The 72,089-nt window shown below is 40.4% G+C and overlaps 1 long non-coding RNA gene across 1 annotated transcript; it reads right to left on the bottom strand.

The window, feature by feature from the left end:
- Positions 1-44,146: 44,146 nt before the first annotated feature.
- LOC127059616 (uncharacterized) lies at positions 44,147-68,181 on the bottom strand. The gene is made up of 3 exons (XR_007777612.1): positions 68,104-68,181; positions 59,747-59,882; positions 44,147-45,932 (listed from the first exon to the last, which is right to left on the bottom strand). It is a non-coding gene; the product is annotated as an uncharacterized LOC127059616 (long non-coding RNA).
- Positions 68,182-72,089: the final 3,908 nt, after the last annotated feature.

The raw sequence follows: 72,089 nt of genomic DNA, 5'->3' as shown, positions 1-72,089 counted from the left end.
CTTTGGTTTTTTAAGGATTCTTTGCAGATACTGTTATCCAAGCTAGACATGCACGTGTTAGAAAAATCAAACTGTCCATTATGAAGTTTTAACTTTTCAACAGTTCTTTCCTGAAATAAATGTATTCCCAAGAATTAATGGTCTTCAATTTGCAGCTTACAAAGCTAATATGATTTATTTGATATTTGATTTTTTTAAATCATCAAGTATTCTGTTTAGGACACATCTCTCTCCCAGAGAGAGAGCCTGTTGGGTATTTGAATTCTCCATTCTTTGCTAGATGAAAAATCACCTTCATCACCTACTGGTCTGGACTGAAAAAATATGCAAAGCATTTTTTAGGAACAAGTTGACCCTCATTTTAGAAGCAGTTACCACAGCAGTCTGAAGAAGTTCAGATATATTCATTTCTGCAAGACTGGAGTCATGGGCAGGGAGAGTAGATTTGTATGAAACCTTTAAGGAACCTTTCTGACTGAAGGCAGTGCATTTCTAGAATCTTTACAAAAAGGATGTGTGTGGTGGGACAGACAGTGTCTTATGTATTTCCAGTTTATTAAAGACACAAATTCACAACTCTGGTGACTCAGCTCTGAGTTCAAGTTATAGTGAGTGCCTGTGATATCCACACTCTTGGCTGTCATGCAAAGAACTGAAACATGCTGTGACTTTTTGCTGCCAAATTTTCTCCAAGTTGTCTGCTGGGCTTTCAGGAGTCGAGCAGTTGCCGACCTTAGAACTTCTCTGAGTGAATTTCTGGCTGATTTCTGCTCTGATTCACAGTGTAGCAGCTCACTCCTGTGAAGAACAGGTGATGTTTGATTTGATTTAATGCAAAGACATTTGTCTGTTTTGATTGTAATGGAGCAGCATCTTCAGTGGGCCATGGGGACAAGCCACGCTCATGAGACAAAGGTTTCTCGTGGGTGAGACTCAGTCTCAGCAGCTTGTGAGTTCTCAAGTCAAAGATCTAGAGACCCTCTAAGGAGAAGAGTGCCCAGGAAAATGAACTCCATGGGTCAGCTTGTCAGGATCTGTGTTTCTCCCTCCCTTCTGCCTGTGTGTGCACACTCACCCATCTGGAGAGAGGCTCGGGGTGGGAGCCAGGGCTGTAATTACCATTCTGTTCTGTGCTCTGCTGTCCCAGTGTGCAGCAGGGGATGTGGGCCTGGGGATGTAATAAATGGGTGCAAAAGGTTGAATCTTGTTCAGCATATGGGGGGGAATTTCAGATAAAAGGAGAGTGCAGCCCATTTGCCAAAAATCTGATTCATGCAAGAAAATCAGGGAGGAGGGATAGAGAAGAGAAAGGCTGCTGTTATTTTTTAACAAAAGACACTTGAAGCAATCAGTAGATTCTGTCTTGACTGAAATTACATCTTTTTGAGGATATAATTGTTGGGGAAAAAATTGACTGGAAGCAGCTAAAGCTTGCTTTTGCTTTCCCAGAGCATCTGTAGCTAGTTGTATTTCTTGCTAGCAATCTTAACCATTTAAAAATCAGATAAATTCTCCCTATGATTATAAAATAGAATGATTTTTAAAAGGAGTCAGAATACATGAGAATTTGCCTTTTCCAACCAATTAACTTTTGGTGTAATTTTTTTTGATCAGACTGAGGCTTTGACAGGTTTTATTATCTGGCTTCCCCTGGGGTTTTAGCAAATTCAGTGATATTTGAGTTTAGCTCATAATTAAACCCCAGAACTTTTTATAGTCTTTACTGACTGATTTAGTTCCTTCAATGCCAGGGATGGAAAGGTACCAGATCCCTGACACACATCATCTCAGACATATTCCTTAAATTGACAGCATGAAAGAGAGCAAGACAAGTTTCAGGAAAATTTCTGTTAAGGTTCTAAAATGGGTCTTTGGTTCTTTGTCTTACTGGATTCTTCTTTACACACAGAGATACACTATAGAAAACAGAAAATCAATTTATTTACCCCTGATTACATGGATTCAGATATTAAACCAGAAAGGGGAGCCAGGCTGCCCTCCCAGTAAAGAGGGAAGAGCAGAGCTGCACTGAGAGACAGAAAAGAAAGCTGCAGCTCCACAGCATTGCTCAGCAAGCACCATCTTACAATAAAATAAAGGAGTGAAATGTGACAATAAAATAATAAATCTGGCAAATAGCATGAAGGCCAGAGATAAATATAAACATGAGGGAAAGTGTGGGAGGAACAAGAGGGAGCTGCAGCAGAAGTGCAGCTGCAGGCTGAGGTGAGGAAGGGACATGGAGGAGGAGGTGGGAGGTGGGTGTCTCTCAGTGGTGGATGCCTTGGCCATTGCATGAGTGGAAACAGCTCTACAGGACACAGCATTTGGGTGTCACTCAGAGGGAACTGCTACTAAATTCAAAGGGAGAAGAACAACAAAAAGAGACAGTTCAGGAAAGTTACTCTGGGAAGACTAAAACAGGAATTTCAGTCCAAGTCACTGTGGTGCTGGCTAGGTTAGCTAATAGGGCTCTTTCCATTTTCATCTGGTTTTTAGGTTTGACAGTAGGAAAATCATTTTCACTGAAGATATAAAGGGCAGTATTTTCAAAAGTGCCCAGTGCTTTTTCAGAAATCGCTTGGACTTAATTTCACAGAATCACAGAATGGTTTCTGTTGGTAAGGATGCTAAGGGTTATTCAGATTCATTCCCCTGACATGGGCAGGGACAGCTTCTGTTAGACCAGGTTGCTCAGAGCTCCATCCAGCCTCACTCTGAACACTTCCACAGATGGGGCATCCCCAAGCTCTCTGCACAACCGTGCCAGGGCCTCACCAAGCTAATTGTAAACAATTTCTTCCATATATCTAATTTAAACCTACTTCCTTTCAGTTCAAAGCCATTTCCCTCTGTCCTGTCACCCCATGCCCCTGTAAAATGTCCCTCAACAGCTCTCCTGTCCCCTTCAGTAACTAGAAGTTGGCCCTAAGGTCTCCCCAGAGCCTTTTCTTCTCTTTCCCAGATTGAACAATCCCAAATCTCTCAGCTTCTCCTTAGAGAGGACAGACTCCAGCCCTCTGACCATCTTTGTGGTCATCCTCAGGAATCTCTTGAGGAGCTTTTTTATGACTGGGGATCCCAGAGCTGGGTACAGCACTCTGGGAGAGGTCTCTCAGTTGGAGTAAAGGGACACAATCCCCTCCCTTGACCTACTGGTCACAGTCCCACTGCTTTAGATTCAGCCCAGGATGTGCCAAGGAATATCACTCACTTTGTGGTGGTTCCAGAGATGCTCTCTTATGGTGGGAAGAGAGAGAAAAAGAAAAGGCTCATCCAGAAGGATGATACTGCCACTGCTCCTTTCATTAACCCCAGAGAGACTCTAGACAGTTCCATAGACCAGGCACTTTAGTGCTGACAACTTCAGGTAGAAAATGGTTCGTACAATTATCCTCTGAGTACTTTGACAGAGCAAAAAGGGATGTAGGATTATTCATATCAGGAGAGCTAGCACAACAAAATGAATTTGATATTGTTTGGTCTGACCCAAGTGAGGTGTTTTGAGCTTGTTAGGTATTCAAAACATCTGAGTCAAGTAGGCTCTCAGTAAAATACTACACTTTTATTAAATGCTGGCAGACACTTAGCATCTTCTCAGAGATTTATTTTTCCTTCAGAAATGAAATTTTGAGTCAGAAAATCATTCTGATTTTTCTCCCAACTCATGGTACTTAGTTGCTATGTTCTGCCAGCTGTTTCTAGAACTGCTCCATAACTCTTAAAATCTATGATCTCTGTTCTTCTTTGGGAAACAGAATATGTTGAATGCTTCTCCTATTGTGGTAAGGACAGCATGGTCAAAAGAAAAGTGCATTATCCACCCTATTACCAGCAAAAGATTTCATTAACCTCATGTTTATTTCTACCTTTTAGTCATCTGTCAGTTGCTCTGTGAAAATAATTCATTTTGGTTGGCTTAACACAGGTTTAAATTTGCACAAAGTGAATTTGGCTGCACCTCAGCTGTGTATGCCAGATGACAGGTAAATGTATTTTACTGTGGGGTGGATTCCATGGGATCTCTTGGCTGGAAATTCAGGCATTCTTAATACTGAACAAGAGGGTGCTGGCTGAAATGCTGGGCCTTAGAGAATACAGATCTTCAGAAACTGGAGGACAAACTTGCCTCAGAATAATGGTAGATAAATTGCTTCAGAAGAGGATAAAATGCTTTGGAACCCAAAAGAACATTTTAAATGAAGCTGTTATCATAATCTTTAGCACTAATTGGTATCCAAATATCTAAGTTTTATGAGTCAGTTGTCATGGAGTGTGCCTATGACATTGAGCAGACAAACCAGGGACAAGGAGGAGTTGCCTTGCAAAGCTGGGAACCCCAAAGCTCTTGCTCTTTGGACAGTGATAATTTATTTTCCCTGCCATTGCTTATTTTGATTTGCAGAGGTTGTGAGACTAGGGTAAGACAGGGGAGTGAAAAATTTCATGTTGTTTACATGTGATGTGCTAATTTGAGGGATCAGAATTTAGGATCTTAGAAAACATCTGTTATTTTCTACTGAGGTCTTTCAAACTCTGTGTTGGTGTCTTTGGGAGCAATCAGGACTGTGGTGCTTTGTGGGAGAATTGTTCTGCTGAAGTTCTTCACTCACAGAGGAGGAGAGGATGCCACAAAGAGCATACCACAGCTTCTGTGTGGACCTAGAAATCATTCCCCACTTCTGGTAAACATTCCTATTTTCAGTCCATCATTTCACCAAACCAATACATTGGGATTTATTTTTTTTCAACAACAGGCTTTATTTTCAAAGCCATTTAATTAAAAATAAACTGCCCTTTTTTTTAAACCACAATATGTGTGTTCCTCCAAGCATGCTGTGTTTCATGTATACTCTGCTTGTCACAACTGAAGATCACACGTGAAAGACCTTTTCTGTTTTTGTAGTGAAAGCAAAGAATTGCTTTAGCAGACATTAATGAGGTTATGAAGAGGCATTTAAATGTTATTTATATCTCTCATTAAATACCATAAAAATCCACTCAAAGTTGTTTTCTTAGTTCTGAGTTTATGCTGAAGAGTTTAGAAATAATTTTCAGTGGTTCTTGGTCCACTGAAGTGTCACCTGGAGTTTCAGCTATAAGGGAATAAACCTAGAAATAATCTTTTTAACAACAGACCATATTTTTGGTGTCCAGTAATTCTATCTTCCCTTCCTTTCTCCTTGCCAGCCCAGCCAATATTCACATTAGCTGAGATGTATTTGCTTTGTAATTGAATTTCAGTTTAATGTATTACTGGAAATTACTTCTGAAAAAAAACTCCAAGGGAAGAGGCCTCTGCCACTTTCCCAAAGTGGAAAATAACTTCCCCTGCATGCACACCAACCAGATTTATCAGACCTTTCTTCCTAGCACAGAGCACAGGCTGCTGGCTAAGAGAGAATAACTGATAGTTAACCTCTTGGGCTGGAGAGAAGATTCTGCTTTTACTGGCTTTTGAGTTTGTTTTCTTTTCTGCTGGTGGCAAAGCAGCTGAAAATGAGAGAATTTTCTCAATTGAGAAAGCAAGGGCTGTGCTTTCCCTGCACACAGGGGCACAGCAGCAGTGGGATGGCAGGGGTGGGCACTGATAGAAGGTGGCTGGGCCATGGCCCTGTGCAGTGCTCCCCAGTCCTGCTGTCCTGGGTGCAGAGATCTCTTGTTCCTGGGTGCTCTCACCTGGCTCTGGAATACAGTCTGAATTTCATCCTGGAGCCACTGCAGTGTCATTTGTGAGAGGAGTTTACAATCTACAGGCCCACCATTGATGGCAGTACCTGTTAAGCACTGTCCTGGATTTGCTCCTCATTCAATGGCACATCTGTGCATTTAATATTGGTGTGAAAAGCTGGTTCTATGTAGGCAAATTTGCCTTTTTTCTCTTCTTTTTAATTGAAGCAAATCATATTCCTCTGATATCTTTGTTTCCATGCCAAGTTTTCTCCAATTAAGAAAAAGAAAAAAACAAGAATCCCCAGGCAAGCCTGTTACTCTTATTCATAATTAAACCATCACACCTGAAACATCCAGCAGGCTGTTGTGAGATTTCTGAGGCACAGGGAGAAGCCACATTAATGTCTTTGGGCCTTGTGCCAGCACACAGAGATGTCTAAGCTAGGAAGTGAACCAGTACTTGATAGCAGGGAGAAAGGTATTTCCTGATTAAGCAATAATTGAATATGAAGCTTAGAAAAAGTGAATTGTAAGACAAAACGTGGCTTTTGTCCCTTTGTAAAATGGTTCTGTCATTTATGCATGAGTTCTCTTTTGCAAAAAATGTGCATTTTATTATTTTTTTTCATATGCAGCTTCTGCCTGATCCATTACTGTGCTGCATTTCAATGGGAAGGTCTGAGGGGAGCCAATGAAGGTTTCATATTCTTGTTTTTTGCACTAGGGATGGTTCCAAGGCACACCTGGTACAACTCAGAGCACAGGCCAATAAACTCCAACCTGTGGCACTCAGTAGCTTCATAAATGTATTTCTCCAAAAAGTTCCTTTTCTTTTCTAGAGCTGTAGAATCTGGAGAGTCAATCAACAGCCCTGGGGGAGCATTGAAGCTGCCTCAACAATAGTTGACAGGAAGAGAACTGACTGAAGTTGAGATTTTTTTTTTCCCCTCATAGTATTCCTTTAAATAAAAATCTATTTCCAAGTAGAATATCTCACTGGAGAAGAATATGATTTAAACTTCTTTTTCTTCTTCCGTGTGCTGCTAAGAACCCAGAGGCTTTATAATTACCTTGTAGCTGAAAAATCAATGGGTCAGTGGATGCAACTGGCCTCTCCTGGTTGGGAAATACATGTGATTTTCTCAGTACCACTGTTCTTTCAGCAAAGAAGAGAACACTTCCTTTTTTTTTTCTCTTTTTTTTTTTTGAAAATGTTCTTAGAAAAATTTTTGAGAGGGAAATAGCCAACTAATCAAAAAAAATAAAGAGGTGAGGGGGGTGGAGGGGGAACCTCAATGCTTGAAACTGGCAATAATATTTCAAAGATATTTTTAATTGTTTTTCTGAAGATATAATTTTATTTCCTCCTTTTCTGTCTTCAGAAGAGGATTTTTTAATAGTGAAGTCATCCTCCTCCTAGCAACAAATGCCTTTTAGAGGAGCTTCATCTTTGGTTTGTTTGTGGTTTTTTCCTGGTGCCCTGTATTATCAGCAACATTTTTTGTATTTCCCCTCACTTGTTTCCTAAGGATAATTGTAAAAGACAGAAATCTTTCTGTGACCCTGCTCAATTCCTATGAAATAGATGATCCTTGTGGCCTGTAGTAATTGGCTTTTGCAGGAAGCACCCCTCACTTGGCATGACAAGGTGTGTCACAGCCCATGCTCAGGGTCACTACTCTGTGTTCTTGTTAACAGTCAAAGCCTAACCTCTGCTGCACGTGTCCCAGCACAGCAGCTCCCAGTCCCCACAGGAAATTCTACCTGAAATGCAGAAATGGAGTCAAAGCAAGCTTGTTCATGAATGCATCACAGATCAGTGTGAATGTAAATCAGTGTGAGTGTCAGTGCTTTGAAAGATGCACCTGCAGCCTGGGTGAGACTGGGGTGTAAAACCACCTTTACTGGAGTTGTCATGGAGTGTTACACAGAAATCTGGGGGTGCTTGTAGGACATTGTTAGTGCAAGAGCTTGCATCTGTCCTGTTATGAATGAACCCTGAGTTTTGGAGATTGAAATTGGGATGATTTCAAATTAGATTGGGGTACCATTTTTTTTTTTTTATGGTACCATTAAGTACCATAATTTTGGGATTTTTCACCTGAATTCTTCCTTAAGAAGAATTTGTAACTGTTGTTCCCAGGGGCAGCACCTGAAGTGCTCACCTCAGGTTCTGTGTGGAGAGGAGGCTGCTGCAGAGGGTGGTTTGCACCAGGCAGGATCTGCAATTCACTCTGGAGCATCCCTCCCACCCAAAAAGCTGCAGAGGGAGCAGAGGTTGATGAGGTCTCTGGTTTAGGCAGCTCAGCCCGGAGCTGGAGGAAGTGCAAGTAGACTGAAGTTCTTTCCTGGAGTTTAACATTAATTACCTTTGTCAGAACAATTCAGAAAAATGCTTGATCTCTTTATGATGAATGTTCTTCATGATTAATGATGCCTCCCCTAGCCCAGCACTGTGCAAGGGGCTGTTACTGCCTGCAAAGCAGGGATGTGTGCAGGGTTTAAATTCCCACAACCACTGCAACTAAGCAAATGCTGCTGTCCTATTTTATATGTGGGGAAATTGCAGTGCAGAAAAAAATTAACCAGCTTGCCTACAAGGTACCCTGTGGCTCAACAGATTAAACATTAATGCAGGATTTCATTGAGTATAATTCTGCTCTGGGATTTCTGTTTGTTCATTTGCTTTGTTTGGCAGAGGTTTGAAGTTTTGATGCTCTTTTTCCTCAGTTTTGCTAAGAGCAGTTTTTATGTTACCTTTGATTCAGAATGCTTGAGGGTGGCTTTAAAATTCTGGTTGAATTGGAATAGGAAAATCTTCTGTATATTGGATCAGTTCATTTCAAAGCCAGAAAAGCTGCTTTAGTCAGTGAAGGAGGGCTTATAGCACCTCTTCATCATCCCCAGCAGCCTGTCTGATTTAACTCATGCAGGGTCCTGAGTTATTGGGAAAGCCCAGAGGAAGATGCATCTCACTTGAGGTGTCACAGCTCCACTGCCCTGGCATGCTGGCCACCAGCTTTGAACACTTCCTTCTTCTTAATCCAGTCTGTAATTTTAATGTAGCTATCAGCATTTAGTGCTGTGGTTGACACATTTTTCATTCAGTTACTTTACTGTGCCTCCATTAGGGCAATGTAATCAAGCCAAATAATGTGCTAATTTTGCCAGTTTCTGAACCTCTTATATATATTTTTTTTTTTGCAAGAAATTTGGTTGGCGTAGTAGGATTGAACCACTGAATTTCTGAGCCAAAGTCATTAATTGTTCATGATAACATGCTCCAGGTGGGTTTATAAGAAGGAATTTTTTAGCTAGAGGATTTTTTCAGTTGGATAGGCATTCATACTCTTATTTTGGGTATGCTTACTTGAGTAGTTGTATATTTTTCTCATTAAAGTAATTTTCTTCCTAATTTTTGTGGAATGAAGGTTTCCAGCCCTGAGCCTTTGTTATTTAATGGTTTTTAATTTTTTAATATTTCATAACTCTGAAAAGCTGCAATGATATTTTTTCTGGATTTCCTCTATTATTCTGCATAATTTATTCTGAATGGAAAGAGCACAACATTAAATTGTACTAGTTCTCTCCAGCAATGAATAGCTCTTGAGACAGTTTTTTTCTGAAACTCTCATTATTGACTTATGTCTGCTTCTATCAATATCAAGGAAGTTTTTACAGGTGTTTAAAACAAACAAGCCCCAGTAAAAGTTTTGCAGTACTTGAATTAACAAGGATAGGACACAAATCAATAAAAATAACCAAAATAATGAAAAATAATGAATCTGAAATGGGAAACTATAGCATTTTTGATACAAATGTAGACAGGGACCCTATTTATTCTTTCTCATTTATATTACATGCCTATATAAAGGAAAAAAAAAACCTTTTTTTTACCTGCCCTCTGGGCAAAACCAGTGAGCTCGACAAGGCATTTTCTCCTCCTATTTTCAGACTACTTTAATTGGGTAGTTTGATGAAAATCTCTATTTAGATAGAGAAATTGAAGATATAGCATCTGTGTGAGTGAATAGACACAGGGGGAAACATCCTAAGGATATTGCAGCTGTTTACAGGGATAAAGAATATATGGATTTTTCCTCCCAAAATTGTGGGTCTTTTTTCTTATCATTATCTTGTTGCCTACTGTAATTTTATTTCTTTTGTCTTTTTTCAGGGGAGTGTTGGCTGAGGTCTCCCTCTTCACCTCGAGAATAAAGAACAATGTAACAATGGATGAAATGTGCACAGAGAGGACAAATTAAATCTGGACAATTGGAGTGGAGGAGAGACTCCTGTAAAGAGAAAATGCAACAGAAATGCTCCCAGAGAACATCTTAAACTGAGGTTCTGAAATCATTTCTATGTTGATTCATCCTTGTAGGCCAAGGCACGTTCCTTTCACTGGACAGAGGATTGTGGGCAAGTGGAACTCACCTGAAGTCTGTGGTGTTTGCTTTTTATTCTAAGTTTATTTCATCTGTATTTCCATGGCCAGCAAATAATAAATCTGTCAAGGGCAACACTCTTTACTGTAGAAGGGACTTTTACAGTTCTGTAAATGGCACTAGAAAGTTTGGAGTAGGAAATTTGCTTTGTATTTTTGGGACTTTAGGAAGTTAATGTTGCTGTTAGGTACCTAATGGTTCTAAAATGCCCTTTCAGCTGTCTGCATGTCTTCCTGCTGGCTGCTGCCAAGGTGAAAATCCAGAGGAGGCCCTGTCTTATCAGAAACACCCCATCAAAGGAGAGATTTAACAAAGAAAAATTTGATTGAATGGGTAACAGAAAAGGCAGTGGTTAAAGACATGTGATTTTCCACTTCAACTTAGAATTATAGAAACAGTTGAAAATAAAATACCATTCCTCTATTTTATCCAGTGAAAAATTATGCCCTGAAGGATGCTTAAAATTAGTTTTCCCACTCAATTATAAAATGTCACCTCATAATGCTGCTTTCGTGATTGTACGTGCCTTTGTTGTTTAACAGAACAAATAATTTTTTAAAAATTCAATATTCAGAATTAATTTTCATTTTCATAGCTTTAATTCAGAACTAATGAAAACCTTTTGGTCTTACAGTGAGCCATTAAATTAATCTCCTTTGTTTTAGTCTGCATAGATCAATAAATCTTATACATAGGCACAGATTGACTTACAGAAGTTGAGAATTGTCAGCCTTTCTTCATGTGGAGGTAGAAATAAATATTGTCACTGAAATGTTCTTTTTGAATGTTATATTTATTTCACTATTATGTGAAATACAGAGAAATAGAATAAGTAGACAAAATGCCCGCTGTACTCTGGGAGCTGACTGGTCCTCCTCAGCCTGAGAATCACCTGGAGGAAGTATGGAAACTTTATTTTTGTTAAATGTAGTGATTTATTTTCTTAAAGGCTTGATAAAGCCTTCTTTGATAACTGCAGTAAAATCTGATTCCAACCCCATGTCTGATAAACATCAGAATATTTTTGTCTGGTGTTTGTATTCATCACCTGCTTCAGTAAGACAAATGGATTTCTTTTCTTCTGCCATGTAATGGTGTTTTAGATAGTTTATATGGATTCCTCTCCCCTTCATGATGCTTAGTTCATGTTCATGGGACAACTAAAATTTTGCTGAAAGATATCAATAGACTCACTAAATAGACTCACTCAATAGACAATAGTGAGTCAATAGACTCACTCATGATCTTTTTAGATTGAAAGAACAAGTGTCCAAGAAGCAGCAGCTGAAGTTTCAATTAGCTCTGAGGCATTGTCCCGTAAGTAACAAACATCTGTCTTAAAAATCTGGTTTTGTCTGTATGGGACTACTGCTCTTGAAATCCAACTTCTTTGGGGTCTGCATGGAACACTCAGGTAAGGAACTATAATGAATTATCTTTTAGTGTTCACCTGCTTCAGGAATCCTTCATGATGTACACAGCTTCAAGAAACATGGAGAAGCTTAAAAACAATCAAGGTGGGGTTTTTTACACTGTGATATTTCATATCTACCATTGCAAAAACGGCATTGTTTTATTTATTTTCCTAGAAGGAATATTTATTCATCATTAGGAGTTCTTTTCTCTGGTGGATCTGTGTCTGATTTCCAAAACAAGCTGAGTGCATTAGGGTTTTCTTGTTTGCTGGTTGTTTGTTTTTACCTGTCACTCTAAATACAGTCTGGTGTTCTCATGAATAGAAACTCTTGATCTTTTACAGCTCAGAGAGTTGTCAGAAGTTCCATATTTTCACTTTGATCCCCGTGCCCAGGGATGGAGCAGCAGCATGGGATGGATGCAGCCGAGGATGCCCTTGGGGTGTGTCAGTCAGGGACCCCGGGGACATGGGAGCTGCTCCCTGGGGAAGGGGACAAGCCCTGCTGGTGGCACTGGGACTGGGCTGGAGCCCAGGAGATGGGAGCTGCTCCCTGGGGAAGGGGACAAGCCCTGCTGGTGGCACTGGGACTGGGCTGGAGCCCAGGAGATGGGAGCTGCTCCCTGGGGAAAGGGACAAGCCCTGCTGGTGGCACTGGGACTGGGCTGGGAGCCCAGGAGATGGGAGCTGCTCCCTGGGGAAGGGGACAAGCCCTGCTGGTGGCACTGGGACTGGGCTGGAGCCCAGGAGATGGGAGCTGCTCCCTGGGGAAGGTGACAAGCCCTGCTGGTGGCACGGGGACTGGGCTGGAGCCCAGGAGATGGGAGCTGCTCCCTGGGGAAGGGGACAAGCCCTGCTGGGGTCACTGGGTCTGGGCTGGAGCCCAGGAGATGGGAGCTGCTCCCTGGGGAAGGGGACAAGCCCTGCTGGGGTCACTGGGTCTGGGCTGGAGCCCAGGAGATGGGAGCTGCTCCCTGGGGAAGGTGACAAGCCCTGCTGGTGGCACGGGACTGGGCTGGAGCCCAGGAGATGGGAGCTGCTCCCTGGGGAAGGGGACAAGCCCTGCTGGTGGCACTGGGACTGGGCTGGAGCCCAGGAGATGGGAGCTGCTCCCTGGGGAAGGGGACAAGCCCTGCTGGTGGCACTGGGACTGGGCTGGGAGCCCAGGAGATGGGAGCTGCTCCCTGGGGAAAGGGACAAGCCCTGCTGGTGGCACTGGGACTGGGCTGGAGCCCAGGAGATGGGAGCTGCTCCCTGGGGAAAGGGGACAAGCCCTGCTGGTGGCACTGGGACTGGGCTGGGAGCCCAGGAGATGGGAGCTGCTCCCTGGGGAAGGGGACAAGCCCTGCTGGTGGCACTGGGACTGGGCTGGAGCCCAGGAGATGGGAGCTGCTCCCTGGGGAAGGTGACAAGCCCTGCTGGTGGCACTGGGACTGGGCTGGAGCCCAGGAGATGGGAGCTGCTCCCTGGGGAAGGGGACAAGCCCTGCTGGTGGCACTGGGACTGGGCTGGAGCCCAGGAGATGGGAGCTGCTCCCTGGGGAAGGGGACAAGCCCTGCTGGTGGCACTGGGACTGGGCTGGGAGCCCAGGAGATGGGAGCTGCTCCCTGGGGAAGGGGACAAGCCCTGCTGGTGGCACTGGGACTGGGCTGGGAGCCCAGCAAGGAGTGGGAGGCACGTGTGAGAAGCTGAGGGAGAGCCAAAACCACTGAGAGGGAGGAGGAGGAAGGAAAGGTGAAGTGGAGGTGGGAACAAGTAGAACAGCAGGAGCTGTAAAGATGTCTGATCATGGAAACAACAGCAGGTCTGGAGTTAAGAAATGGGGCACAGAGATGTAGAAGAGAATGAGCTGGCTCAGGGGGGGAGCAGCAGCAAGTGTCCCAGGGCTGGGGAGCCCTGGGGGAAGCCCAGAGGGGCTGGAGAAGGCAGCAAGGCAAGGAGGAGGTGGGTGCCAGGAAAAGAAACCAATCATTGGAAAGTTTGGAAACCATAAACCTCAGTGACAGTATGTATGTATGTATGATATAGGGGTCCTCAAAAGGATGGATTGGCAAGGTCTATTTTTTAATCTCTGAAAACTGAAATGTGAATATAATTATTTCTATCAAATACTCTGATTTCTTTTTTTATTGCTTGAAAAACCTGGCAAAATTATTTCCTCACCTGTTCCTCTGACTTCGCCCTACGTTGAGATGAATGAGTGTTTTAATGAACTCATTTCTCTTTTAAATCATTAAATATATTCACGCTTGATAATATGCATCAGTTCTTTCTGTGGGGGAGATTATTACTAGAACTAATGTTCTGCATTAGAATTGCATTAGAATGTAGATTCAGGCCATATTTAACTCCCTCCTGAGCTCCGTGTTGTGCAAGCAGGGCACAGAACAGATGGAGTCCGAGGTGGAAGCTGACAGGAGGAGCCTGTGCCTGCAGGGGTCAGCCAAGAAGCTGCTCAGGTTCTGCCCCTCCCAATCTGCTGAGATTGCCTTGGCTCTGCAGAGCACAGGACACCCAGCACACTCACTCTGAATTCATCAGTCAGCTCAGCATTAATCACTCAGTGCAAATTACAAGGAGCTGATCTGCGAATGTTCTTCTGAAAGTCAACTTTCAAGCTGCAAGAATCAAAATCTCACAGGGAAAAGACTGGAAATGCCAGATACCTCTGGTGTGGTACTGGGAGTGCAGTCCAAGTGTCACCTTGTGTGTGTTAGTGAGTCAGCAGCTGATGGAGAAAGATCCTGTTGCACATCCTTGCTCCACAAAGGGGCATTGAGCAGTTTTGGCTTATCTGAGGTTCCTGAGGGATGCTCTGCGTGCACAAGGATTTCAAGACAGACCTCTGACTCTGGGAGATGAGGAACTTTCATCATGATGCAAGAATAATATTTCTTTTCTCAAAGGCAAAAATCTGAGGATCTTTGGTCGCGTTCTAATCCATTCTCACGACTAAATGGGTTTTCCTTTAACTCCAGCCTTTCTGCAAAGGAAAAGTCTATGTCAGTGAAACTCTGTCAGAAAACCATTTGCTTCTGACCAACCCAAGTTCTTGTGTGCTTGAGCCAACAGTAAGGAAGGGGAACTGAAACCTGGCCAAGGAGGGACATGGTTTGGCTGTTCCCACTGGGCAGCAAAGGGACTGAGATTGGCCAACTCAGATAATGGCCAGCTGAAATTAAATATTTCACTTCACATCAGAAAAAAGAAAAAAAAATCAGAATTTTGACATGCATTTTTTAGGATTTTTTTTATTCCATAGATTGGACACTGCAATACCAATTGTTTATGTGTTATTAAAAGCACAAATTTCTGGCTGATGTATGTGAAAGATTTTCTTTATCACCTCTGTATTAAAGGGGAAACAATAGCTCAGATGGTTAGTTATTTCTTATATTCTCAAATAGAGGGAGTAATGGTATTTTGTAGAAAAATGTGCACATTCTGGACTTTTTTTTAAAGACAATATCTCTGCTGAGAAATCAGAAATTCCCCTGGGGACCATATTCTCATCTTTCTTGAAGTGCAGCTCTCAGTGTGAAGCACAGCTGATGCTCTGGTGTGTGAGTGGAGAGGCCATTGTCCTGTCTCCAATAGACAATGTGCCCACTTATGAATCCTCCTTTAACCTTTCCCTTCTTTTTTTGCTGGTACCTCGAGGTTGGAGAGCTATTCCAGTTCCTAGTTTCCTTTTAACATCACTGCTGCCTAGTGAATTGTTCCCTATCCAGTATTTTTGCAATTTATTCTTCCTGCCCAAGTGTTAAACTTTACAGCTGTCCTTATTGAATGGCATCTTATTTTTTGTCAGGATTATTTTCTCAGTCTGTCAAAATCATTTTGAATTGTAGCCCTGTCCTCCAACGTTCTTGAGACCTTTCTGTGCTCAGAGTCACCTGTGGTTTTAAGAGCTGCATTTTCTATGCCACCATGCACTTTGGTAATGCTTTTTATAATTAAGGCATATGTCAAAGTAATTGATTGGAGTCATTAAAAAGAAAAAAAAATCCAAAAAGACAGGGGAAATCATTATTCTTTTAGCAATAACACATTCAGATAGTCAGCAACACCTATTCTAAACTGGGAAATATTCTTTCATTCAGGACCCTCAAATCCCCCCAGGATTTTCAGTTGCAGTGTAGCCTGGAGAGCTCCCAGGTTAATTTGCTGTGCTCTGCAGCATGTGTGCTGCATATGCAAAGGCCCAGTCTTCTTGTCCCACAGGAATATTTGATAATAGACTCAATTTGTGACACTAATAGCAAAGAAACTGTCCAAAAGAAAATGAAATTTGATTGCCCTCAATTCCAGGAATATAGAGAGGTTTGTTTACCCAAGTCACAGGATTTCTGGTCCCTAAGAATGGATGTAATCATTCAAAGCCTCTGGAGCTGGACTCTGTTGTGCTGGATTTTACCAAAGGCTCTGTGCCTGCTGTGACTTACATTCAGCACCTTGGCCAAGGGGAATGAGAGTGACTTAATCTCTCCAAACCAATCTACCATCAGTGCCAGAGGGCATTCTGTGCTCTCAGAGGAGAGACTCACTGGTTGAAGAAGGAGACAGGAGAGCTGCTAAAAGAGTGTGTTGTCACAGCAGGCTGGAGTAAACCTCACCCCACATCTCTTTGCACAGCCACCTGTCTTAATGTAATTTCATAGCCATGGACACTTAGATGATTTTAAAGCCTCAGTTCTTTTGGTAATAATGGAGAAGTAGATTGAGAGCATAGCAAATAAATTAAATTACTTATGTAGGAGGCAGTGAAATATGACTAAATGCTTTGGGATCTTGTTGTTCCTCATGATGCATCTGAATCATTCACCTCTTCTGAACCATTCAGTTTCCTGGTGGACACACTCCTAGGAGAGAGTTTTAGCTGAAAACTACCTACAAGCCTGAGAAAATCTAATTTAGAAAACATTAGCAATCATTATGGTAGCCTTGTTTATATTTAGGTTGCTATCATTCACTGAACTTATAAAGTCTCTGGACAGGGACTGGATTTGTTTTCTGGGGATTCTGGTACTGTAAATAATGTAATCAGAGTTTATTACCTCTGGTTTTGTACCACGTGTATGCAGCAGCAATGAAAGGAAAATCTTTAGTGGGAAAACAGTAAAAGAAAGTTTCCCATCCTCAAAGTAGGTCTTTAAAAATAAAAAAAAATAAACCAAATCCAAACAAACAAAAATAAAGCTACCCAGAAAACAAACAAACAAAAAAAAAAGCAGGGGAAAAGGATGTATGAATTTTAAGACCTGATCACTAAATACCACCCATTAGAATTTAAATGTCTCACAAAGTTTAATAAAAAGGCCTGTTCAGTAGTTGTCCCTAATTTCATCACTTTCTGTGGTACCTGAAGGGTTTGCCACGCTGGGTTTGGTTTGCAGTAAAATCTCAGAGCTCAGGAGGAGCTCTTCTCCTTCCTGCTGAGAGCCCTGAGGAGGACACAAACACCTGCCCCCAGGTTTCCCTGGGAGCAGTGAGCTTCCCCTGCAGGGACACCTGATGTCACCAAGGCCACCCTGCTCACTTCCCCCAGAAACTCCTGGGTTTGGTGCTGGCATGCTCAGACTGTGCCCTCATCTCTGATATTGCAATAAAATGTAGAGTGGAATCTGCACACTTGGAATGTGCAGGGTTTAGGGCCCAGACTACTCAACTTCCTTAATGCCAGGTTTTTTCCTGTGTGAGACTATTCCATTTCTCTTGGCTCCTCCTTCTCACCTTTGGCACAGAGTTCTGACCTGGTACAGGTTCCCTGGGGGACTTTCAGTCCCACAGACCCCATACTTCCATGGCTGCTAACAATTTTTCTGTTACCATCTAGAAAATGCAATAACACAGGTGTCAGGGTAAAATGAAACAACAACAAAAAAAAGAAAATAGCTAGAAAATGGACTGTTCTTTGTATTAATTAACTAAAGAGAAATAGGTAGATGGATCAAGCACTTGAAACAGACTTGCATACAATTTTCAGAATGAGTATTCTCATCACTAAAATGTACTTTGGACAGAATATTCCTGTCCTGGGTGTGACTGTTCTGGATTAGGGACACCCACCCACGTCTGTTGCCACTTCTGCTCTTTTCTGAAACCATTTTCATTTTCTGCTATCATTCTCTGAGATCATATCAATCTTTCACCCCAGTTCTGCTTTAAAAAACAAGGTTCTACAGATTTTTTTATTATACTTCACCCCAAGAACCCCCCCCCGCTTATTTTTTTTTTTTTTTTTTTTTTTTTTTTTTTTTTTTTTTTTTTTTTTGGTGGTTTCAGAGTTTCAGACAATCTGACATCTTCACATTCCATCCATCTTGTCATAATAATGTGTTTTCAGTCAGATGGCACTTAAGGGTTTTTTCCCTCCTCTACTGCTCCTACTCTGGTAAATAACCAACTTGACCCTGCTGACAGAGCTTTTACATGTCCACGTTTATGTATTCAAAACACAGCCAGTAATTCTTGAATTTTGCATAGATATTTTCTGCAGTCCCTCACTGCAAATGCCCAGGAAGCAGATGAAGGAACTGTGAACCTATGACAGACTGGCAAAAAATAATTTAGTAATCTGCTTCTGCAGAACTGCTTTCAGGTTGGTTTTTCCAGAAAGAATTTTCTCAGCTGATAAGGTTACTTTTTGGTTGTCAAAGCATTGTTGGAAGGTTCAGGTACCATAAAGCTTCTAAACATTTCTCTGGTTTCCAAAAGCCATCTTAATTACTTATAACGTGACAAATTATTACTTTCTTTAACATTTAAATGGATGCTATTTTGAGCAGTATCTGAACAACAAAGCAATTTCAGTTCTCTGTTGTTATTTCTCACCCATTGCTGTACTTACTCTAAATCCAAAGCAATTTATGGATCTCAGATCATTTTTCTGTAATGCTTTCAGTTCATTGTTCAATGTTTGAAGCTGTAGTATTTTCTGCTAGCCATGCACATTCATAGTCCTTCCTTTGCTGGTATCTATCTGACTCTGAAGTGCAATTCTATTGTATTTCCTGTTTGCAAGTATTAAAAGTCTGTATTGACCCTGGTGGGATAGAAACCTATAGCTGGTACAGTAGCCAATAAATCTTGGAGTTGGAATATGTCTGCTTTAATCTTCCCTGTAATCAATTAAGTTTTGAGGGTTGGGCTTCTAAGGTTTAATTCAGCTGGCTATTAGCAGGAGTCTATGAGCTGTCTTTTCTGAGGGATTTGTTGGGATATTAGGATGCAGTAGCAGAAGCATAAATCTATACCAAGATCTAAATTTGGGTGCAAGCTATAAAATGATGGTTGAATTACCTAGATGGGTAATTTATTTTCTGCTCTTTGCTCAAAAGTTAGTTTATAAGGCTTAAGAATTAGGGGGTTTTTAGTTTGTGCAGAAAACTTGTGCATTATACTAAAATTCCACATGACTTGTTTGTTTTGTTTTGGGGTTTTTGAAGCAATTATTTCAAATATGAATAATGACTCATGCATTAGTCAGACTGTTGATTTGAAGATTCACCTCCAAGTGCCATGTGATAACACAGCTCCTGCTACTACTTCCACTTGTGCTATTCTTTTTTTCCCCTCCAACCAAGTCTCAGAAATTCAACTGTGTGTTTCCTCACTGTCTGACACTCCTCCAGAAATGGCAGCCAGCCTGCAGATACTGTTTAGTTATCCAGATCCTCAATCTCAGATCCTCAGGAAAGCATGAAGCACTTTCCCAGAATGGTAAATGTGATTTCCCTGTTGCTTTGGCCATTCAGGAAATGGTAAATGTGATTTCCCTGTTGCTCTGGCCACTCAGGAAATGGTAAATGTGATTTCCCTGTTGCTTTGGCCATTCAGGAAATGGTAAATGTGATTTCCCTGTTGCTTTGGCCATTCCAGGAAATGGTAAATGTGATTTCCCTGTTGCTTTGGCCATTCAGGAAATGGTAAATGTGATTTCCCTGTTGCTTTGGCCATTCAGGAAATGGTAAATGTGATTTCCCTGTTGCTTTGGCCATTCAGGAAATGGTAAATGTGATTTCCCTGTTGCTTTGGCCATTCCAGAATGGTAAATGTGATTTCCCTGTTGCTTTGGCCATTCAGGAAAAGCACCCCTGAGCAGGTTTGCACACAGTTACAAGAGGCCCAGGGCCCACAGAAGTTCCCCTTCCCAAGGGCTTTGGGAGCTCTGCTGGGGGAGGCAGGAGCCAAAGTGGCTCCCAGCACCATGGCACAGGTCAGCAGTGGCCAGGCTCAAATTCCCAGGCTGACTGGGACTGTGGGAACTCCAAGTGCCACCCACCTGCCCCACACTGAGCAGCTCCTCTCCAGTGCCTCCCTCCCTTCCCCAGCTCTATCCCTGTGCCATTTTCCATCACACAGACTGTGCTGTGCTCTCCCTGGGCTGACCTGTGTGCAGCAGCGTGGGTGGAAATTTTTCTCTTTGATGAGCTGGTCCCTCACAAGTTTCCTGGATCTGTGACAGAACCAGAATAATTAGAGTCCTTTCTTGTCTCTCTGCACCATTTGCCTTTTCCCCCCTGCCTTAACTGCAGCCTAAACGGAGTAGGAGATGCTGCTGCTGTAGGGAATAAACTTCTCTTTCCCTGTGAAATATGGAAACAGTAAAATGCTCCAGATGTTCATTTTTCCAGCCTGCATATAAGTCAGGCATTGTAAAGCCTGAGGAATACACAGCATCTCCTGTTTGTTAGAACAAGGTATTCCTGGGTTTTTGGGTTTTTTTTGTTTTTTTTTTTTTACCCTATGTGGCTTTTCATCTAAAAAAAAATCCATTTAAACTGAAAAGCTCTTGTGGCAGTATATTAGTTTTATCAGAAGCTGCACAGTGAGGAGTAGTGAAAAGGACGGCAGAGTCCATCCTCCTCCCAGGCAGCCAGGACAGGGAGTCAGGGCTCTGAGCTGCCATGGGAAGCACTGCACAGCTTCCTGCTTTCCCTAATTTAGAGCAAAGTCTGGAACTGAAGCCTTCCAGGATGCTGGATGCACGACCTCAGTGTCAGACACCTCACAACATTTCTTGGTGCAGGATTCTTTCAAGGTCTCTACATGGCCCTACTTCTAGCTTCAACACTTCTTTGCAAGAAGGAAAAATGGTTTTGCTGTAAGCTCCAGTGCTGGGTCTCATCAGGAAGAGCTTCAAAAGAACAATACTCTAAACCCTGCTTTTTCCATTTGTGCCTTTTTTTCCTCTGTAAAAAACATCACAGAAGACCAAGTCTGAACCTTTATATAGAACCTGGATTATTATTCTGATTTTATGAGGCAATGAATCAGACCAGAGGCTGACATTGCCCATGAGCCATCATCTCTGGTACTCAAGGGTGTGTGTCTCTAGATCCCATTTTCCATCAGCCACCAGTAGTTTGCTCATCTTATTTCAATGCATGATTATAAAAACACAAAACCAGCACATTCTTAGCTGGATTGACATGTTGCTATTTATGGCTTTTTAAGTCATGTATATTTATGAGTTTCTAAAATGGTCTGTCCAATTTCAGCACGTCTTCAACATCCAAATCTCATGAATTATAAAGTACATGTTTTAACATACATGGTTATTAACATACACAACAAAAATGCAACTAATAGTATGACTAATTTCCTGTGGGAACTGATAAATTGCCTGCATACATATTTCTTCTGGAAAACTTTGACTTCTTGGTTTCATAATTCCCAGGAAGAATATTTATACCCTTGACAAATAAGGCAAAACACATTTGACACTTTTAAAACCCATTTACTTGCCATTTTGAGAGCATGGTCTTCATTAATAGAAAAATGCCTTTTTTAAATTTTTTTTTTTAACAAACAAGGTAACTGACCTGGCACTTAGAAAGAAAAAAATCTTCTTTCTATTATTAATATATATATATATATATATATATATATATATAAAGACTGATTTTTATGCCTCACTTTCATGCATCTTTGCTCAAATACATTTTGAACTCAAGCTTTAATGGTGTTATTTAATTAGGAGAAAGAGACAAATATTTTCCAATGTTCTCTTTGTTTAAACTCTACTGGAGCTATTTATCATGCACTTGAAAATATTTGTGCTATATAAACATTTTAAATGCTGTATATTACTTAAAGAATTTCAGTGTGTGCTGGCTATATTTTATTCTGAAAGAGCAAAACTCTGTCCTTTCTATTTATCTAAATACCACTCAGGTGGGATTTCTCTCTGGGCAGAGTTCACAGTGTCTCATGAGGGGTGCGCTCACACTTCAGCCATAGTAAATTCAGTTTAAAATTCCTTCAGCCATGGGAGACAAACCCCTTGGGAATCAATCAAGTGCTTTTAGTTGGAAAGTGGTTTGAGAGTTTTGCTGGGGATGGACTGAGAGAGGAGTCAGGGCACAGGAGCTGTGGGAAGTGGGGCAGGAGGCAGAGCCACCATGGGGAAAAGGGCTCTGGGAGGACAGGATGGGGAGCTGTGCTTGGGGAATCCAGCTGGGAATGAGAGGATGGAAAATGGATGGAAACTTTCAGTGTCAGAAGAAAATAGAATATAACCAGGGTGAGAACTGTTAGAGAGCATTAAAGTGGTAAGAGCCTCGTGTGACTGGCAGGTGAAGAAGTTTTGCTTTTTTTTCTTCTAAAGATGTAGTTGGATGGTTTAAATAAAAAGCTTGAAAAGTCACTGCTGCTTGTTTTTCAGACTGGGGGTTATAAGTGTTTTAAGAAAGAGTATTCTCAAGTACTTGTGGTAATTGTCATGGTGCAGAGACTCCAGCCCCACCTCTAGATTATCAGCCAAGATAAGAACATTATTAAGAACATTAATAATCCTAATTTTTTTTAAGAAAACCAATAGGGTAAGAAGAGAGCTCTGATAAAGACCAATTCTAATAAACTGCTAAGATCAATTCTCATTCCAGTTCCAATAGGAAATAAATATATACCTATTTCTCTGCTTAAATGGAGCTGTTAAGGCATTTTTACACGCTATGATATTTACACATATAGTTTCAGGCAGTTTGCCTTAAAAACCTCCAAGTGAGAGGAATCTGTGAAGCATTTCCTTGTCAGACTTTGACTGTTTGTTGTATGGAAAGGAATCAGGTAAACACAGATTAACCATCATTAAACTGGGCAACCAAGAGTGGTGGGGTTTGTTTCCCATTCACTGCTGCACTGACTCATAAACTGGGCTCTTCTAATTAACAGCAGTGTAATGGTCAGGGATCCACATAGTAATAATGTAATAAATAATAATACATATAATGTAATAGTATAAATAAATAACAATGTAATAGTAATAAAACTGCTTATAGGATGGCCACTAGAAAAAAAAAAAAAAAAACCAAACCCTGGAGTGAGTTGTAAAGTTATTTAATTATCTCTAAATGAGATGTGGGAAAAAAAATTAAAGCAAGAGTTTTTTGTAGTATTGTGGATTGCCTGTCTGGAAAAGGTTTTAACAGCCTAGGTTTAAAAAGAAGTGAATTATAGTAAAAGCAGTGACACCTGTAAATGTGGATACTCAGGACACCTTTCATGAAGAGCAATAGTTTAAAGGCATCTGGCTACAAACCTGAGTTGCAGCAAGCAACAGCTCTTATTGAACCACTCTGCAGGAAAACATATGTGGAATTAATTGTAGGAAAATAAACATAACCATGACAGTAGAAGGCATAGTATTACAAGGAGAAAAACTTAACTACACAATCAAATAAAGCTTTTTTTAAAATTTTATTTAGCTATTTAACTAAATAATTCAGATAATTTCAGGTTCAGTCTAGCAGTTTCTACTATGAACTTGGCTGTTTACGTACACAGAATGAGGAAAATAATATAAAAAATGGATTCAAATCAGCCACATGTCTTTGGTTCTGGTGGCATTTGCTGAGTGCCAGCCCTGTGACACCACCTGGTTGAAGGGTGGAATTCTCCTGTCCTCCTTAGTGGTGTTTCTCTGGGAAGATTGTAAATTTCTACTTTTTTACTTCTATTTTCTTCTCCAAGTACAATCAGTTTTCAGTGTCAGCTGGAAGAAAATAACTGGTTATTAAGGCATTCATGATTGAGTCTGACACAGGGGCAAAAAAGCACAAGCAAAAGCCTTTAATTAGGCATATCCTTGACTTTGTGTGACTGATTCTCTGCAGGTTTATGATATAATTGGGTTGATTTTCAATCTTGTTTTGGGAGTGGTTGTGATGTGGAAAAATCCCTTTCCTAAATCTAGTGCACAAGTCAAATGTACAGGATCTCTTTCTCCATGATCCTCTGTCACAGATACATGCCAAATACTGTAAATATCAGGGAGATTACTGAGCTTGGCAAGTGTAAAGGACCTTAACACACTCTAAAATTCCCTGAGAGGAGGCAGCCAGGTGAGGGGCAGTCTCTTCTCCTGAGTGACAAGTGACAGGACCAGAGGAAACAGCCTCAAGGTGCACCAGGGAGGTTTGCACTGGAATTAAGGAAAATTCCTTCACTGAAGTGTGGTCAGGTGTGGGAACAGGCAGCCCAGGGTGCTGGTGGGATCACCATCCTGGAAAGGGCCAAAAGCAGTGCAGATGTGGCAATTGAAGGTGGGTTTAGGGTGAACAAGGTGGTGCTGAGTTAGTGGCTGGACTCTAGGACATTAGAGGTCTTTTTGCCCCTGATGATTCTGTGATAATGAAATGGGGTTTTGGGATGGCTGCAGGCAGAGGGTGAACCCACAGCCTGCCCAGAAATGGCTTCTGCTGCTCTGAGTGCAAGGCTGAGTCTTACTGTGGGATTTGGTCACTGTCAGGTTTGAGCAGGAGCAAGAGTTTAATGCAGCCACTGCATTTGAATTTTGGTGGAGAGGATATTTCTAAGAGTTGGATCTGGCTATGAAGAACTGTAGAATTAAAGCTGCCATAACAGAACAATAGTAGGTTTATGATATTGAAATTACTGGGGAGTGAAAGGTTTCTCTTGTCAACAGTGCCCATAAAAAATAACAAGGCAGCATGAAATGGCATCGTTTAGTTTGGCTAGGGGAAAGCAGAAACATTTTATTAAAAAATACTTGAAACCAACTGCTGCTTCACACCCTGCAGTAGACAGATGTCCTGGCAGAGACACAAAACCAGCTGAGGTAGATGCTGAAATGTTTTGGGAGGCAGCAGAGGTGATTGCCTTCCCTGAGGTGCAAGGAGAGGTCAGAGCTGCATTCCTCAAGGGGAGAGACCCAGTCTGGGGGCTGGGGAGGAGCTGTGGACTGGGTTACTTCAGCTCTTGTTTCACACTTCTCATAGGTGAGAGACAGGTACTTGGGCTGGGGGATGGGTTTAGTGATCTGAAAAGTCAAACTTCTCCACTGGAAGAGTATGATACCATTCCCAGAGGAATAAAACTGTTCCTGTTCAGATTCTTCTGGCCAAGCTGAAATCTGGGATGCCTCGCTCCTTAGTAAATCTTTTTATTTGACATTTTGCTTTTTTTTTTTTCCTTCAGGGCTTAAATCTGAAAAATTATTGCAGGGTTATTATAGTTACCAAGTAAGCAGAACTTTAGAAAACTGATGGCAATGCCTCATTTTTAGGAGAGCCTTCCACCCAGTCTGCAAGCAGAGGGAGTTTGGTGGTCACCCAGAGAAGTTTGGTGCTCCCAGGGATGTAGCTGATAATATTTGTGATTTTACTGCAGAGCTCTCCAGATCCTGCCCAGAGAACATGAACTGTTGTAGCTGTATGAGGATCAAGTGCAGCCACTCTTCAAGGGATAGCAGAAACCACTCTGGATCTCACAAGTGATATGCTACATTCATTTTTTCCAAATACATATTTGTCCTACCTCTGGCATTTACAACAAATCTCTTTGAAGGAGGAAACTCTTTTGCCTGATGTGGCATGCCTCAAAGAAATCACAAACCATTTCTACTTTTTTCTTCTAGTTGGATGCAAGTTATAATTTGCAAAACAGTCACATGGCATACTGCCATGTCAATCAACCTTTTTAAAAGGAGATTTGATTTAAAAACTGCTTCCTTAAATCCTGTGTCTACACAGGCCTACACATCCATGCTTTCAATGAAATTAATAGTTGTCAAAAGAACAAAACACGTATTATCTGTTCCTTACACTGACTTCAGCAATAATGAATGCTGTTGCAAAGAAAAGCTCCAGAAGATATGACAGACATGAAATATTTTAGTTTGTTTTTTGTTGTTTTGGTTGTTTTTAATCACACCAGGAGCACTGAATATGAATTAAAACTTGTTATTGTGGATGGAGAGAATGAAAAGTCTTGCAGAATTAAAATCACTTATTTTAATTTATATTTGTTTCCATAATTTTGGGAGAACAGAAGGGTATCGGGGAGAATTTTTTTGTCATGAAATGAATTTTACTATGAAAACAAAATATATTTGAAACTGTCAGAAAGATCCAGCCATGCATGATGATTTTAAACATGTGGCTAAAGAATTTTGTTATTTTCAATACAATTTCTCCAATATCTATTGCAGAAAACAATTTTCCCCAAGATATCAAGGGATGGTGTGCCACCACCTTTGCTGACTCTTCCCTGATCCACAGAGCCATGAACTCAGCTGGAGCTTCCCTTTGTGAGGTTCCCACTGATATTCCCAATTCCTGCCTGGCTTCTGTCTGCACTCATTGCTGAAGGGTCCTGTCCTGAGGTATGGAAAACTAAGCAAGGCTGTCTTGCAGATTAGATATTTTCTCTCAGCTTTCAGTTCAGCTTCAATAGTTCCATCTTCTTTCTATTTTAATTTTCTTTACTCCTCAGAGCTTTAATTCAGCTGCTACAGGTGTTTCCCTTTTTTCCTCTTATCAGATCAGTTCCACATATAAATGCTGCTGCCATATTTGATGCTATCACAAATTTCTTTAAGGATTTCTTTTTAGTGGTTTATCTTTTTTTTTTTTTTTTTTTTTTGAAATCTCTGGAGAGTTTGAAGCCAGTACAAAGATAAATTATTTGGGGCACCCAGGCTTGAGTTGCATTGAACAGATATAAAAGTCTGATTTTGGGGGAAAAAATTACATTTGCAGCAAACCAGGATACTTGTTCATAATTCTGAAACCAGACAAGAGCAAAATTAAGCCACTTCTATCTCATAATCTGTCTCTCATTGCTGTGTGCCATAGTTTATTTTTAAAGGGGTGATTCACTTTAACTGAGAGCCCCAATGCCTGAATTCCTAAAGCTCTGTGCAGAAGTAGAGCCATGACAATATTTTTACCCAAAAGCTAATACTCTCTATGAAATCAAGGACAAAAGTTCAGTCCAGCCCCTTTTCTTTTCTTTTCTTTTCTTTTCTTTTCTTTTCTTTTCTTTTCTTTTCTTTCTTTTCTTTTCTTTTCTTTTCTTTTCTTTCTTTTCTTTCTTTTCTTTTCTTTTCTTTTCTTTTTTTCTTTTCTTTTCTTTCTTCTTTTCTTCTTCTTTTCTTCTCTTTTCTTCTCTTCTCTTTTCTTCTCTTCTCTTCTCTTTCTTCTCTTTCTCTTTTCTCTTCCTTTTCTTCTTTTCTTTTTCTTCTTTTCTCTTTTCTTCTTTTCTCTTTTCTTCTTTTCTCTTTCTTCTTCTCTTCTCTCTTCTTCTTTTCTTTACAATGGCTTTTGACCTAATATTGTGCAGCTTCTGAGTGGTGTCTTGAGACTCACCCCAGGTCTCCACACGTTCCCACTGGATGTTCCTGAGTCCCTTAGGGCAGCTCTGGTCCCTGCCTGACTTAATGCACTCCAGCAGGTGGAGTTCATATTTCCCTGCAGAATTGCTCTGTGAACGTTCTGGCTGCACTGCCAGCTGGGAGGGAATTCCTAATGAAGGGGATCAAGGTAAACTTCTGTCATTTTCTCACTGCAGAAGAGTGATTTTATAAATATGATTCTTTTTAACCTCTCCAACAGGCTCCAGACTACGGCAGGTTGTGCCATTTGAAACTGGTGATAGATGTCCTTGGGCTCAGAGGGGCTGCCAGTGACTTTTGTGATCTAAGTTGCCATTTTTTGGCTTTAAATACATTCAAAGTTTGTTGGAGCCAATGTGTTTTTTCATGGACTTCAGAGAGTTATACATAAAACCAAAAAAAGCACACAAAAAAAGAGAAAATATCTTAACACTTGTTCTGTAAACAATTACAGATGAGTCTGTTCACACAGTGATGTCCTCCTTTTACCCACATCTGAATATTCAACACTAATCTTCTTACTGCTTATACCTGCCTCAAAACTATCTTGGAATATGTGAATTTTGAATCATGAGCACATGAATATTATGCTAAAAATTAACTTTGGATAAGTTGTCTGTGGAGATGTGTCATGAATAAGAGCTGATGACAAGATTAATTAGTGTCACTGCAAGTTGTGAAAGAGGCAAAAAAATAGGTCAGGTAAGAAAGTAAAATTTTAAAATATAAATAAAGAGAAAAATCCCATTGTACCATTTCATAGAAAGTTACCTTAGCTGAACCACTGAATCTGTTAATCTTGAGTGGGTGAAAATTGTTGGTACCAGCTGAAAACCAAGCAGGGCTCCAGCTGGATTCTTGTCCTGCTTGGACATTCTCAATGCAGTCTCTGCATCCAAGCTCTCATTCCTGCAGCATGTACCATAAACATTTTTTCCCTCCTTTTTCTCCTCAGGGGCAGACATGGACATCCTTCATTGCACTGCACTTCCAGTTCAGTTCAGAACTTGGCTGAGGTTGCTTTTGGCTTTGCCAGGCAGAAGGGGATTTCTCTTTGGTCGGGCCATTCAGTTTTGCTTTACATTTTCTCTCTGTGGTGGTCAGCAATAAAAGAGGTCACACAGCTCCTGGATGTTTTCCTTTCTAAAGGAAATCCTTTCTAATCCCTTCTCCAGGGGAGTGGTAGATCTTTCTTAAGAGAGGATCTAAGTTCTTTAGAGTTTTTTTGCCATGTTCTGTCCTTACAATATTCCTTATCAGCTTACATGGTCATTTCTTTTGCATGTTATCCTCTAAATCAATTTTAATAGCACACCTTTGATTCATCCTTACTCAGCTCTTTGCAGTGATCTGAGATTCCATATTTATAAAGAGTCTCTGGAGTATAAATTCAGAGAGGAAGGCCCATTTTCTGTGATTTTGCTGTTATTACAGGATTGCTAGTGCTGAGCACGCTCTCCATGCATTGCACTCTACCCAAAATACCCTCAGTGTTCCATGCCCTGTCAGTACAAAATGCAGTATAACAGAGTACACACAAGAATAAATAAATAGTAGGCCTGCAAATCTGGTTCAGTTGTAATTTGCCAAGTTAGAAAACACCTCTGTCTTACTACAGAGCTCTGCATTTTGGAATATTAAAATAAATCTAAATCTGTCAAGGAAAAACCTCCCCCACTTACTGCAGAAAGTTGCTTTGATGCTAATTCCTCTTTTTCTTTTCATGAGAGGATTAGCTCAGGGTTATGAAAGTGAAAAGGAATCCAATCTGTCAACTTAGGGCTTTTTCAATGTGTAAATTAAAAGAATTTTTCAATGTATAAATAAATAGATGGACTTCCTTATAAATTTCTTTACAGATTTCCAGTGTGAGTGGTAGGTGTCCTTTCTGAGATTTTGTTTTACAGCCAAAATTCAGCTGTTGGTGTTTTTTTTATATTGGTTTGGTTGGTTTTTGTTTTTTGTTTTGTTTTTTTTTTTGAAGAAGGCCATTATAAACTCTGTACTTCAGTAATAAGGACCTGTGCATGGTTTGTTTTTTGGGATTTTTTTTTAATTCTGTAATGAATTCTGGAGGATTAACTGGGATAAAGCCCTATATTTTAACAGCTGAAAACAATGTAAAACTGGCAGTAATGGCAACAATGTAAAATAAGGCAGTACTGATGAAAATGATGCATGTGAATTTTTCAGACTTGTGGCTCCAAGGGCAACTCTCCCTCCATCTCCATCCAGTTAGAGTGACTTCATTCCATGGAGTGGAATTAGAATATTCTGTTTTCTTTCCAAATTTCTTCATGTGTCACAATCTTTTTGTCTCTTCATTGATTACTGATAAATAAGATGAAGATACAAAAAAACATGAGGGAAAAGAACAGTTTCATCTTTATAAAATATCTTTTTAAAGGCTGGTAAAAGTTTTATTTGTCCATCATTCATCTCTGGGTAATAATCATTCCTTAAATTTTTTTTCCATTCTTAATGCTGGGTGTGGACATGATGTTGCTTTTTATTTTGTGACTTGGGAACATTTACATTCATTTCATATTTCTAGAGGGAATGTGTGAAAAGAAGTTAAGACCATATTGCCAATTAAATAAATAAAAACTTTTGAAAATCTTGAAAACATAATTTGCCTTTAACTTTTGTTGTTTTCTACTTTAAGACCTTTTTTCTTTAAGATAATACACCCCAAATCTGCATGGCTGATCAAGAAAATATCCCCAGAGCAAGCATTTGGTTCAGCCAATACCTGGAATTGTCTCATGTTTCCATCCAGCTGGTGAGTGGAGAACAAATCACTGGGATGCAGAGAGCAGCACCAAAAACCAGCACCAAAAGGGGCTGGGGAAGGACACGCCTGCCTTCCACTGAAAATCCTCTTCTGATTTGTTTGCAGATACAGGAGAAGTATTTAAACATGTCTGAGTCCTGGAAGGACCCTGTCAGTTCTGTGATCTGTGTGTGCTCAGCACAGTGAGGAGATCAGCATTGCACAGCTCCTGTATTTACATGCAGGAAGCCACCTTAAAGATGACAGGTACAACTTTATTGCAGTTAGACATTTTCCTCATGTGATGAATTGAGTTACCTTCTCCTCCCAATTCTCATTTTTTGCCCTTTCCAAACATCAATAGCCCAAGCTGACAGTGGTTTCCCATAACATATTTCTCATATTTCTGTTTAAATTTTCTTTTTTTTTTCTTTTTTAAGGTGAGCTGATACCACTGGATGCTATGAGCTTGCATTTCTAGTGTGTTTCTGATGATAACAGCATTGGCTAGGGTTGGGCAGGCACAGTAGAACACAAGAGAGATGCATGGAGGGGAGCTCATTCCTGATGGACACCCTGAGGCAAACCACTGAATATCTCTGAGTGGGGTAAATTTGGCTTTATCTTTCTGCCAAATCTCAAATCACTGACTAAATGTCTGTGAGAAAGATATTTGTACAGCTAGGTGACTGCTCCTGGAAATGTAACTTTTTAAAACAAGATGAACTCATCTGTTCTGTTCTGATTTTCTCAGCCTAATATTTTTATTTGTGATGCAAATTTTCTTTTTTTTTTGTTTGTTTTCTTTTATTTTTTTCCACTGATAGGTTTTTTCTCAAAAGTAAGAAAAAAATATACCATCACTTCATTGTCACTTTTTTGGTAACCTCTGTAGTATGTAATAGCAGTTTAATGAAGAAAACTTATTTTCCTATTTTCAGATTTGGTTAGTAATTTGCCAAGGTATCTTGTCAAGTCAGTTCTGTATTCAGCAGCTAATGTAAGTGAATGTGACAAGTGTGATTTATGACCATTTGAGCAAGGTTTTGAAGCCATTTTATGCAATATTTCATTTCTATTTTTTTTTAGCAGAGCAGGGTTGAAGTATTCTCTGGAGTGCCTTGCAGTTGTTTATTGTTTGCTTGTTTTTTGAACAAGACCAAGGAAGCAACAACAAAGAAAAAAAATGAACTTGCCTCAGTTCAGAAGTTTGTGCACCTTGAACTGATGCCGTGTGCTGGAGCCCCTTTATTTAATTTTAACACCGCACTCAAGGAAAAGCCAGCACGTACTTTTACATGCTCTTGGAGCATCCAAATTCTCAGGAGGGTGAATTTCCCCCTGGCTGCTGCTCCCTATCCCTGTGGGTGAAGCAGATGTGAGCTGTGCATCAGCATCAGGGGAGGTTCCCCAGCAGGGGCTGAGGGCAGGAGTGTGGGGTGAGGAGAGAGGGACCAGAGCCTGTCCTGGGGAGAGGGGATGGCTGGTGGGGAATCTGCCTGGGGAAGCACTGCTCTGCACTGCTCTGCTGCTCTCAGAACCACAGAACAGGCTCTGAGCCCAGCAGCAGAAGGCTCTTCAAGGGCCACTGCTGCCCTTACCTGCTCTAAGGATATATACATGGATTTTTTTTGTGGGTACAAGAATTATACTTTAAAATGCAAAGCGAGTATGCACTGTAAAAAAGTGAATAAAATAACTGCAGCAGACACTGAGGTTGAGGAGAAACAAGAGAAACTACTTTGGTCAGAGAGGTGAGCAAATGGGACTTGAAAATGTACTGCAGAAATATTAGGAAACATGTGTTTTTACTAGCTGTCAGGAAGAATTATTTGAAATTTTTACTTTTTTTCCCCCACTTGTATTGCTTCTGCACTCGTTTGAACTTCCTGGAAGCATGAAATGGTAATGCAGAATTCATGAGTGACTGCAATACCTTCTTTCATCAATAATCTAAACCACCCCTCTTTTTCATCTAAAGCTATTACCCCTTGTCCTATTGCAAGTCTTTCTCAGCAGGGCTGCTCCCAGCCTGTGCCCACCCATGGCTTGTCACAGCCCAGGACTGGACTCCACCTGGCCCCTGAGGGCTGGGATCACAGTGAACACAATTCTCTGCTGCTCATCTCCTTCCAGGGCCACAAGTTCTGGCCAGGTATCAGGACTGGTAAAGAAGGAGGAGTTTGAATCTAGAAGGATTTTACCTCGCTTTAGGCTGTAGCTGTGGGAGCCCCTGGGGGCACACAAAGAGACACAGAGGTGTCCCTGTACCCAGCTGTACCCTGGAGGGAGCTTTGGGAAACCCTACAAGAAAGAAAAAAGCCATAATTCAAGGCATAGATTTTAATCTGAGTAGTTAGCAGTACAATCAGACCCTTTCTCAAACAGACAACTGGCTTATACCTTTTATCATTATTAGCATTCTTAATGTCCAGTTCTGTGTTGATTATTGTTCTTTTTACCATTAAACAGCATTTTAATCATCTCAATCCCTTAAAAGAAAAGAGGGCAGAAATGAATATTGTCATTTTCAAATGGGAAAGCCATGGCACAAAAAAGTGAAATAGCTTGTCCTAGTTTGTGCAGAAATCTGAGTGCTCCCTAGTGATCATTAAGAAGGATCCAGCCTATTCTTGGCTAATGAGGACAAAATATGTTGTTCTGGACGTGGCTGAGAAAAGATCAGACACACTTTGTAAAAAGGAAAAGCTCACTAGATATCATACCATGTTCCTGAATCCGTGGTGTGAAAGAACAAAGTCAAGAACTCCTTGATTGGATATTAGTTAAATTAGAAGCATGCATTGCTTTCAATAAGAAACAATTGGGATCTATTAGGAAAAAAAAATGCAGTTTATAATTGTCCTAATCTAACCTTTCAAACTTAAGGTTATGCACCAGTCTAGACAGATTTATAGTAAGTTTGTTTAATTAATGTGGAGGGGTTTTTTTAAGTATTTCAGTGTTCTCCATATCTCAACTTGGTGGAATTAGTGGAGGATATTAAGCCATGACTTTGCTAATGTAATTTGATGGTTCAACATCTCAGTGTGCCTAGTTTTCACTATTTGTTCTGCCTCAAAATTTGACATGATCAGTCAGATCTTAGAATTCTAATTATGCAATGAAGAAAAAGACTTCAATATTTCAAGTCCCCACAGAAAAAGCCACTGGGTATGTAATTAAGAACGAGAAAAAGGTCGACCTACTTTTTCCCTTTAGTCTAAACTTCTAATTGATCCATCTTTATTTCTTTCTATTGATCTATTTATCTGCTTATCCAGTCTGTCACTAATAATCTTGACCTTATTTTGTGTTGATTGATCATTTAAACTAATTTCTAGCCTGAATGATGGCAATTTAATAATGTGAGCCAATTAGAAGTTAAACAGAATCAATAAACCATTCTGTGACATCAGCAGGAGAAACACTGTAGTGCCACTGTCTCATTAGACCTTTCAGCATTTTATATTAATATTTTCAGGGCTGAAGTGAAATGAAGGTACTGATGAAACTGGAAAATGTGTGATGACATGTTGTTATTTTCTAGCCATCAACTTTTTCCAGCTTCAGAAAATAAAAGCCAGGAAGGGCTGCTATTTGTTCAACCTCAGCAGGCACTCTCCATCTAATCAACATCTAGCACGGGCAAAGACGTGTTTGAATCCTCACTCCTGCTTTCATCACGTCTCTAATGTTTGTTTTCCAGCTGGTTTGCCTTTCACATCTATTTTAAGTAGTAAAAGAAGGAGCCTGATCTCTTCTGAGCTAACGATGCCATAACTCAGATCCATGTAATCCATGGGGAAACCACCACTTGCTGAGGGACTGAAATAGTGTTCCCAGGAAAAAAGAAATTGTGAAAAATCAGTGTTTCTGATGCTGAAAATATCAGAGGAAGAGTTGTTTGGAAGAGGGTAAGAAGGCTGATGATCACTGCATATAAACAAATGTGTCCTCAACTGGAGATAACATCATGATTTCATCTCACAGGTCCATACCAATACTGGATCCACAAAACTAGATGGAGTTGATCCCATGCCTTCAGCTTGCTCACTTGATCACTTCATGAGACTCTGGCTTTCAAATGGCTTGATAGTTCTTTTGTACATCCTGTGCCAATCTCTGGTTCCTCCAGTGAATCTAAAAGCAAATTTAATACTCAGAAAGCAGTTGTGTATCTTGAAAGAAGAAAGATTTTGAGGCATGTTTGCAGCTATTTTTAAGAATATTCTTCTAATCATGGTGTCATGGGGAAAGGGGTGCAGCCAGGGGCTTGCAGAGAGACCCATCCCTCTTCCTTTCTGAACGCCTTTGTGGAGAAGCTATTTTCTTGTCAACTCCATGTGCATTCCTGGCAGAATCTGAGTTCTCTTAGGTTGTCTCTTACAATTTTACACCCTTTTAGTCCTAGATTAAAAGCTCCTTTGGTCTAACCATTGCTTGTGTTGGATGAATTCTGACTGTGGTTTCCACAGGCTTAAGTACAATTTTTTATTGCTGCCTCTGGATGTTGACAGACAATTCCTGCTAGAGCTGGCCCTAATGTGAGTGTTAATAGTGGGTGTTAGCAGTGCTCTAAGCTTCTTGTTTGCTTTCCTGTCAGCCCTGTCAGATGTTGCTCTTTTGTTTTGGAGTTTATATTGATTCATTTTGTTTCCTTCCTCATAAATCAGTCCTAGGAACACAACACACATCATTATGGCTTTAGAAAATAAGCTTCAGTGAAGGTGCTAGATACTGTCCATGTGGCATTGGACAGACAAAATAATCCTTCTCCTAAAGTCTTTGTAATTCTTTGTAATCCTCTTCCTAGATTCTGCTTTTCCAGCTGGATGGACAGGGTGGTGGTGCTGGCCTGCCCCTTACCAGCCTCTGATTTAGGGTTGTTGGCTCTGTTCTTCACATGTCCTTTCTCTGTGCCAGAGCAGATTAGCTCTGCTGGCTCCTATGTAAATCCAGATGTTTGCCAATGAATCACTCTTAGTCTGAGACCCATGGCACAGAAGGGGATGGATACAGCATGTCCAAACCCAGCCTGCTGGAATCCTGCTTGCAATGACTTCATTTTAGGGGAGCAGGCAATGTGCAGCACCAGGACCACAGACATTTGCTCAGCAGTGCTCACATCAGTGTCTGCACAACATAGACACCTCCTGACTTCAGTTCTTTTGTGCTGGATCTTTTTTGAGTTGACTGTCAGAATTGTGGATGGGATGAACAGAAAAAATGAAAGGCACAGCACTAGGCCAGCATCTGAGCCAAAGTGACCCATGCCTTCACCCTCTTTTAAAAACCCTAAACCACCAAGCCCCTCACCTGCAAGCAGTTGGGACAATTTAACAGCCAGCTGTGGTCAAAGACAGCCCTGGGCTGCAAGAAGGGATGAGAGAGAAGAGAGGAACATTTCCTAGGACAGAACCACATGGTATTTCCTCACTTTGGATTATTGCACAAAGCGTTGTTTAAAATCTGTCATGAAAACAAACCCCCAGGTTGTGTCAAGAGGCAATAAACAGTTCATTGATGTTGTTGATGGCAGAGTGGAAAGAATGTCCATAAAAGTAGTACAGGATGGCAGGGAGGGTTTGATCTGGTAAAAAAAAAAAGAGTTGTGTGAGAATGTCATTAACAGCACTGTCCTGTCCTTCTCTAGTCCAAAGGAAAAGGAGAGAGCTTTTTAAACAAAAGCAGTAAACTTTCTCCTTTCTCTCCCACCCCATCTGTGCAGTTTAGCAACCTAAAAAGAAACCTAATTTTTTCATGAGTTGTCATTCATGTGCCAGAACCTTGTGTACTGTTGGTGCACCATGACCAAACCAGAATTTTCTGTCCCTCAGGTTTGGTCTAAAGGAAATTAGAGAGGACCCAGCAGAATTTGACACTCTTCTACAGCTCCTAGATTGATTGTACAATGTTTATAAATGGTGAAAATCATTTTCATGGTGTTCTAAGGTATTGCCACACAGACTTTGGAGGAAAGGAAAATATTAAGAAGCAACAGCAATCCAGACTGTTAACAAAATCATTGCTGGGAAATGGTGACATCAATGAGATTTGGTATTAAAGAGAAAAATCTTCATGACCAAGGCTTACAAATTAGCAACATCTCTAATTTATTTTAGGCACACTTTTGCCTTCTTAAGATATCTTGAACCATGGGATAGTCCATATCCACCCTTTGAGGAAGAACCTCAGTAAGATGCAATTTTCTGAGACTGTCTGAGACAAAGTCAGCTGAGTTTACCCAGGCACACACAAAAAATGTTTCACAATTCTTCTCATACTACATAATAATAATCAACCACCCTGCAAAGCATCCCAGATTCAAAGAAATGAAAGAGAGGAGGCACAGAAATGAAGGCTGGGGAAGGAATACAAGTTCTAAAAATGAAAAAGTTGGAAGAAGTTAGAAAAAGAGCAGCAGTAAGCAGATGATGGTTCCCTTGCATTGGAAAGAGGAAAGGGCCAGAGGAACCTTTAGCTCTGGTGCAAAGCTGCTCCCCTTCCTCCTGTATTGTTTTGTTTGGGGTTTATTTTTGGGAAGGGGTTGTTTGGATTTTTGGTTTTATTCACAACCTATCCCACAAATTGAAAGTGAATGCAGCTCAAAAAAACACTTCCATTTGCAGGTCTATAATCCAGATATTTTCAGTCTTTTTGCCAAGCTCAAAAAGCTAGATCAATGGGATGGATTTCCTTTAAGAGCAAATGAGAGTTGTCCATTTCCCTTCCTCCAAAATCTGTTACTGTTTTGATTTTATTTTTTATGTAGGCTTCTCTTTGCATTATTTCTAAACCTGCTTGTGAGTAGATTTGCAAAAAGTGAAATAAAATGTCTGGAGATTATTTTAATGAAGTCCATTCAAGAATGATAAAAGTCATTGGATGCAAGTCTCCTAATCAGTAGAGTTTTTTAATAATATTCAAGATTTCTTCCAAACATTCCTTTTTTAAAATCTTTTCTGACTAGAATTTGTGTTTATATTAAAAAAAAGCTTTGATTTATTTCATGTTGTTACTGTTCCATAATTCTCTTTTTGTCTTTCATGTTGAATTTTAGTTTTCTCTACCTTGTGCTTAAAAGAAAACTGTACTTATTTAACTGGCAGCTCTTCAGAGCTTAGAGACTAAATTGCCTTGGAAACTAGAAGTTTAGATAATGGATTTCAGTTATTTGACAACTCAGCAGTCTAATGAAATAATGACGGATATACTTTCTGATTATATCTAAATTTATGATTTGTAGAATTTCATTTCACAAGACTAGATTAATGATTAAATATCAAATTATCTGCAGATTTGAGTATTTTGATTTGTTCATCATTCCATAGATATAGATAATAAAATAAAAAATCGTTGCGAGAACTTGTTTAAAAATTAAAGGAAAATTACATATTGAAATCTAATCCTGAATTTTGCATGGGACATGTTTAAACTGGGTTATAAAATATTGCATATTTAATCTCTCAGAGAAGAAGCTCCCAGTGATTACAGCCAGGTTGTTCAAGCTCAGCATTCACAGATGATATAAAAGCCTCTGGAGTTCCCCTGCAGCTGCAAGGGTGCTATAAACCTCTCCACAGCACAGGCATCATCCCTGGTACTGGGCTTGTGTGGAAATTGAGCTGTCAGAGCTCTGGGGAGGATCTGCAGGGCTTCCCCAGCTCGTCCTGCTGGGCTGCAGCACTGAGGGATGGCAGAGAGGCATCAGAGAAATTCATTCTCTCTCCTGTGAAGTCCAAGCACTGCTCCTGGCAAGCGCTGTGAGGAGGAACACCCTGGGCTGCTGTCATGCTGCAAGATGCAATTCCTTCATGGTAACCACAGAAAGGAGCAGGAGGGCTGAGAGTTTAGCAGAGGAAACTGGGAATATTGGGAGGGGGGTCAAAAAACCCAAAAATGGTTCTTTATAACCATTCTTTCTAAACAAACAGACCTGCTGGGGGATTTTTGTATTATCAGTGATTTGATCTTATTTCATTTGGCCAAGCCAGGAGTTTCTTTGAAAGGAACACGTGTGGTGGAAGGTCCAGTTTGTGCCCAGGTCTGATGGCAGCTTTGCATTTAAAAATTTCCCACCACACTTACACAATTTTAAAATTTGTTGGCCTTACCATGGTTCACTTATTCCAAGATGGAATTATTACCAAAAATATTTGTGCAGTGATAATACTTCTAGACTTATGCTTTCAACATGCACTTCATCACTGGAGGATTACACAGGGATTAAAACAAATTTCAGGTGAAATTGTAATGTAAAAGCTACATTTTCTGCTTTGGATATGTTTCCTTGTTGCTGTCTCTTCCTTTTCCCTACTACAAATTTCAGTCTATGAGGTATTTTATTTTGTTTTCTATGGTACAATATGTTGCTAATAATGTTGTAAGTTTTGGTTAAAAGGTGAGTGGTTTGGGCAATATAAAATGTCATGAAAAGCACCATGTTAATTGACACAGCATATACACAACTGGGTTACTCTCCAATATCAATTTTATGTAGTTTTTCTCATATATATTCAGGGATATCACTCCTTCTTAGCTTTAAAACCTGAGCCCAGGATCTGTCAGCCTTTATATCTCACAAATGCCATTGGGCAGAGGTTTTTATCTTTGTAATCATTAGGAGCACTGTTCTGGTGATGCTGATTGCCAAACAGCAAGAGACCCTCGCTTACTGAAATGGAGACCAGAATATGTGGTTTTTATATTCTGTTAGAAATCAAAGACCTGGGGGTGCTTTGTTCAAACTTTGCTAAAAATGTTGCTTTTCCACAGAAATATACATTTTTTTATTCAAAGAGAAAGGAGTTGATATTTTGAAAATCTTGAGCAGGTATTTGCAAGTTTTGTTCACAAAGGCTGTTTAAACATGAGAGATGAGGTTAGGAATTCTATATAACAAAATTCATCTTCAGTGCAATGCCTAAATGAAATGCAACCTCTCAGACAAGGGCTTTCTTTGCAAACCTTTTGCAGGCTGTGTGGGACCTTGGGGAGCATCTGGGAAGCCCTGGCTCAAAGCACATGGAAATAAAGGGAAATTATACTAATCAGGTTTGCTATACTGCCTATCATTTTCAATGAATTTGAAGATGTGGCAGTAGCACAAGATAAAGAAAACTTTGTAACAAATTCCCTTGTCAGTACACTTTTCTTGGTTAAAATTCAGAATGGCAAATTATGTGGAGGAGCACAGCTCAGATGCCCTGTCAGCTAAGCCCCACCTGGGCTGTCTGCATGCCAGCTGGAATGAAAATTAAACTTTTATTTATCACTGTCTGCAAAGGAAACCTCTGGTTTTCCATTACACAGATTATGTCTTGTTTGGGTTATTCCATACACTTATCTCATGGAGGTTACAAACAGAGCAGTAATGAAAAAATACACCAGATCTCAAGGGAATATGGCAAAAATAGCAGTCAGAACTCAGATCAGACTTCTGTCCTGTCTGTCCTGATTGCTGTACCCCTGCAAGCATGAAACTCTCTGGGAGGTGGGTTAAATCAGAAAAGGAGCAATGATAAAATAAACTGGGTGCAGACTCTCTGTTCAAGAGAGTGTATACCTACTGTATACCCCTGCTGAAGATTCATACCTGACTGTAGTGATGAGTTCTTTAAGGCCAGGACTGCCAAATGAACCTTGATTTCCATGTGAAAAAAATGCAGCATAATGTTGATTATTACTCAATTATTACAACCCAGTAAGCTTCCTCCCTTCCACTCAGGTCAGACTGACTGTGAGGAGAGAGCTCCTCCTGTGTGCTGTTCCCTTGCTGCTGCAGAAACCACAACCATTCAGAGGGAGCTGTACTAAAGAACAAACAGCATCATTAGTAAGATTAAAGGGTATCATAAACAGGAAGGCAAGCTGGACTTCCCCTTTGCAGTTGACTTGGGCAGTTGAGTTGGGCTTCATGTTTGCTGCTGAAAGCTGCAGCAGCTCCTGCTCTTCAGCAGAGAAGCTGAGCTGGGTGGATGCACTGAATGCAAATGTCTCTGGGCTTTTGGGTTTAAATCAGCCATTAGCACTGCCTTTTATTTTATCCAATTAACATTTATACTCTCAGGAAGGGAATATTTTCTTAGCCTAGCAATAGGGGTTTGTATTTTCCTTTTTACATCCTCAAGTACAGACAATAACCCCCTAATGAGAGTTGAGGGATTTTTTTCATTTGACGCATTCTGAGGGAAGAGATTTCGGTGGGAAAAATGATTGGTGATGGGTGATTATTGTTTCTTTCCTCCAATTTTGCTGCAAGACTGGAAAAACAAAGAACTGCTAAAGGCTGCCACATTCCTTTAACTGTTATCTCCTGTGCTGAGGGGACAACTGCTACCCCACACAAATGAAGAGCACAATGCTATTTAAAATATAAATTGATGCAAGTTGTGTCCTTTAGCTTCAACTGTGTGCTGGAATGAGTCAGCTAGTGCAGAATAAGGTTTAAAGGAAGTTAAAGCACCAGAGCATGTGGCAGGACCTAATTCAGCTGGATGAACTAGGGTGCTACACTCAGTGTGAAATATCTTGGGAGCACAGCTGGATCCCTCATGGACCACAGGCATGAACCAGAGCCTGGGAGATGGAAATAGCCTCGCTAATAGCAGACCTCTTGTTCTAGAAATAGTCACTGGAGGGGCTTTATATTGTCCCAGGTGTCTGCCTGGATGTGGTTATACCCCCTTGTGAATTTTAGAAGGAAGCAGAAGCAGCAAACCCCACTCTTTGCCACAGATTGTCCTTTTAGCTCTCCACACATCAAGCCTCTGGGCAGCTGCTCTGAAACACAGGCAATTCCCACAGTGTCTCAGTGGCCCTCTTGCCAGAGAGGGTTAAAACCATCTCTTTCACAGGAACATAGTCAGAGATGTTGTGAGGAACATATTGCAGATCAGACAAACAAGGAAGAAATATCAGATGAGCAGAGATTTAAAAAACCCTGAAGCCCTACACTTCACTATATCACTGATAGAGAAGCATAAGATTGCAGTTTCATAAACTTTCTAATTCTCTTAGGAAGATTACTGGAAGTTTCTCCTCTGGAGTTGTCTTTCTGGCGACATCTGTAACAAAACAGAAATAAAGCTTCAGTTCTCCCTGAAGTACTTGTAGGTTAAAGCTATAGCTCTCCCTCCCCATATCTGATGAATAGAGAATGCAGCAGTATTCTCAAATTTCTTAGGGTTTATAGACACAATGATTCACCCTTCGAGCTGCTGGTAGCTGTGTGATAATTGAAGATAAATCTGAGATTCTGTGGAACAATGAAAAAGCAAATACTCTTGAGCATCTTTCGAAAGAGATTTTTTTCCCCCCAGAGTATTTTGTTCTCGTCAAATGCAGATTTAGATGTTTGTGTCAGAGATCACAATCTGTATGCTGTTTATTTTAGGGAGAAGTCTTACAACATTCTCTTCTTTGTAAAGACAGAAGCAGAAGATGAGAAAGTGCACGATTTTTATCCATGTTTGTACCTACCCACATTTTGCAAAGTGAGACTTGTCATTTTACTACAGGTCATACAACCCTTCCCCTGTGTTTTTCATCCCCATAAAGTGGTGACACCTCTAGCAATTCACCTCGTGCTTCACAGCACTGACAGATGCAGCCTCAGTTGCAGGTGGGGAGCTTGGTCACTGCATGAGTGTGAAAATGAATGAGTGTTACATGAGTGTGGCTTCTTTAGCTCATCCCTCCCCACTCCCAATCCCACTCCCATCATCCCCAACCCCACTCCCAATTTTCTCTTCTGGAGTAGTCAGCACAGTGCTGATTATCTCGAGCCAAACCCACATAAGTATTAAGGTACCTGAAAATTAGAATACTTGTATTTACAAAAGTGAAAGTAATTAGGCAAATCCTCTAAAGGTTTTGACTCAAATTTCCTAATTATTTCTGCTGATGTCTCTTTTATTTAGTTTTCTTGGGGGCTTTTGTGGATATTACTCTTCTTAATAACTAACTGTGGCTATCCTGCATGTTAGGGAGAGGGGAGTGCTGCTCTTATGGATGTGTGGTGTGGATCTGTTGACCAGCAACATGCTCTGCCATGGATTACCTACCAATAACCATTCAGCACCCAAGCTTGAGTAAATCCATTTTCATATTTGTCTTGTCATGTGGCTGGGTCTCCAGGCATTGTTCAATCTCCATTGGCAGCATAGGTCTGACACTTGCAGAATAAAACAGCTTGAACTTTTCACAATTCCAAATCAGTTTTCTCTATCAAAGGTGTGATTTTTTAAAAGGGAATAGATTCCTTCTTGCCTAATCCTATTGCTCTCTGTGTAATGGATAGAAGCAATTGAAATATCCTGCTTTATCTTTGCATTGTCAGCTGAGGAGGAAACAAACACCCAAGAACTGTCATGTGAAAATGGTTCCCTGGGGAAATAGAGTCACACACACTTTTTTTCCCTGTTCTGAGAAAAATCCCCAAGCAGTCTGTCCAGGTCATTTTCCCCAGCCAGCACAGCTCCTGACCCGTGTTCCTTCCCCCCTAGGCAGGGGACACAACAACTCATTACTGCTGCAGGACTCTTCCTCAGGGATTTAGTCAAGCTGCTGTCTGACTCCCTGATTAATTCACACAGCTTTCTCACAAACTCTTCCTTAATAAGGTGACAGAGTTCTGGCTTGGCAGGTTCCCTCTCTCTGGCAGAATAATCCTGTGGCTTTTTGCAGCATGCAGGCTGCTGGAAAAGCTCCTGGGTCTGGACAAGCTGTTTGAAAAGTGACAAAGCCATGGTGGCTGAGCCTCCGTGCTACCTTCCAAGGAGAGTGCCATGGTAGTGCAGACAGCCTATTTCAAACCCTCTCTCTTTGCTTCTCTCTCATTGAGGAGCAAAAACACTTTTCCAAAGGCAGACATAAAAGCTGTCAAAGAGAAAGGGAAAACAGACCTCTGAGGTGTGAGAGAGAGAGACCCTCCCAAGTCATGGAGGTGGCCAAGTGCATGTGTATAAATCAACACGGGTTTAGGAGCAATTTGTACACAAATGGCCACAAATGCCACCTCCCAGAAGGAGCCACTGGTCCTGTCTGCCCACTCTGCACCTTGGTTTTATCAGCCCAGCAGTCCTCATGCCACTGCATCACTTCATGCATGCCCACCAGCCCAGGCTGCTCTTTGTCCTTCCCTGCATTCCTCTCCAGTCTGCTTTCACCTTTTGCCTGGTTGTCAGTCTTTATCTCAGCACATCTCCTTGAATCTTCTGTTCTTTATCAGCAGCCTTCTCCCTCATGGCCAATTTCTATTCCATGGTAATATGCAGAAAGTGGATATATAGGTAAAAGAGCTAATTAGGAACTTTGAATGGAGTCTCTGAAGACCCAACTTCTGTGGTTAGGTTTAAAAGGAGTTTTTGTCTCCTGAATATAAATCTGACAAGATATAAACTTTTATAGCATCTTAAATCAGAGCACAAAAAGAATCTGTTCCTTTTAAAAACAACAGAGTTAATTTTAGGTGGTGTAAATAGGGGATTGGGCAAGATGACCCTAATTTCCAACCTCAATCACGCTGAAATATTTATACATCTGGGAAAGAAAATTCCCTTCTGAGGAACTCTTATCTTGTTACGGTAATAATCCTGACAAATTCATCTCTTCTGCTTCATGCATGTAGCAATTCTGTCTGAGAGAAGACAAAGTAAAAAGTTCCCATGTTTCACAAAACAAACAAACTGTGAGGTGGGACTGGAATGCTGTAACACCCACAGAGTGCAGAGAGTGGGCCTTGCACCAATTAATTCCTTAATTTGGAAGGAGTAATTTTGACAGACATGAACATGCTGTGGTGCAGACTCTGTGTTATTTTTTAACTCCTTTATATAAAATATGCAAGAGGAAGTGGTTTGTTGTTTGGAAATGGCCATTTGACAGGTAAATATTTCCTCCTACAGTTTAACAGTATGTCTCAGAGAACCTTTACAAAAACATTTGAACAGCAGTTAGGAACCTAAGGCTTTTATTAATTATTAATTAATTAATTCTGTAATGTAATCATTCAGGGTATGGGCAGGGGGCAGGTATGCAGTCTCCTGAAAACACACAAGTAAAAACCATTGTCTGAAATAAATGCTAGTTACATAAAGCATGAGAAATAGACTTAGTGACAACTTCAATCTTACAACACAGTGCTTCTAGTTGAAGAACAACATTGTTTTATTTATGAATTTTCCAGTGTCTGATCCAAAAACTATGGGAACAATCCTTTGGAAGGATTCCCTCCATAAATATTTTTTTCTCAAAAACAAAATTGAAGTTTCCATTTATTGGTTTTGAGGGTTTTTTTAACTCAATTTGTAATTGAAATATTTTCATATTCTAATTTAAATTATTTTAAAATTGAAGGTTGAAACACTGTATTTATACCATGGTAATATAAATGATTGCAATTATCCAATGGCACCTCTCCATGGCTATCATTTCTTTCACCACAATTGCCAACAAATATTTTGTATGCAGCATGGAGCAGGATATTTAACACTTTGGGAAATTGTGCCCTCTCTTCCATGTATGTGTTGCAGGAAAAATACCAGATTGTAGTGACTAATATGAGCCAGCCAAAAGATTGGGGTTTTGCTCCTTCCTACATTCACCCTGTTCTGTCACTTCCCACATTTCAACAACATCTCTGATGATAAATGAGAAAACAAAATCTCTGCAATTTCAGAATAAAAAATAGAAGTAAATGTAAAACAATAGTGGCTTTTGTGGAAGATTAACTTGTGTGATTTATACTTCAATTGTAATAAAAGTAGACTAGAGAGGGTGGGGGTGACATTGGGAGTGCTTTCTCTTCAGACTTAGCTATCTGGAACCTACAGAGAGTCACTTTGGAAATACTGTGGGGAAAAAAAAAGAAAAATACAGCTGACTATAAAAGATTATTCATATAGTCTCTTTATAGTTATCCTCAGCATTTTCCTGAGCTCTGATTCTGAAAATAAGCCCATTGGTCATGAACAATGGCACTGTGCATCACTTGTTGGGTTTAATTTCTCTCCCTTTAATAAAAAAAATTCTTTTTACATGCAATTTTTATTTTTATTATTAATTCTTACAATATTTTATTTCAATTATTAAAATGTTCTCATCTCAACCCACAGGTTTTCTCACTTTTACCCTCCCAATTCTTTCCTTCATCCTGCTGGGAGGAGAATCAGTGGGCAGCTTTGTGCTGCTTATTTGGGGTTAAACCACATGGTCAAAATTTTCCTGTAGCTGAATCAGGGCAGCCAGGTTTGTTCCATGGTGGTTCAGTGGCTGAGTGCATAGAGGGTGATGCAAGATATTGTTCTCTTTCATTTCTGATCTCAGGTCCCAGTGTTATTCTGCTTTTTTGCAATGTAATAGCAGTTGTACCTGGGACATTTTCAATTAATCCTTGCACTAATGCAGCAAAAACTAAAGTATTTTCATTTCTTTGCAGCAGTATTTCCTGAATAGGAGGGCAGGGCTCCAGTCTCTTATCACAACTCCCTTTTCCTCTCCCTTCTTCCCACTCTCATAACCCTTGCAGCACCTGCACTTTTCATTCCTGGCAGCAGCTCTGCTCAGCTGGGGCAGAGGGAGGAGAACTAATTTAAATTTCTGAGGCCAGTGTTGGAGGACAGGGCTGTTCCCAGTAAGTCTAAGGCAGTGTGGATTTTGGGACTCATTTCTGACCACTAAAGAGCTGTAAAACACAGTCTGAGAAAGGCTGTCTAGGAACTCATCTTGATGATTTACTCTAGAAACTAAGGTGAGATATTCTTGGTTAAATCCACTATAAACAGTCCCAGACTCAGGCCCAATTCTGCAAAATCCTTGTTCAACAGATTCTTAAGCTAACATTTTCATAAACATCACTAAAACGCTGGCCTGAAATGTCAGCCTGAAATGTCACCTGGTCTTTCATTATCATCACCATTTTGTATCAGGTTGTGTTGACTTTCATATCCCAGTAACAACGTGGATGTTATCCTCATTTGTCTGCAAAGCAAGAGAAAAATGAGATTTAGCAGTAAGAGAGAAAAAACATTTGCCCTTTCAAACAACATGGCAAAGAGACAATTAGAAAATAAGCATTTTTTGAAGTAATGTTTATTTTTGATTGGAAAAGGCTGACCTTTATTACATTGGCATGTATTTTTCTCTATCTGCAAGAAAGCAGAGCAGTGACTGGTGAGAGAAAGATTTAATGTATCAGACAATTTACATTTAATTTGTACATAGTGTTTTTTTCAATTATTTTATCACTTCTGCTTTGTAACCTGCAGTTCAATTCACTTCATCTCTCGGTATTATATCTGATGAGACAGAATTTGAGTCACTGAGTAATTTCTGTGTAATCTACTGCTTTGGCATAACGCACATATTTTCAGGGAAGAAACTCTCTGGGCTTGGCTGCTCACAGTAAAATGTTTTGCTAAAATAGAAGGCAAAAAACATTTATCCAATACTGCCCAGTCACCAGTAGTCTACTCCCCAAATCTGTGGAGCATTTCTGGAGTAGCTTTCCCTGCTCAACTGAAGATCAAAAGGCAGATAAAGAGTGATAATACTCCTGTAGGAGAGACCAAAAAGTGCACCCAGCTGAATGAGCAGATCTCAAAACTTAAGGTAATGGCTTAGAAGGAAAGACATTCTCCCTCAAGCTATTCATATGCAAAAGTAGAAGTAAAGAAAGTTCCCTGGGGATTGTGTAATTTTCAGGGTATCAGAACTCCTGCAAGCCCAGGAGAAAACAATTGAATTTCAATGACAGAAGTAAATATAAAGACATTAAAATAGAGAACAGACATGACCAGCTCATCAAAGTATTTATTCTGAAAGAAGTCTACAGGCCCATATGGGCATTAAATCTCAAGAGTCTTATTAATGAATTGTTTTCCTTCAACACTTTTTACCTAGTTGATTCCATAGTTTTCAGTCCACTATTATGCTCAATGGGATTCATGTTCTAAGACTGTCAACTTAGAAAAGCAAAAGACAACATCTTCATGTGATCAAACACACCATGAGCAAGACAGCAGCTCAGCCACATTCAATATCCCCAAAATATTACAAAGGTGCAGTCTAAATTTTCTGGGTGTAAATGGGAGAGAATCATCCTTCCTCCACTGCTTTTTAGGCAGTGACAGAAGGGGCAGCCTTTATTTACTCTTGGAATAGCTGAACTTCAAATTTCTGATAAACATGATGGAGAAATTGGATTGACTTTAAATTAACAGTGGATATCATGGAGTATAAAGTTTTGCTTAATAAACTATAGCAGGGTTTTTTTCCTGGACTCAGCATCATTTGCCTTCAGTAATCTATTCAGACATCCACAGCACATGTTAAAGCACATACTGAAAACTGGCCATTTGACACTTGCATGGCTTTTTTGACTTCTACAGATGTACAGGAAATCTCAGCAGCCTGGGGTGAAATCCAGCCTTATTGATCAGTCCTATTTAAGCCCTTTTGTAACTTGACTGGATGACATTTCTTTTAGACTCCCTGGAGATGGATTAATTTTGCTCACAGTGATTAAAAATCAGGTAGGCTATGAAATTTCTGTGTGTACTTTGCCTGTGCAAGGCAAGCATTACACTGAAATTATCTTTGGGATTTTCAGTCCTGTTGGCAGACTTTAATAGGGATACTTGATCAATTGTACTCTACTACATATCAATGAAAGCAGCAACGTTCTCATCAATTTAATAGAGAATTAATTATGCCACCTACTATCTGACACATCCTGGGTACCACCAAAAATTAAATACTATCTGTGTGTGGGAGTTGATACTTAAATCACTGTCATTGGCATTAAGTGCTAGCTAATGTGAATTAGAAAACTGATGGCCCAGGGTAGCTGAGCACTTGAGGCTGGGCTGCTCAGTCTCTGAAGTGTTCAGCAGACTCCCATCAGACCCAGCTCCCCTGGGGGACAGCAGCACTGAGCTCATTAGCACGAGCTGCCCATTTCCAGGGGCTTCCTGCAGCAGGCAGCCAGTGCCAGCTCCAGCCAAACGTGCTGGCAGAGGCAATGCCCAGGGAGGTGCCAGGGCGAGCTATGCAGAGCTCCTTGAGCCACTCCTGATGGCACAGGGTGTTGGGGAGAAGGGCACAAATGGAGGAGCAGGAGTCCAGGTGCTTTCTGCTACTTCCATAGTTGTGGTAGAGTCCAGGGGCACTTGTTATTTATATTTGTTGGCAGGAAATTTTTATGTTGGAAAAGAAATATTGTACTTGGAGATCTTAGAATGCCAAGAAGGAAGCAAACTGAGCAACCAGGAGAGCAGAATTAGTGTCTGGGCACTATTATTTCATCCTCTAGAAAGTGCATGCTTGGCTGACATCTACAGGATTTAAAGAGTGTAGGTTTCAGTCTTGGGAAAAAAGTTACAATGGATGGATTTGTGCCCTGGCACAAGCACTTATGTTCTCCCTTTGATCTGTTGTCCTCCACCAAGAGTATGGTGGACATGAACCCTAATGACACACAGGAAATAAGATTAAAGCTACTAAATTGGTTTGGGCACAATGTACTGTTTGCACCTCTAGGTGACAGTAGCCTTGATGCTAAACTAAGTTAGCACAAACCATGAAAGGTGCTTGAGCCTTGTAGGCATGAGGGCCTCATTTTCCTTTTATTTGCAAAATAATGACTAACCTTTGGCTCTCAAAGCATATATGTGTCACAAACAGATGAATTCAGGTCCCTTTCCAACCTCATAGTCTATGATTCTATGAATTGTGGCTCTCAAGCTCTGCCTGTGAATTTTCCAGTTTGTTCCTCCTGTTGGTGTGTCATATACACACAGTGAGGTTTAGCTATATCAGGCATGTGGGATAAAGACTATTTGACATCTTTGCATTCCTAACTACTTCAATCCTGTTTTTTTTTGTTTTTTTTTTTTTTGTGATACAGTCTCCCATGTAGTAGCCATGAAAGTCCAAAGAAATTATGAAATATGTCATCCTCCCTAAGGATTACATTCAGTCACAGCTCTGGCTGATAACATGTTTTGCATCTGTTTGTGATGGTTTCCAATGGCCTGGAATTTCTAGGTGGTAGGGCCAGTTTACACACAGATCCCACTTGAATACACTTGAAATGAGAGAAGAGCATTTTTAGTCAGGCTGAAGCTTTCAGACCAGAATCTCAGACTACTTGTAAATGATTTATCCAATGAAAATGTAATTTAGCTTTGATTGCTGATCTCTCTGTAGGAAATGGAGGCTAATCTCCGGAATCAGAGCAGTAAACAGAGGTGAGCTGGACCCTGGAGCTGATTGTTATGTTTCTTGCTTTAAATAACTTTTGTTCCAGTAAAACAGATTTGATAGAAAAGGATTGGACAGCCCCCCCACAGGTTGCTTAGAGTGTCTTACAGTCATAGAAGGTTTTGCATTAAAATGCTCTTTTCTTCAAGAGCCAACCTGCCAGTGGGTCTCAGTGTGACAGATGATGTGGGCACGGGCAAGGAGGGTTCAGTACTGAGCTTTTGACTGTATTACCATGTTTAGTTCACAGGATGAATACATTTTTATCAGGGACAGGGGCTGTGGATTATGCCTAGTGCAAGTGTTCATCATGGAGATGTGTCTTGTGCTGCATTCCAAGTGGGCATAGATATTTCCCTCATGATTTCAGTCTCTGAAAACCACTCCTTATTTTTCATCTAATATAACCTGATTGGGGTTTTTTCTTTCTATTTTTTACTGAAAACTCTGAGCTGAAAAATCTCAGTTTTTCTATCTTAGAAAGCTATATAAAATATTTGCATTTTACATGTATTTTTACTAGCTTCTCCTCTACCTTCCTTGTTAAAAGATTATTTTTTGAAAATAACTGATTTGGAGATTCAGGAAGCAGGGAATAAAGTTTTGCTTTAATTTATGGTTGCCTGCTCCCTGATTACCCCAAGGAATAACCTTGTGAAAGAGCTTTGGTTTTTTATCTGATCCAGTTACCTTTGTGCAGCTTCCAGTTTAATGATGAGAACAACATTTTGCTCATTTGGAAAAGATGCAAAACCTTGTTGTGGGTGTATTTCAGACTGGGTGAATTTCAGACAGAAAAAGAGGTTTCTGTTTACTTTTCTACCTTTTACCATGATCTCATCTCAAGAAAGCACCTCTACAAAACAGGGTATAAGGCTGTGCTCAACATTAACCTTGTTCTTGAAATCATGCTAGCACCAAAGCCTTCCAAGGGAAGAGCATAATTGTTTGAATTTTAGAAGTCACAGAGAGTGGAAGTTTCTGCACTTTCATCATTTTTTAATTTTTTTTTTAATTAAACTACCATTATTCCTATGAGTTCAAATATTTGGCTTCCATCCTTTAACCAAAACATGCCCATTATGCCTAAAAAGCCCTGAAAAGGCTCTTTAGCATCTGTGCACCCCAATATGATGCCAGGGGTTTTATATTGCCAATTATACCAGAGAAAGTAACCTCATCATTGATCCAGGACAAATATATATTTTTTTAAATTTATTAAAAAAATAAAAAAAGAAATAAAAATATTAGATACTGACTACACCTGGAAGGTCTTGTAGGAGGTGGCATAATTCCATTGATCATTACTGCAGCTGAGCTATAATGAAACTCTGAGGAAATTGAATTTGCCAATTTTAGTTATGTGCACTTAATTGTAATTGATTTAGTGCTAATGCTGGATATCTCAAGCAGGAATCTGACTGGACAAAGAATTTCCTATAATTCACCAAAGCTCTTTTTCTCCTCCAGTTTGATTTTGCATATAGTATCTTTTTAACCACAGATACTTTGATTTTTATTGCTGTACCACAAGTATTGTCCGAGTACCACAGAAAATGTTGTCTTATGCCTACAGATGTCTCTTCATCAGATCTGGCTGTCAAAACTGGCCAAGTAATTGGGACAATTAAGGTGCCCCTGAGATATAATTATCCTTTATAATTTCTCTATATGTTTAAGAAAAATGATGATTGGCTCACAAAAACAGGTTCCCCATGGTACAATGAGAGAGAGGATACGGGAAAAGAATAGATCAGCTTTAATCTCCCCCACTTAAATAGTCCCTAAAATAATTATAGCCCAAACTCTTCCTTCTGTGCCAGTAACTTATACCACAAAGCAACATTTTAAGTTATGTGTAGACAAATAAATGAGGATGATCTCTGTTGAGAGCATCCTTTGGTGTATTAGATCCTGGTAATGACTCTCAGTTGCTAGTGTGAGGAAGATAAATGTGACAGCTGTTTTCCCATGCCCCACTGACTCACTATTCATCTAGTTAAGTACATAGACATTCCTCTGAGATCCTCTCCTGCCTCTCAGCTCCTCTGAGGCTGAGCTGCCTTATTCCCACTGCCACAGAGCAAGAACTGGTTTAGACAAACAGAACATCTTACCCTCATTATCTGGGCAGTTAATGGGGAGAGGCTGGATGCTTCCCCCACATCTGGCTGCTGCACCAGGACCACTCATGAGGCCACAGGGCAGGACTGTGGCTGCCATCAAACCATCAGCATTTGCAACAGGGCACAAAAATTGCTCTTGGCCACAAATGTCCAGGGCTCCTCAGACATTTCATTGTCCAGCTAGAAATTTTATTCTTCCTCCCCTGCATACCCATCTGGTTATGAATTATAAAACTAAAATGTAAACGTTTTATTTGGGTTTTTTTTAATGTTTATTGTTTAGCTTGAATGACAAGCTGCTTGTAAAATGGTTTTTAAATACCAGTGTACTAACACAGCACTCCCTTCTCTCCAGATTTCAAAATACAAATAGAATACTAAGCAGTTAATATTTCCCTCAGACAACTGAAGTGTAGCATTTACTGAAGTTTCTAAAGAATGCATGCATTTAAAGGACAAATATGACAGGAATAGGTGTATTCATGAGGAAAGTGTTTATACCACATTTATTTCCCCTAGGCAAGAACATTGTTTTTCCCACCTCCACAACTCAATTGTATGTATCTACCAATCCACATTTATACAATTACATTACTGAGGAAAAAGGTGCAGTGGTTACTTTAAAGCCATGTCCGTTCAGCCCAAAAACAATTTTTACACTTTTTTTTTTTCTGTGGCTATCAAATAATGAAATTCCCTGACATGAAATAAAATCTCATTTAAAACACACAGCCCTGCTGAAAAAAATCAGGCTTTAAAGTCATAATAAGGTACAATCCTCTCACAGGGGCTAGATTAGAAAGAGTCAGCCAGAGAGAAACCTGAATTTGGTGAGATGGTTAATTTCAGTCTCCACCCAGATCTAGTTTGCCCTCTGTAGACCCCAAATAGTGTAAGTGTGCAGATTAAAGATTTCAGGAAGAATGTACTGTAGCTTTGCCCCTTGCATATTCACAGACCTTCAGCAAAGTGTGTGAACATCCAGTTTACACTGTCCCAGCTGAACAAGATGGCATTTTACATCTGCTCTGCCTGACTGCAGCACGTTTCATGAGGCAGCTGATGATGCAGCTCCCCAGCACATCTGTTATGTTCTAATGAGCAAGCAGAGCAAGAACAGCTCCTTCTTTCACCCTTTTCTCACCTGGAAAGTGTGCAGCCTTGGGTGTGCTGAGTGAGGCTGAAGGGCAATTGACTCTAGCAGCAGCAGACACAAAAGCTGTCTCTTGACAGCAGAAGACAGCAATGCATTTTAGAGACTGAAGAAGAGCTGTGTCCAGATTCAGCCAGCCTGAGTTATACCAAGTTTTGCTCCACTTGGTTACTTGGGTCTGGAGTCACAATATTAAAACCACAGGGCCAAAAGGGGCTGATCTGAGCCTTTCTCATCACTTCCAGTCATTTATCACTCAAAGGGCCAAGAGGCCACCTCTGTTTTCCATGGCAATTATGGCCCCAAACCTCCTTGTCACCACCTATCTACTCACTCCAGAAAGCCTCAGGGGTTTTTAAGGTGTGGTTCTGGAAGACAGATAATATTTTGTGCTGATCTTTTGTATTTTCACTTCCTCTGTGAGTTTTTTTTGGTGTCTCATTCACTTGCTTCCCCTGGCCTGAATGGATGCAAATATAGAAGGTGCAGAAATGCAGCTGTCTGCATTGGCAGGCCAGGAGCACAGAGAGAAAGAGGGTTACTTGTGTAGTCAGCCAGGCTCAGATGCAGCAAATTTGGCTTTTCCTTGTCCCCACACTAAATATGTGTCATACAATTCATATCTGCCTCAGCACTTGCTTACCTTGATTAGACATTGAAATGTTAAAGGAAGCTCTGGCTGTGTTCAGCTCCTCTGGAGAAGCCTTTCCCAAGGTAAATATGTTCAGCATATTTGCCTTGTTCTGAGCCTGTCCTAGCTCTCCTATCACTTTGTCAACATAAATACCCTTGGGCAAATTTGACCCATTGTGCTGGTAATGCAATGACATTTAAATGGTAAAAAATATATTAAGCTGCATCAGAGGACCGTGCTCATCTTCATATGAAATATTAACTTTTCATTTGCCTGTGGGAAAGGAAACACCTCAGAGCAATTTCTTGGGTCTTGTAGGAAAATAGCAGCTAAAAAGCTGGAATGATATGTCCCCTGAGAAATGCTCCAAATGGCTGAGAGAAATGTCCCCAATGGCCAGCTCCAGAGGATTTCTACAGCCACATGAAAAAAATATATTGGTGGTACATGCCCTGTTCACCTGAACTCTGTTTTGGTTTATTTTGTACCATGTTACTGGAGTTTTGTGAGAATTATCATTCAGAGGGGCTTCTAAAGCCTTTACTAGTTGGCTTTTGTCAGATGTGATGTCAGTTGGCACAAGGTGTGAGAATATGTTGACAGAGCAAGGTTTTTGATATGTTAGCAGTTCTATTTTCATGATATATATTTTATATTAGAATGGAAAGGATTTGTTCTATTCCTGTTTCCCCTTGGCAGAGGCTGAAGTTGAGCTGAAACAGAAATTACAGTTGATTCTCCTGGTTTAAAAAAAATTAATGGCAGCCTAAAGATTCATTGAGATGTGGGTAGAGAAAAGGGAAAGGCAGGGACTTGTGCTGCATCCAGCAGCAGTACTCATGGAAATCCACAGCATCCCTTCCTCTATAGCTCCTCAGTTCCTTTACTCTCCACTTTCAACTACAAAAAACATTGGAACCTGCTATAGAAAGTTTATTCCTTGCTTACATTTTCATATGAACTCCATTTCTTGGCTTTTATAAGTGGCTTGCAAAAGATACAAGTAATTTTGGTGAAAATTTAAATTGATGGTTTTCATTTCTTTTAAGTTGTATCACCTTTCCCTATATAATCCATCTTTTCAGAATGGAGGAGCAAGCACAATGTCCAACAGATGTGTGAAAATAACAATACCAATTCAACAGAAACTGTTAGAAACCACCACTATTGGGTCACAGCCTGGCTGAGCTGAGGATGACTCCAAAGAACCCTCAAGACCAGACTTCTCATGCTGTCCTGTTTGATAGTCCATGTAACAGGGCTGGGCCACTCCAGCCCATTCTCTGCAGTATGTAAAGGGTAGCAGCATTTCTATAACTGCATGAACTGACTTGAAAACTAATAATGGAAGGGTCTGTGAGACAGAAATGCCTTTCAGGAGTATGGGAGCTCTCCCAGCAGATTGCTGGGAAGAATGGGATGCCATCACAGTCACTGAAAAGGCCTACACAGCCTTAAATGTTCTGTGTAGAACCCTGATTTCCTTGGAAGGTTACTTTAGATAAACAAAGTCCCCTTCTTCTCTCACTTGTTCATTAAGTGAGCAAACCTTTGAAAAGCCTGAACATGATAAAAGTATTCCTTGAAATAATCTCAAACAGAATCTAGCCACAAGGTAAAATTCTAACAAGAGCAAAAATTGTTCATGCACGATTACTTTCTGACACACGAAATAGCCAGCTTACATTTTATGTTATCATTAAATAAATAGGAACTAACAAAAAGTCCTTTTTTCTTTCTCTGTCCTTATTAATGCAGAATATATTTTGACAATGCTTTCTTTGTTAATTTGGACCCAACTCAACCTTGCTTTTATTCTGTATAATGATTTCCAGTAAGGTAAAGAGGTTATATAGAGCTGCATTTTGGATTTCACAGCTTTTTAGTCCCACTTGGGCAGGCAGTGAAAGGGGAGTGGATGGGAGGTGGGTCTCAGAGCAGCTCTTCTCTGAGACCCACCTGGGGCTGGGCTCACCTCACTCCAGCTAAACTGGACATAACCTCTAGACATGTCTTTACCCATTATCATTAATAAGGATAGGCTGCCTTCTGATTTACTCTGGGCAACATTCTGCTAACACTAACCCTGGAATTACACCTTCCTCTGGCATAAGGTCAGCCAAGCTCTTGCAGAATGTTATCTGATATGACTGAGGATTTCTGACTTGTCTCCTATTCTGGAAGCCACTCCTGATGGCAGGCAGCTGGCTCTGCTGCTCACCAGAAAGTGCACAATCCTTGGGAAACAATGCAGCTAAAGAAAACCTGTAGGGCTGCTGCTTTTCCTTTGGTCCTGGCACTTCTGCTGCACTTTTCTGGTGTGTGAATAAGAGCAAATGAGGTGCATGGTAGAAAAAGAAAAGTGTTGAAGACGTTGTTGCATCTTACTCAGGCCATCAGCACAGCACAAAGTGTTTCAGTGAGCATCTGTTCCTCCCTCCTGTTAGCAGCAGCCAGTTCATCTCTCCTGCCTGCACCAGAGTCCCATGGCCCCACTGTTCCCCCTGTTCCCACAGGAGCTGCATCCTGCCCTTCCTGAACAGCCAGCCCCTGCCTTCCAGAGTCATTCCTTTTCCAGTTAATTACCACACCCCTGGAGGTTGGGAGGGAGAAAAGAAAAGAGATTCTACTGAAAATGAGATAAAAATTACAAAGTCCGAAAAACATCATCTGTATGATTCAGTGGTCAAAGGGAATGGAGATCACTGCTGATCTGTGAATGTTAAATGACTGGGTACTAATTAAAAGATGTAAGTTTGTCTTTCTCCTCTGAGATTGACCACAGAGCAATAAATGCACAGAACAATGCAACACCTTCCACTCTTAAAATTGCAAAATAAGTCTGAAATCTGGGTTTGATTTGACTGACCCTTTTGATCTGAGATTAGAATTTAGCACTTCACTAAAGTCTCTGAAAATGCCAGATGAGGTCTCAAATGGAAGGAGAGCACTTTAGGGCTGACACAGTTATCAATCCTGCCCATCTCTACATTGAGAGTTTGCAAAGTGCATCTTCACCCTCAAATTAGAACAGAGAAAGATTCAGATGATGATGATTTCAGCCACTTGATATTAATTTTGTGTTGTTATCACATATTTGGCTGAACAAACAGGTATTTATGGCAGACAAAATGCCTTTCCCTTGGCTGCTGCTCAGGTGTGGTGTCACTGAGCCCATCATGGGTTCAGAGAGGAGGCAGGTCAAAGAAGAAAAGAGCTGGATAATTCCTTTTATGCACCCATGACAGGGAGTGAGCTATTTAATGAGCAGGTGTGAATTACACCTTATGCAAGCAAGGAGAAGGAGGAAACACTGACTGAGTCACAATTTAACTGCACGGGCAGGGAAGTGCTGGACTGCATCCCACCCACCTCTCTTCCAGCTGCAGGGGAACCCTGATCCTGAAAGTGAGAGTAGCTCCCAGGCTCTGCTACAAATCCAAGTTGCAAAACCCAGCAACAGATTCCATTCCCAGCGTGACACTAATGGAATAGCTCCGTGGTGAGTGGTTGTTTGGGAGCTGGAGTATGAAAGACCAGAGATGTAAATGGTACTTAAGTGCTGCAAGCTCCAAGAAAAATGCCAAATGCCCTGGAGTTCCTGTTATGATGATTAGCTATGAGTGGAACACACAGGTTTGGATGCTTTTTGCTTGCTAAAAACAAGCCCTGGGGGGCTAGGGAGGGGGGAAAGGAGTGTGTCCAATATTTCCTTCTTTTTGTTTTAATGCAAAGCTGGAAATGCCACAATATGAGATGTCATCTGGGCAAGCAAGCAGTCTGGGTCAGACCCCATGGCTGGCTTGGTGGGACAGAACATTGAAGGCACCTTGGCACTGGTCACTGGGACATGAAGAACAGGTAAGTTCTGTCCAGGAGGCTGCAAGGCCAGGCTTGGGGGTGTCTTACCCTTGGTCAAGGAACTCTGTTTAAGGCAACTGTCTCCAGTCAAGACAAAGCCCCTAGTGGCTCCCTAACCTCTTTGAAATGGAAGTCACAGTTGTGCCAAGCCTTTAGTCTGACTCCTGGCTTGTTATCAGTCTCCTGGCTGTGATTATATTTTGTACTCCTGCTTTACAGCCAGAGGATTCCCTGTGCAGGATGCAGTGTTCTAATGCACCTTTTTCAAAAGGCCACTGGCAGCCTAAGAATGCAGACTGTGAAGTAATGTACTGGTACATTTTTTCACCAGGTTTCAAGGTGATCTAAGGTATTCCAGGCTATAAAATGAGTGTCTGTGCCTCAATTTTGGTAAGTAAGTTGTCAATGAGATAAAGGCAATATTCTTTTTATAGTGAATTACTAAAAATGTGATTTTTCACGTCTTAGAAGATCAGCATAGCAGGTCAAATAATAGATGATCTAGTAAACCTAATTTATCCTCTCTCTCTTTTTCTCTCTTCCTCTCCTTTCATCACTAGGAGTTAAAATTTCACAAGATGATTATATATACAATTGCATTCTGCCATGATTTGCTATATTTTACTTCACCTTTGGGTAAAGATAGATTTTTTGCCCCCCAAGGAGGAACTCAGTCACTTCACAGCCATAACTTCTATTATCTTCTTGCCTGGAGAGCTTAGATCTATTCAACTGTGAAATAGCTTGTCCCTGTATTATGCAACCCTGGTAATTCTCTGTTTGGCATTACTCATAGATGCCCAGGGTGGAAGCATCAGCTCCAGGAAAAGAGGGTGGGAAGTTGAATGAAGCACCAGAACTTTACAATCAGAGGCAGGAGGGAAAAACCAAAGATATTTATGTATCTTAGAAAAGTATGGGATAAAAAACCTGAAAAATTATCTTTGAAATTGGGTTAAGTGTCTACCAATAGAGTGTGGGATATTTCTGGAGAGCAAATCCCAGCTCTTTGTGGAATTTTCCATTATGCAACTGAGAATTTCATGACAGAGAACTTTTATTCACTGTCTAGACTCAAAAAGAAGCCTAGTTTGTATTTACACTTATGCACACACTCACACATTATGGAGATGTCAGAAGAGATGCCTCAGTTAAAGATGGTTGGTTAAAATATACAGATAAATCAGTCCTAAAATCAATTTTCTTCACACTCCAATGAATTCAGACTGAATTTGGTATCCAACTGACAAAGTAACTTTTTAGAAGTAAATTTAATTATGGCTTTTGTTTTTGGCAAATAACTTAGTGGCTTCCATAGGAAATTCCCTCCTCCTGCTCTTGGTTATGTCTACAGGTTGGATTAAATCTTTCAAAATGTTTGGGTATAATTTTCATTTAAGGTCCTTTCCACAGCCAAAGACAACTGTAGGTGATCACAGAGAAATCCAGTATTCTGTGTTTTGGGATGTTTTGGGGGTACTGCAGTGTTTTGGGGCAGGCTGTGCAGCAATGTGTCTGTGTGGGTGGCAGAGTGAGGCAGCTGCTGTTTTGTCCTGCCTGAGCAGCACCTGGGTTTCACCTTGACAGCACACTAAAGAAGAAGGTTTTGGAGTCAATGTGGCAGCTGCATAAAGTTTGGAGCTGTAAACAGAAAAATCAACCCCTCTGGATTATCTGCTCAAAAGGATGGAATTTTGTACATTTTTAATAAATAAGCAGAAATGCAACAGTTCTGCTGCTTTTTTTTCCCCTGCTGAATCAGAATATCCCAAAACCATTAAATATTTATTCTGCTACTTGGGTCAAAAGAGATCCTACAGTCCATATCCTCCCAGGCATTCTCCAGCTAAAATATTATCTTCTCCTCCTGCTCTGCTGTTGGTATAATACCCCCAGTCTAATACTACCTTGAACATAGTCAAATTTTGACATTTGGAATGTGAACAGATTTACATTTTGGTTTTCAGAACAGTTTATAGTGAACTACACAAAGATTGACCAGTAAGTCTGCTCCAATCTCCATTTATTTTTATTTTACCTTATTCCAAAACAACTTTTTAGGTCAGGAACAGAAACAGAAAAGAAAATGTATGTTAGTTTTTGGAGTGACTAGAAGATGAAAAATGGGCATTTTTTGTGTTAATTGATGAAAATTTTAGAAGAAAATAAATAAATAGCAGAGACTTTAAGAGATGTATGAAACAAGGGCAGATGGGTATTTGTGTGGAGCCTGCAGCTAAGGTAAATTTCACTTTTTTAAGGGGAAATGTCTCTGTGATTCCTTACTCACTTCCTTCCCAGGTATCAACTGGGCATTCACAACTGCAAAAATTCTGGTGGACCTACCCAGAGCTCCAAGTCCTTCCTGATTTTTATCCAGTTCTTTTTGCAAGAACAATAATACATTCTTTAAAACTGGTTGAATGTCAGATGGTGTTGTCTCAGGTGGTTCTGTAGAAAATGTTATTATTTACAATATTTTTCCATTCCCAAAATAATTCAGGTAGAGATTGTTTTGACTGTCTTTTTGCTAAGACACAGAGAGCATTGTAGCAGATGAAATATAAATTTGACAGGTAAAAAACTTTTAAAAGCATATGGTTTGCCTATGCTGCATCACACAATGTCACTCTCAATTATAGACACCAAATCCAAACACTTTGAAAGATTTTGAAGGTGTTTGACAGTTTAGAAACATTCATCCACATAAAAGTAGCATAATATTTTAAAATTCCTGATGAAAATGATGTGGAATTACCTGGTGCTGATTATTTTTGTCAGTGAACTTTGGGAATGTGAGGGATGAAGCTGACTCCTTCCCCACAGCAGGGTAGTTTGGTAGAGGCTCCAAAGGAGGCAAGGGCCTGGGCTGAAACTGGATCAAATAATCTGCTCTAGGAAAGAAAACACCACAAATGCATGTCCTAAATATCAGCAGTGAAATCATAATTGATTGCATTAGTGAATATTTAAGTGGGAGTGGAAAGAAGCTGTCTCCTTGGAGAAGATTTCTACTTCACACAACAAATGAATATTTCTACATCAATCTTCCCCATCATCTGGAAGAAGTTTGTGCCACAGCACCTCAACACAAACATCTCCTCTTAATTGTGTTTTAGACCTGACATCCTGAGAGACAAAATACCTGGTGGGGTAGGAATGGTGGAAGAACTGGGGCATCTCCCCTCATTGCAAATTAGGTAGTGAGGTCCTTCAACATGGAAAATTGACTTTTTGCCATCTGCAAGTCATAATCTTACTCTTAATGCTTTGGTAGTCTAATTAATGTAAATGCACAAGTCTGAATAATTGCTTTGGGGTCATCATAATTAGAACTTCCATCTTTTAATTGGCAAAGAGATTAATTAAGATAGACCCTCCACTGTCCACTAAATCCCATCCCTTCAATTTTGTGAAGAATTTTTCCATCTCTACACTAGTGCAGGTCAAGAATACTAATCCTACCTCTCTCTTCCACTCTGCCGGCTACAGAAGGAAAATATTCCTCTGGCATGCATCCTAAATCACATGGAAACGCTGGCATCTGGCTCCCTGCATTTCCTGTCAATGGATGAGCTATGGAAGAAACAGCTGCCAGCACTAAACCCCACCTCTGGAAATCCAGAGGTACAGAAAGGGCAGGGCAGAGGGAGCCCAGCTCCGAGCTGGGAGGACCCAAACAGAGACCAGCCCACTCAGAGGAGCCCTGGACGTGGCCAAGCCTGGGCAGTGGCTTGGTAGCCTGAGGAGAAGGAGCCATGGTAGGACATTCCTGGGAAGGAAAAGGGTGGAGAAAGACCTCAAAACCTGGAGAGTGTGAGAGTATTTAGTGCACAACTTTCTTGTGTCCAGAATGCACAATTTCCCATTAATTTCACAATCTCAACACTGGAAAGGAGTTAAAGTACAACTGCACTGAGTTTTCAGGGGAAATTAAGTGAGAATTGGAAAAAAATTGGAAAGTGGCATTTCCAGCCAATCGCCTCTGGCAGGTGTAAAGATTTCTGAGCTATTTACAGCCACCCCCTGGTTCTGCTGTTCAGTTTGTTTCATCAGATGGGGTCCAATAGACCTCTGAGTTCAAAGCAAATCTCATCAGCTTCGAGTTTGCCCAGAACTTTTCCAGTCTGGGAAGAGGCAGACTTCTGCTAAAATTGAGTTTTCTTGATGGAAAAAAAAAAAAAAAAAAAAAAAAAATAACCACCACAAAAAAACCCAAAAACACTTACCTACCTACCTATGCCAAATCAATTCCTTCTACACTACCAGTCATGCAAAGACTGTTCAGGATAGTCTGGGGTCAGAGTGATTAACAGTTAAAGTGCTTGTGAAGTAAAAAGACCAGTTAGCAGATTTATTGCTAAATCAGGTACTTCTTACTCAAAGAGTTGAAGAAAAAGTCAACATTTCCTCTTCAGATTGGGATTGTGTCTTGTCCATTCAGTGTTAGGTGCTGGGGGGGCTGGGTTGTACTGTAACAAATGGTGTCTGTCCAAATCCCAGATACACAGGAGGGAGACAGGGAGCTGTGACCCCAGCAGAGCTCCACTGCCTTAGAGAAGCTGGGAAAGCAGCTGAGATCACCACAGGAACTTATTGCTGCTTTAAGTATGTTCCTCAGAGGAAAACATATAAATACCTGTCCCATAGACAGCTGCAACCTGTTGGGAGGGCAGCAGTGATGTAAACACGCTCATCTTCTCTCTCTTTTATCAAAAGGGACACATTTCTACCACAGCTGCATATAAAAAAACAGATAAATTAGAAAATGAGGTTGAGAGGATTTTTGCAGCAGATACAAACTTCAAATAGCTCAGAAACTGCAAGTGTAAAGAGGCTTTTGTTCCTAACAAAACTGTTTATGCCTTGCCATGAACTGATGCACTTCTTCAAACGTAAATTTACTATTAGAAAACATTCTACTCCACCCCCAGCATGGGGAGTGTGCTGCTTCAACCTGTGAAGCTGGGCACAGAGTAATTATAACCCTGTATAGCCTAGAAATACTGCACAAACCAGCTCCTGTGTATTAATAGAAATATGTTTGCCTCCAAAATTATTTCAGTGATCCAGCAAAGCCTCAAGCTGCCACGATTATTACTGTACCAAAGTCAGATCAGAATGTGAATATCCTCAGTTTTTCACTGAAAAAAACCCAAACCACATACTATTTTCTCACACTCTGAAAATCAAGAGATAAGGAAGTTCAATGTGAGGGATATGACCCAGCTGGCTTTTCCATTTTTTTCTTCATGATGAAATGTTGCTAAACGTCTGGGTGTCCACAAATGCAAACAACTGTGAGAAGAAACTGAATGTCTTTGAAGAAAATCCTGCCAGTTGAAGGATATTGTCAGTCTGCAAAACAGGCATGGTCAGAATGCTGGACCTCCTCAATTTCACAGTTTGGGGATTTATTTTCAACAGGTTTGTAACTGGTGGTCCAGCACACTTCTTGTAATAACTCTTACAACAGCTTTGAGTTGAAACAAGGGGGGCAAAACCATCACCAGTGATGAAAGGTGGTGGAATAACATGTCAGCAGATTTCCTGACAAAACAAAGCCTCACAGGGGTCACACTTGACCTCTGTTAACAGAGACAAAGAATAATCTGATTGGGTAGGCAATGTGCTTGTAAAGCTACAGGCAAATGAGACAGGGCACCCACAGCTTTAGCTCTCTGTAATGCAGACTTGAGAAAAAAAAAAAAAAAAACAAATACAAGAGAGCACTTTGCAGTCTGGCAGGCCAGCATAAAGAGGCAGAATCTGAGAGCAAAGACAATACTTCTTGTTTGATTCCTTCAGCATTCAGGGAAATAGGTCTGTGTTCTCTGAAAATAACAGCAGGTCTGCTTCAAAGAGCTGCTGGTGTTGCACAGATATTTCCTCTAAGCAGAAAACCCTGCAAAGCCCTGGAAGTGTGGCTGAACGCTCCGGTCAGAGGAGCAATTGTTACTTTCAAGTTGCCTTGAAAGTGCCATCTAAGTGACATTACTGAGACCAGGGCCTCTGAAGGATCCTGGCATCAGGGAGCTCCCACACATCCAGGGAAGAAATCAAAGCACTTGTCCAAGGAGGAGTTTAATAATATTTCCCTTTCTGAAGTGAAGAGCTCCCTCCTGACCTTCTAGCTGCTCACATTAATTCCAGTACTGCTATAACACGTGCATTTGCCCTCAGGGGAAAGAAGGTGCCTTCACTGGAACAGTTCCACACAGAGACTCTAAATGCAAAAGGACTGGGCTTGGGAGTGAAAGCCATGCATTAGAAACCTGCTCATCTACAACCCTTCCTCTCCTCTGGGCATAAATACCCCGTCTCTGACAGGGTCCTGGAAGCCATAAACCCTGTGGGGCTGTGTCAGGGTGTCAGAGCTGTGAGCTACAGCCCAGTGTGTGCCACACAGCAGCCTGATCCAGCCCAGGCTGAGGAATGGCACTGCTGTGCCCAGCTGTCCTGCAGTGATGGAGCACATCATAAAACCAAGACAGGTACTGAAGAAAAACAGCTCTTAGGAAACAGGTCAGGACTTCTTTTGGAGCTTCTTTAGTTCTTTACCAAATGGAAAATGTGTCAAAACTAGGAGAGATATAAGCAGCAATTTAAAATGTTACTGGTTTTCTCTTTAAGGAAAGACCATCTCTACTTTTATATGGATAGGCACTTTTATGTAGGCTCTGGTCTGGCTCTTACAGGCCCTGGATAAACAGTGACAGGTATGTGACAATTTAATATACAATCAACATCTTCACATAGATTACCTTCCTTGATATCACATAATTCACAGTTTTTATTGTAGACCAATCATCTCCTGCCTAACCTTCATCAGAAATAATCCTGAATATTATGCTACCATCTTGCCTACAACAGAGCAGAGCAAGGCTGAAACTACTTTGGGACCCAGAGTCCAAGACATGCCTTTAGGATCAGGCAGGACTCACTAGAACTGGCACTGCTGTGCTGCTAGGGGTGACTCCTGAGATATTGTCAGGGAATGTGGGAAAGCAGAGTGAAAGAGATCTCAGTCTGTGCCAGTCAGGACAGGAGAGGAGGTTGGGATGGCTGCTTCCCTGTCCCCAGGGGCTCCAGCATCGAGGCCCCACTTACACAGACCATGCAGGAGCTACTCAGCCCCTGCCAGCAGGCACAGCTGAGCTCTGGGCATCCTGCTTAGACCCTCTGCTCAAGAATCTGCAGGGGAACAGCCCCAGAAATGCACCATTTCAGGAGCTCTCAATGTCCAACTCCATTTACCTCTCTTCTTTTAAAAAGTTTGTGCTAAGTGTATGATGGTGTTTGGAAGCACAAGTTCAGATTCTCCTTCTGCCAGGACTTCTTTTCTTTATTTTGGTCAGAACTGAGAGCTAATTACTCCCTGCTTCAAGAGCAATAGAGTGTTTATTGGAATGTTCCCTACAAACCTATCAGAAGTGTTATAGCTCAGTAATAAATGAGCTCCCAATTAATTAAATTTAGCTCTCCACATAGACAGATCATGTTTCTTTTTTTCCTCCTTCTGAATCAACAGGAGTTCCTACAAAGCAGGAAGGAGGCATTCACTGGAGTTTAATATAAAATACCATGATTGCAGAATGTTTTACTCATGGTGAAATTCATCCTTAATGAATTAATGTTTAAAACTAAATTGATCTATTATTAGTTTCACTGTTAAATTGTAATTTATTTTGGTACAGGCTTTGCCCTCACTTTTTTTTTTAAATTTAGGTATTCTAAAATTGGCAGTGTAAAATTGGAGCTTCCATCATCCTATAATTTATGCTGGAGAACATAATTCAGGGCAAAAACTAACAACAGCAGCCCCTGTAGATTGTGTGGTCAAACTGATCCAGATTTTTGTTCATGGCCCTCTCATCTGATTTAGCATTGTACATGATCCTGTCATTCTCACATGCAGCCTCTGCTGCCTGTCCAGCTGGGAAATTTCAGATTTGTTCAGAGTGGCAGAGTTGGAAGGACAAATCTCCTGCTCCAATTCAATGAGAACACAACAGCAGCAAAACTAAGAACTGGATGTAAAGTTTAACCCAGGGTTTTAAGCATGTGTTCTGTCTACAGTTTGGTAAAGGTAATGGTTGTTCATTACTTGAAGTTTTACCAATGTTGGAGTAATGTGGGAAAAATCCCTGGATTGTTTTTTGAGATGCAAACTGAGTCATTTGTGGGCATGCTCATATCCTCACTGTACTTCTTTCCATGATCATGCCAGGTAAAAATAGGAATGCATAAATATTTATGCAGAATTATGCTTAAGGAGGCACAGCCAGAGCATTACACAAGTTCAGGGCATACCCATCCCATAAAAGGCTGCTGCTTGTGAGACAAAAGAGGAGATTTGGACTCTGCAATTCTTCAGGTCTCATTATCCAGGTGTTTCTTCAGTCCAAAACCCACAGTTAGCAGGAGTGGCTGTACTGCTGTCACAGAATTTATTAGGCATCTAGAGGTATTAGACATACACATAGGATATAGGGCACTTTATTAAAAGCTGTCAGTGGGCAACTAAGTTTTGTGGATTTTTTAACTTTTTTTTTTTTTAAATCAAGGTGAATTTGAATTGTGTGGTACTTTTAGAAGTTATGGCTTAGTTGTGATGCAGTCATACCAGCCAGGCCATAATGCAGAATGACATTTGGGTTACAGAAGAGCTGGTGCTGCACCAATTGTCCATATAGTTTTTTATTGAATAAGCTCCATTCCAGTGTCTATATATATTGACACGAACTATTTCAACCTTAAATGTTCTGTCCAGAAGATTACAAATGCTGATGATATTTAATATGACATTTTAAAGAAAAAAGGCAGCCATGCTGGGCAGATGTGGTGGGTTAGGAGAAGGACACCAGAGTGACACAATTAGTTAAAGGTTAAAAAATAAGACCTACTTTGTGACACATGCATGCAGAAAAGCAGGGATGCTTGTTACCTTCTGAGTTCCTGAGTTCATAGATTCTACAAATTATAAGACTTTTAAGGCTTAACCTAAAGCATTAGATGGTTTTGCTGAGTTGAATTTTGTTTGCATTACAGCATGCTTTTAAGAAAAAATAAAGACAAAGCTTTAAAAATATCCAAAGTCCTTAAGAAATCCAGAAAAGGCTTCCAGTAATATGAAATGTGAAAGATATTACCTCTTTTGCTGTCTCTCTCTCCCTCCCCCTCCCCAGCTCAGATATGAGATGCAAGAGTCTGCAGCTCCCTGCCAGGTATCAAAGGGAGCTCCCCCATCTGAGAGCAGGGAGTGCTGAGCATGATTCAGCTGGGAGGAAACATCCTCTGTGCCATCACCAAATGATGAAAGCTGTGGCTCTGGATTTTACTAGCCTTTGAATCTCCTGCTTTCAAGCCTTTTGAGGGAAAGGCTTTGTGTATTTGTGAACCCACAGGCATGTCCTTTTGAGCTGTAAAGGTTGTAGATGATTTTCATGCTGCACAAGTTTTGTGTGACTTCAATTCACTACCATGAATGTCTGGGAAGTGAATGCTTGGGACTAGAAATAAAACTGATGCCAAGAGCCCAACTAGATAATAACTGTGTAGGGCTTCAAACCTCCAGAGTGTGCTTAGAAGCATCTTACAATGGACCACAATTTTTTTAATCACTTTCACTCTGTCCCTTGTGCAGCCCTACAATTAAAAAGTAGGTTATTATCCCTCTCAAAAACATATCAGGGGTAGCAGGAAGGGATACTCCTATTTAGCAGAGTGAAGGGATAGAGTAGGATAAAAGAGAAGCCCATCTCAATGCTGCTCTTCAGGTCTCAGTGAATGGGAATGGAGATTTTGGGGATTTGGCAGTGTTTTGTTCTGAAGGTCAGTATGCAAGCTACTGGGTGATCTTTCTGTTGAATTCACTTGGATATTTTGCAGTTCTGATGTTGTACTGAGGCTAGAAGAATCTGAAATATGTAAAAACAAATGGCATATAATCTAAAGCCTTGCAGCAAGCAGCTGTTCCCAAGGTCCACCCAGTTTTGTTAGCTCTAGACTGCCTTCCTTGCTCCTAAACCATTTCAGTGCCGACCAACAGAAAGGCCTGACTTGCACTGCAGTAAGACTGCATCAATCAAAGCTGTGCTTCATTAAACTAAACCTGGGGATGACTAGAAATAACTACAGCATTTCACTTTGTGGTGTGGAATTCATTGCAGGTATTTGAAAAATGTATTCTTGATAACAAATATGAAAGAGAGATTACTAAGAAAGCAGATGCAAATGCTACTTCATTGCTTTCTTCAGCCTTGGTAGTGAAAAGTCAACAACTAACACAAGTGCAATTAAAACATGGGAGTCATCAAGAGAGTAAAGCTTCCAAAACTGGCACCAAAGCACTCCCTGCTCAGTGCCCAATGTCAATGGTTCAGCCTGTGAACATAAAACACAGAGTAAATGGGGTTGTAAACAACTGGCACACAAAGAACACAACAGGCAAAGGCCAGGGTGTCCCTGACCCAGATGGAGATGTATGTGCACAGCAGTGTGGCCCACAGCATTCCAGCACAGTTCTATATGTTTCATTGATCAGAATAAATAGACAAAAATTCCTAAGGCTTGTGATCCTGAGTTTTGAAATGTTTCAGACTAGAAACACACTTATGTGAAGGGGAGCTCTGCTGCAACACTTCCATTTTTGTGGTACATCACCCAGTGTTACTTGGATGTCATAAAATAATTTCGTTTTCTCAAAATATTTTTCAGAGATTCAGCTTGAAACTGCAAGCTGATGTTCAGATATATTTTTTCCTCTAGAATGTGGCAGTTATGAAGAAGCAGAGTTTATTCTGTGTTCTGTTGATCACCATAGTAACCTGTGCTCTCTGTATTTAATAGGGAACAAAAAGTTATTTATTTGACAGGGATGGAGTTCTGGGAAGCAATGGTTTATGAACACTGGCAAAATATTTTAATGGGACTGTTTGCTTCTCAAGTTGTTTATGTGTACCAGTAATTTGCTCTTTATCTGTCATGAAGACCTCAGAAGATGAAACTGATTGTAGTTAAAAGGTGTTCATGAGAGTTACAGCTATTTTCTACTCTTAGCAGTTGGTAAATAAAGCTGGACAGTGCCCTGTTCACTCCTGATTGTTTACTTACATGAAAAGGACAATAAAGGTATCTTGCTTGCTTTTGGGCTTCTTTTGTATTCTCAGGAACCAAAGGGGTTTCTAAACTGCAAACAAAAGAACAGGCAGTTGTTATTTATTGAAATCATGCTGTTTCATATCAGCACAGCTCTATTTTTTTCAAGCCCAGAGGGTGAGAGTGTCCACCAGTTTTTAATTGCTCCTTTATTGGTGCAAATGGATTTATTTTATGAAATTACTTTCAATGTGTTAATTGATCTTTTTGCCTGCTTACTCTTAACAGGGATCAATCCATTGATCTGCCTCATAGAAAGTGCAGAGGTGGCACAGATGTGGCAATAACTGGTATCCAGTGTGGGGCAGAGGAAGCTGAAGTAGTTTTTTTACCCATCCCCTTGTCATGTGGGACTGGAATCAAATCTGCCTTCTTACTGAAACTTTCCTTGAGCACATTTTGTCCCAGGGGCAAGCTGTAGGAAACCAGGGTGGCTGCTCATGCAGGCTTTCCTTTGTGAAGAGAATTTCTGCATGTTCAGTGCCCTGTGGAAACACACCATGATTTGACATATTCCCCACAAGGTTTGCAAAGGAATCCATCAGGGAAAGGTGTGCTCATTACACTTCTCATCTCCACCTGCAATGAATGCCTTATTATCAAACATCACTATTACATAGCTATAAACCACCTAATTTTTTCCTACCTTTACAATTTACCTAAACCAAAATTACAAGCACATATTTTTAGGCAATGTCCAATCCCTCACATACTCTTATATCATACCTATCTTTTCTTAAGCATTTTATCATTCTGCAGTGAGCCATATTTTACAGTGCACACAATTTTAAACCTTGAATTTCCCCAGTCCTATAGGGATTGTTTTACCCAGAAGACTGAATTTATTTCTTCTAACTCAGGAAGAATTTTGATGTTAACTCTGAGATATTACACGTATCAAAAAAAAAAAAAAAAAAAAAAAAAAAAAAAAAAAAAAAAAAAAAAAAAAGAAGAAAAAAGAAAATACAGCTATTAATTCAGAATTTTCATTTTATTGGAAGCACAGGTCCAGTAATTAATATAATCATTTTATACAGTTAAATATACATTATACCCTGCAGAAGCAGATACAATCAATACCAAGCAGCAAGCAGAATGTGAGTATTGATTGTACAAAAACCCCTTTCACACTCATGTTATCAAGGAGCTTTCAAACCTCTATTCTTAGGAACACCATTTGGGGGATTGTGCATATGCATGTGTAAAATGAACTGCTATTGTGACTTCATCTGTGTGTGTGTTGGCACTGCAGACAGATTTGCTGAAGTAATAATTTGGTGGTATCAAGAGGCAGAAAATCGGATCACAGCAGCACAGTTCAGATGGAATTGCTGAGTAAGTGCATTGTGGTTTTTTCTCTCTTGTAAAGAGATTAAATACCATACCTGGATAATATTTCATAAATACCACACACAGAGTACTTATGAGACAGATAAGGCAAGGCTGGTGGCACAAGCAAAAATCAGAGGAAATGTTACCTGTGATAGATGCGTTTTTCTACCACAAGGAGCTCCTTGGGAATGCAGAAGTTTTGCCTCAAAAACCAGTTAAGTAAAATTTTAGCAAAGCTTTTTAATTCCAAAAGCTGCAGAATGCAGGGGGCCTGGGTATGGTGTAATTGATGGTTTAACTTCAGAGACCAGGTTCAGAATTTTCAGTGGCTTTATCACAACCTAATACTGCATCAACTCCCCTCCAAATGTTCAAAGATACTTAAGTCTCATTTTCAGATTTATTTAGGGTGAGTCTATGTAGGCAGGTGCACAAAGAGACAGGCTTTCCTTGGCTTCACTTTGAGATGGCCAGCACAAACTAGTTCTGAACAATAGTCCAGGACAATCATTCAAGATCCCAAATCATTCATGAACAATATAATTTTTCTTAAAATATTAAGCCCGAACAGTCAGGACCAGTCCAAACCCTTTAGTCAAGTGCAAAGCACAAGATATTTGTCTAACTTAAAGCACAGACAGGTAAAATTTCAATTGTCCTTGCAGCTTTATCTGCAAAACAGGATTACAAAATCTACCTTTCACAAAGCTGGGATGCATTTAAATTATTGGATACATTGGATACAATATGAAGATCTTGGATGAGAAACTGCATAAATGCAAAGCATTAAATCATCAAAGCCCACTGTTTATGCTCTCACATTCTGATGATCAATGCATGCTTATATCCTTTTTCCAGAAAATATAATAGTTATTCCTGAGGTAATGGTGATCAGCTTGTAGAGAACTCACACATAGGAGTTGAGCATAAATTATGCAGCAAAGAATTGACAGATATTTCATTTCCTTTGCAAATGCCATCATTGGAGAACACTGGTGACAGATATCACACACAATCCACTTTTTGTTAATTTACACAGAGCCACAGTACACAGGTCACACATGCCAAAGGGAAGAATTTAACTCAAGAAAAGAAATACAACTGTAAAATGGATTTGCTTGCACAAAGGCATAAAAGTTATCAAACAAAGCAGGAAAGCAATATTGATTTTGATAGAGGCCCCCCTAAAGATACAGGCTTTGCAGAGTCAATGGTGTCTTGATTTAGGTTCTAACCCAACCCCAAAGTCTCAGACTCGGCTCCATCCGCTTATTGATTTGTCTGGCACACTGCGTTGTATTTTTTCTTTCTTTTATTTCCAGAAATGCTTTTCTGCTCTCAAATTTTAGCTAGCTCTCCCAGAAGAATGTCTAATGCAGTCACAAAGAGCAATTCTGTTCCTTACAACTAAGCTATTGACTATGGTAATAAAAAGGAAAGACAGAAGTCATGTCAGCTTAGCTTCTCACAGGACCTCACAGTGCTCCTTCATTCAATAACAATTATGTAATCAACAAGCAATGGGTAATGAATTGAAAAATATCTGCAGCCTTAATTTTCTATCAGGTATGATAAAAACTTTATAAAGTTTGGCACTTCTTGAGAAATAAAACACCTTATAACCACCACCAATGCATCAGTTCTTTGATACTTTGCTACAATACCTCTTCTATTTTATTTCTTTTCTCTCCTGCTACCTGACATCTAAATGCCTATAATTTTAAACATAAAGACCACATGTCATAAAAAAAAGAAGATTCACAGAAAGAGAGCTTCAAGATGTTATTTTTGCCATTTGTAGGCAGTAGTTTACCTGATATGCATCTTCAACACCTTTGTCTTTCTATGGGGAGGAAGGGGTTTAGATGAAAGAGCACAGAGAGATGGTACAGCTCCTTGAACAACTTTAACAGGTTTGGTTTTATCAAATTTCTACACTAAAATTGAAAACCTCTAGGTAAAGGCAAAAAAGCCCTGATGATGAATTATCAAGGAAACCAATAGAGGAAATAAAGCCATGCTTAGAAGAGATTAAACAAGTCATAAAGTTTCTCATAAAAGTAGGATGCAGGAAATAGAAGGAGACATAAGTGATTGATTGAGGTGCAAATGTATGTGTGGGCAGGAGGAAAGCAAAGGGTAAATTTGTCTGGGGAGTAAATCCATTTAGGTCATTATAGTTCAATATGGCCACGATCCAGCAAAACACTTGAGCATATGCTTGGTTTTAACATGACTCACTCCCAAAAGCTGAGCTCTGCTGACTTGTTCAGACTCAGGTTTGAGTGTGATTTCATCAGTATCCTCTCTTGAGTTGTATCACCCCACTTGAAACCCTGTAAGGCAACAAACTGAAGGATGGAATGGCTTTGGATGGGTTATCTGCCTGAGGAATCCATTCTGGACTCTGCAAACTGCACACTCTGCTTTCTGTAATGGAGTGAGCTCAGAAATGGAAACCTATTTTTGCAGAGACAGAGGCTGAAAAAGAGGAATGTCAATGGCAGCCAGAGGGGATGAGACATCAGGATTTTATTTTTATTTGATGGAAAACCATGCTGAAATTTGGAGACACGGAACAGGATAAGCTGATGTAACTGGCCCAAAAT

This window comes from Serinus canaria, chromosome 4A (genome assembly GCF_022539315.1).
Source record: "Serinus canaria isolate serCan28SL12 chromosome 4A, serCan2020, whole genome shotgun sequence".
NCBI classification, from domain to species: domain Eukaryota; kingdom Metazoa; phylum Chordata; class Aves; order Passeriformes; family Fringillidae; genus Serinus; species Serinus canaria.
The sequence above is the reverse complement of the archived record's forward strand: the minus strand, read 5'-3'. Positions and strand labels throughout refer to the sequence as shown.